The sequence below is a fragment of the Medicago truncatula genome, chromosome 2 (assembly GCF_003473485.1).
Source record: "Medicago truncatula cultivar Jemalong A17 chromosome 2, MtrunA17r5.0-ANR, whole genome shotgun sequence".
Lineage (NCBI taxonomy): Eukaryota > Viridiplantae > Streptophyta > Magnoliopsida > Fabales > Fabaceae > Medicago > Medicago truncatula.
The window spans coordinates 49375027-49446581 of NC_053043.1; the positions used below are offsets into that span (position 1 = coordinate 49375027).

General features: G+C 31.9%; 5 protein-coding genes, 1 long non-coding RNA gene and 4 other non-coding genes across 25 annotated transcripts in view; 4 read left to right on the forward strand and 6 right to left on the reverse strand.

Annotated features, from left to right (window-relative positions):
- The window catches only part of LOC11427154 (DNA repair protein RadA), an 8868-nt gene extending 913 nt beyond the window's left edge, over window positions 1-7955 (forward strand). Inside the window, exons 2-15 of one of the 2 annotated variants that reach the window (XM_003597608.4) lie at window positions 420-475; window positions 1021-1079; window positions 1180-1257; window positions 1905-1985; window positions 2168-2275; window positions 2715-2777; window positions 3138-3218; window positions 3862-3927; window positions 4657-4812; window positions 5445-5534; window positions 5827-5865; window positions 6638-6720; window positions 6907-6979; window positions 7663-7955. In XM_003597608.4, coding sequence (XP_003597656.2) covers window positions 420-475; window positions 1021-1079; window positions 1180-1257; window positions 1905-1985; window positions 2168-2275; window positions 2715-2777; window positions 3138-3218; window positions 3862-3927; window positions 4657-4812; window positions 5445-5534; window positions 5827-5865; window positions 6638-6720; window positions 6907-6979; window positions 7663-7830 — 1201 coding nt within the window. In that variant the 3' untranslated portion in view covers window positions 7831-7955. The remainder of the gene's footprint in view (window positions 1-419; window positions 476-1020; window positions 1080-1179; window positions 1258-1904; window positions 1986-2167; window positions 2276-2714; window positions 2778-3137; window positions 3219-3861; window positions 3928-4656; window positions 4813-5444; window positions 5535-5826; window positions 5866-6637; window positions 6721-6906; window positions 6980-7662) is intronic. The other variant, XM_013610051.3, reaches the window with a different exon arrangement.
- A 771-nt stretch (window positions 7956-8726) lies between these two features.
- Window positions 8727-16727, reverse strand: LOC11427155 (chloroplastic group IIA intron splicing facilitator CRS1, chloroplastic). Of its 3 annotated transcripts, XM_024775681.2 has the most exons (12): window positions 15978-16727; window positions 14545-15064; window positions 14031-14161; window positions 13316-13672; window positions 13075-13231; window positions 11931-12223; window positions 11733-11792; window positions 10372-10538; window positions 10128-10230; window positions 9744-9912; window positions 9482-9529; window positions 8727-9204 (listed from the first exon to the last, which is right to left on the reverse strand). In XM_024775681.2, the coding sequence occupies exons 1-8, from the start codon at window positions 16665-16667 to the stop codon at window positions 10494-10496; spliced, it is 2253 nt and encodes a 750-aa protein (XP_024631449.1). In that variant the 5' UTR covers window positions 16668-16727; the 3' UTR covers window positions 8727-9204; window positions 9482-9529; window positions 9744-9912; window positions 10128-10230; window positions 10372-10493. The 3 variants fall into 3 exon arrangements, with proteins under 3 accessions (XP_024631449.1, XP_024631452.1, XP_024631451.1); XM_024775684.2 differs by lacking the exons at window positions 8727-9204; window positions 9744-9912 and having other exon boundaries at window positions 9300-9529; XM_024775683.2 differs by lacking the exons at window positions 8727-9204; window positions 9482-9529 and having other exon boundaries at window positions 9643-10230.
- Window positions 16728-18117: 1390 nt separating this feature from the next.
- Window positions 18118-25684, reverse strand: LOC11441989 (heat stress transcription factor A-5). 13 transcript variants are annotated; one of them, XM_039830901.1, is made up of 6 exons: window positions 22606-22843; window positions 22421-22519; window positions 21436-21522; window positions 21250-21356; window positions 20271-20549; window positions 18118-18996 (listed from the first exon to the last, which is right to left on the reverse strand). In XM_039830901.1, exons 3-6 carry the CDS (start codon window positions 21509-21511, stop codon window positions 18337-18339), a joined length of 1122 nt encoding a protein of 373 aa, XP_039686835.1. In that variant the 5' UTR covers window positions 21512-21522; window positions 22421-22519; window positions 22606-22843; the 3' UTR covers window positions 18118-18336. The 13 variants fall into 13 exon arrangements, 9 of the variants coding, with proteins under 9 accessions (XP_039686835.1, XP_039686834.1, XP_024632610.1 ...); XR_005644230.1 differs by lacking the exons at window positions 18118-18996; window positions 22421-22519 and adding exons at window positions 24473-25122; window positions 25408-25683 and having other exon boundaries at window positions 20396-20532; window positions 22813-23936; XR_005644231.1 differs by lacking the exons at window positions 18118-18996; window positions 22421-22519 and adding exons at window positions 24473-25122; window positions 25408-25683 and having other exon boundaries at window positions 20433-20549; window positions 21255-21356; window positions 22813-23936.
- Window positions 25685-35382: 9698 nt separating this feature from the next.
- On the forward strand, window positions 35383-36463 carry LOC112419500 (uncharacterized). Its single transcript, XR_003009593.2, has 2 exons — window positions 35383-35657; window positions 36094-36463. It is a non-coding gene; the product is annotated as an uncharacterized lncRNA (long non-coding RNA).
- On the reverse strand, window positions 36375-40293 carry LOC11430664 (ATP-dependent 6-phosphofructokinase 7). The gene is made up of 12 exons (XM_003597615.4): window positions 40106-40293; window positions 39899-39945; window positions 39263-39302; window positions 39096-39158; window positions 38877-39014; window positions 38577-38789; window positions 38232-38300; window positions 37981-38110; window positions 37368-37636; window positions 37138-37183; window positions 36901-37055; window positions 36375-36734 (listed from the first exon to the last, which is right to left on the reverse strand). The coding sequence occupies exons 1-12, from the start codon at window positions 40205-40207 to the stop codon at window positions 36609-36611; spliced, it is 1398 nt and encodes a 465-aa protein (XP_003597663.1). The 5' UTR covers window positions 40208-40293; the 3' UTR covers window positions 36375-36608.
- A 7353-nt stretch (window positions 40294-47646) lies between these two features.
- Window positions 47647-47793, forward strand: LOC112419642 (small nucleolar RNA snoR135). The gene has a single exon (XR_003009767.1). It is a non-coding gene; the product is annotated as a small nucleolar RNA snoR135 (small nucleolar RNA).
- A 228-nt stretch (window positions 47794-48021) lies between these two features.
- On the forward strand, window positions 48022-48146 carry LOC112419633 (small nucleolar RNA snoR77). The gene has a single exon (XR_003009758.1). It is a non-coding gene; the product is annotated as a small nucleolar RNA snoR77 (small nucleolar RNA).
- A 4028-nt stretch (window positions 48147-52174) lies between these two features.
- Window positions 52175-52248, reverse strand: TRNAI-AAU (transfer RNA isoleucine (anticodon AAU)). The gene has a single exon. It is a non-coding gene; the product is annotated as a tRNA-Ile (tRNA).
- A 1078-nt stretch (window positions 52249-53326) lies between these two features.
- LOC112419616 (small nucleolar RNA Z221/R21b) lies at window positions 53327-53413 on the reverse strand. Its single transcript, XR_003009741.1, has one exon. It is a non-coding gene; the product is annotated as a small nucleolar RNA Z221/R21b (small nucleolar RNA).
- Window positions 53414-54063: 650 nt separating this feature from the next.
- On the reverse strand, window positions 54064-56093 carry LOC11425914 (uncharacterized). Its single transcript, XM_003597617.3, has 3 exons — window positions 55512-56093; window positions 54857-55063; window positions 54064-54755 (listed from the first exon to the last, which is right to left on the reverse strand). The coding sequence occupies exons 1-3, from the start codon at window positions 55842-55844 to the stop codon at window positions 54228-54230; spliced, it is 1068 nt and encodes a 355-aa protein (XP_003597665.1). The 5' UTR covers window positions 55845-56093; the 3' UTR covers window positions 54064-54227.
- Window positions 56094-71555: the final 15462 nt, after the last annotated feature.

The following is a 71555-nucleotide window of genomic DNA, read 5'->3' on the forward strand; positions in this document are numbered from 1 at the left end:
ATTTCTATAACACAAGATAAAATAAAGTCAAATAGTTTTTGTATAATCAACAAGCTGTTTTCATTAGGTATCTTGAAGAGCTTATGGAAATAAGCTAAAAACAGCTTATTAATATGGCAGTGGCTATTTTTCATAAGTTTTCCCGAACATTGTCACAAGTGCTTATGCTAGTAGATAAGTTCAAATAAGCCAATCCAAACAATCCCTTACTATTTGGGGCTTTTAGGGTTGATTGAAATTTTGATGGACTAATCTTTGAGGAGTTTGCAAGTACTTATTAACTGACTAGTGAATCATTGTAAAATAGTTGAGTAAACTAGTTCGACTCGGACTTGATTATAACACTATGCCTCCGTTGTATGCTCTTTTGATGTGGTGTTTCTCAAGTGTTATACTTTGTTGTTCTCTTTAAATATCAGGTCTGGCCCTTTTGGAGATGAAGTTTCTATTGTGCTTGGCGGTGGTCTTGTGCCAGGTTTGTTCCAATTTTCTTATTTGCCATTTTTCCTTAACTATATTTGTCTGTTTTGTGGGCGGGACTAATTCAAAAGAGTCTCTGCATTTGGTGATTGATCTTGGTCAATGGATCATTACTGGAGCACTGTTTCTGTTTTATTTTCTTCTTCTCAATGAGCATGACATTTGATGGCAACTAGGCTTAGGTGGTTTGGGCATGTGAAGAAAAGACTTGTAGATTCTATAGTAAGGAGAGTAGATCAGATGGAGGGTAGTCAAATCACTAGAAGAGGAAAATCTAGAAAAACCATAAGAGAAAGTATTAATCAAATGCTTCAGATTAACGAGTTAATAGATATATGACATAGTTTTATGATGTCGTTTGATCCATGCAGCAAACCCTATTAAGTTGAGTAAGACTTGGTTGTTGTCGTTGTATAAAGCTTCCAGCTGATTGTTTGAGAAGTCATTATATGATTCGTAATTCAAGTTTAGTTGATGCTTTGGCACATACTGAATTTGTTTTTTCATGAATAATTTTTATCTATTATTGTGGTTTTGAAGGGTCTTTGAATTTAGTTAGTGGTGATCCCGGTGTTGGGAAGAGTACACTGTTGTTGCAGGTATGCACTATTTTTTTCAAAAGTTTGATGATCAATTTTCTTTGAATGAACTTGTGAATTCTAATTAATGCTTGGTTTATTTGCGATGTTGAATTGGAAGATGGCAGCATTGATAGCAGACGGATGCAATGACAGTGATGGTGAGGCTCTTCCAGTTGTATATGTCTCTGGTGAAGAGGTTTGCCTTTAATAAGCCTTGTGTCATCACACTCATATTATACATTTGAAGTTTTAAATGTACAAATTATATATTCTTTATATTTATATTTTTCTGCCAAAATATTAGTTATGAAAGAACAATATGAAAATTCTGTAAACTAAAATGTACTACTAATAATAAACTATTGTTTAAAAGATTTGTTGTTGTGCTATGGAAGAACAATTTCAATTCATATTACATTCTAAATAACAATTTTGGAAATGAAAACCATTGGACATTGATTTTATGTTAATCTATAGAAAATTACTGGTATAGCTGATTTTAAACCATTCACCTTTTAATATGAATTTGAATCAATTTCATACTTCTATTCACTATTCCCATTATTTTTCCACTCTGCAATTGTTACTTTATAGCGCAATTTGGAAGTTTCTCTTTTGAGGAGGTTGAAATGTTGAATTATTACTATGTTAATGGGATTATATTATTTGTATATGCCATTTATAAGTTTATTTACTTCTTTGCCTATTCATCTTATCTTTGTAAATATTGTACTTTGTATTGTGGACAAAGATGGTAATTTATTTCACTGCTATTAATCTCCAACTTTCTTTTGGGTCTATGGCACCTTGACTTAGTGTGTATTTCTGTTTCATCATTTGCAGAGCCTTCAGCAAATTGGTCACAGAGCAGGCCGCCTTGGAATTAATTCTGATATTTATTTGTATTCAAGTACTGATATTGAGGTATTGCCATCTTTCTTGCTTTTTTTTTTTCTCATTTCAATTCATGTTTTTATCATGAAGTTATTATCTTACTATCAAGAAGTTTGTTTATATAATGTTCTGTAGTTGACCAGCATGGAGCTTTGTGTAAAGAAGTCTCAATAATTGTCTCATTTTTTATTGCCCATTTTACATGTTGTCAGGACATAATAAGGATAGCTCAGTCTTTCCCCATTAGAGCCCTGGTTGTTGATTCAATACAGACTGTTTATTTGAAAGGAATAGCAGGAAGTGCTGGAGGGATTGTGCAGGTTCTGAATCTACCAGATTTGATCATTCTAAAGAATTTTAATTTATCTTAGATTTTTTTAGCTTTAATATGCTACGAATATCAGGTGGGATTGTCTTAAAATGATATGTCATATGATATAGTTTGGAACTTCTTTTAATTAACGTCTTCCCTTCTTAATGGTACTAACTTCATCTTTCTAATATTGATCATTGTAAAAATAAAGGATTCTCGATGCAAGGATGAACTAATGATATAATAATTTTCCGTTGCTTAAATTGTGTAATTGACTAATTGGTTAATTTAGTTGCTGAGATGAATGGTTTACTTCCTTTTGTGGTATCTTATTGTTTTAATTTCCTCCTCAACCAAAAGCATCAAATGCAATAATATACCTTTTTGTTTCTCCGTGAAGTCAAATGCTGGTTATTGGTACATGACGTTGTATAGGTGTGTGACAGGTGAAAGAATGTACTTCAGCTTTGATGCGATTTGCTAAAACGACTAACATCCCCGTACTTTTGGTGAGCATAACCTCTATCAGTTTTGTAGATCATAATTAAGTGGTTATTTTTATCTATTTACATCTTGTTTTGCACCATATCTACTTTTTTTCAAGACAATAGTTGACATTTCCATCTTGTCCTACCAAAAATTTAATCCCCTCAGTCAGTCGAAATCTATTCAAATGTAGCGGTATGATAAAAGTATAAATGTTTTTCTTTGTGAGCCTAAAAGAGCTTGGTCATGTGATTGGTGTTGCTTTTCTGTACTTCATTTATAATTTTTCTGTGGGCATGTATTTCAGTATTGGCTTTTAATTTGTTAGCATTCATGATAATCTTTTAAAAAAAAATACTTTTCTTTTTTGTTTCATGTTTCAGATTGGACACGTGACAAAATCTGGAGACATAGCCGGGCCTCGTGTTCTGGAGCATATTGTTGATGTCGTCTTGTACTTGGAAGTTTGTCCCCTGTAACATTTATCTTTCTTTGGATAGTTAGTAAAGCTGATTTCTTCCCATGATTATAGTTTTTTATCACGACATGTTCAGATAATGAAATTTTGATGAGGGCCATTTATTTTCAGTTTAGCTGAGTGACAATTTTTTTATGCTAAATCACACTATAAAATGGGAGAAATATCCCTGGTGATGTTCAAAGAAAACTGTTGTTATGTTTCTTAAAGATATCTTTTTGAATTCTGCCTTTGCATTTAAGATGCCAACTTTCTCAAATAGTGATGAAATCGTATTAGAAGACATAACAAAAAGCCACAATCATAGTGAGTAGAAAGATGGTGATATGAAGTGGAACAATATGCTGCAGAAAACTGTCTCAGAAACAGTCTTCGAGAACATTTTTTTTATTCCTTTCTGAAACTTGTTATGGTAAAGCTTATGGTTTTTGCAATTACCCGATGATTTTTTATATATAATCGATATTTGTTTTTATGATATTCAATTTAAATTAAAATCTGTCAGCTTTGTTTATGTGTATGTTACTAAACTAAAATCTGACAGATTTGTTTATGTGTATGTTCCTTATAGTTTGCTTCTTAGATATCATCACACATTTTCATTTCTAACTGCTTATATTAATTCATAGGGTGAGAGGTTCACTTCATATCGAATGCTCCGTGCTGTGAAAAATCGGTTTGGATCCACTGATGAGGTAAATGCCTGAACTAATTTCTATTGAAATAAGGAACTATTTTCGATAATTACTGATTTATTTCTATCAGGATTTGTGAGAACCTATCTATCTATAATCCTCTTGATATCTTGTACAGTGTGTAATAGCATGGATTTGTTGCTCTTATAGTATGTATGTATCAGTATTTTGTATGATGCTTAATAATTTTGATAATGTGGATATATCAATTTGTGTACCTTATCCTCCATATTTGGAATTAAGTTTAAATCATTACTCCCTCCATGCCAAATTATGTCATTCTAGCAATTTCACATATACTAATAAATGCAATTAATATTGTATAGAAAAGAATAATTATGAATTATTTTACAAAATTATCCTTTATTAATGGTAAAATAAGCATTAATGATTCTTTGATATTGTAAAATGACATATTTTGGGAAAAACAAATTTTGCTAGAATGACATAATTCAGGAGTCAGGACGGAGGGAGTATATTACAAAGGCATGGGTGATGTTTCAGTTTATCTGATGTGTGAGTGACTGAAATTTATAATAATATTTAATTTTATGGGTTTTACTTGTCAATTTTTCCAGTCTCTTTTAATTTAACTACATAAAGAATTACTTTTTATGCATCATTATGACAATTTGTTAACATTATCTGGGCTTCAATTTGTTTTCTTTAATCACAATTATCTGAGAAAATTGACGTTTGATATGTGTTGTCTTTGATTTATGTCAACAGCTTGGAGTTTTTGAGATGTCAGAATCAGGATTTAAGGCAGTTTCCAATGCAACTGAAATGTTTCTCACTGAACAAGACGCTGATTCAGATGTTTTAGTTGGGTTAGCTTTTACCGTAATAATGGATGGTTCAAGAACTTTCATAATTGAAGTTCAGGTAATTTTTGAATTATCATTGTATAAAAAAATAACGGTTATGTCTTTTGCCACAATGGGTTGAGTTGTTGTCATGTAATGTGACAATGTCATGGGTGCGAGCTATGGAATCAACCTCTTGCAAACGCAATGCAAGGCTGCTTATAGTAAGTAGACCCACAGTGGGCTTGACTCTCCCACGAAGCTTGCGGGGGAGGGGGAGTTATTTATATTCTAATAAAACCTCCTTGTTTTTAATAATTAATCGGCTAAATCTTTAGAATTTATCACTCTTTTCTATTTTATGCAGTAATATTTTAAAATCATAATTCACAGGGCTGGTGTATAGTTGTATAAAAAACAATAAGCTGTCAAGTTTTCAATGGATTTTTTTTTTTTTTTCGGGACAATTTTCTCATGAAACATGACCGTCACTATTACCCTAATTGTTGATTGTGGATACATCGCAAGCTAGTGTAAGAACTAATCTGTACTGGCACTTGGCTTCAGTTCATGGTGGTGACTGGTGTGATGAGGGCTTTGAAGAATCCTTACTTTTCACCCCAACACTTTTCCTCAAAGCTCTAATCACATCACTGTGATGATGTATCTATCTCCGCATATACCTGAAATTTCTTCAAACTTACTTTGCAGGCACTCTGCCTTTCACAATCCCCGGTAGGAGGATCAACTTCAAGAGTAGTTAATGGAATTGACACAGATAGAGCTAACATGATCAAATGTGTAAGTTACTGTTGATGATTTTTACAATATTTTGTTGCTTGGAGAACTGTACTGTATGTGTATGGTTAATGTTTTTTTCCTTTATCTTTGTAATGAGAAAATACAATCTTTTATTGCTTTGAGAATTGTACTGAATGTGTATGGTTAATTTTTTTCCCTTTATCTTCGTAATGAGAAAATGAATGAAACGAATTCTTGAGTGCGATACTGATTTTCTTGTTCAAAATATAATCTGCTGCATTGGAACTTGTTCAGCTGTGCCTTGATTATTGCTCTGTTCCTTGATCTGCAGGTTCTTATAAAGCAAGCAGGTCTTCATATCCCAGTAAACGTAAGTTGATTAATAAATTTGATATATTCTTTCAAATTTGATGTACCTCTCTGAATGTATTGCATGAGAGTGGGTTTTATGTGTTTCTATTTCACCATAATATATCCATATCATGTAAATATTGGTGTTTTTACATAACTAAATTGATTAAACAAAATTAGATACTGAAAAGTTAAACTCTGAATATAATACGAGAAAGATGTTGTCAAATATGGGAATGTCAAGACACATATGCCCATCTTTTTTTTCTTCCATCTCTTGATTTACTGATAACTTCTTTTGGTTTCTAGAATAATAATGGGAAGTAAATGGCTGGTTTTTGTTTGTTTTGTTTGGCCTTATATTCTAATAGGGGTATAGAAGACAAAGACTTGCAAAGAGGTTTTGTTGCCTAAATACTTAAATGTCGTAATTCTAAATTCCCATCCTATCTTGCACCTTTTTTCGACATGCTCATGAGTATGTCTTGCTTCTTTGCTTTGAGAATAAAGACAGGTGCAGTGTGTGATTTTAGGTGATTTCAGTAAACTTAAAATGCATTTAATTGGCTGGAACTCCAACAAATAGTCTGTTGGCTTGACCTTCTAACATGCACAAGTTCATTTTTAATTTACAGCAAAAAAATGTGTGAATTCTCTTATCTTCCAAATAGTTGTCTGCCCTGTCCATGTCTGTCTAATTCTTAAAATATAACTGGTGGGGAATATTTAGTTTTTGATATTTTTTTGATTATTCTTATATTCTGTTTCCTTATCTTTTCTTTGTACAACAGTCTGTGCATTTGAATGTTGTTAGTGGATTGAAAATGACCGAAACTGCTGGAGATCTTGCAATAGCAGCTGCAATCTGCAGCAGGTTTGTATTCTAATTTGTTTGAAATGGCTAATGTATCATTAGAATTGACAGGGTTATTGTTCCTCTTTCAAAATCCGGGTTTGTAAAATAAGTTAACTAGGACTATTGCATGTGTGCTTTCTTTTCAAATATAATATTCTAGATCTTTTTTGTTTCGCCTAGTTATTGTCTTCTTTTTGTTTCTAGCTTCTTGGAGTACCCTATTCCAAAGGGCATTGCATTCATTGGTGAAATTGGCCTTAGCGGTGAGCTTCGCACGGTGAGCTTGTTCTTTCTGACATTAAAGTTCCCACTTGCTATACTATAATATTTAAAGACAGGTTTCATGTCCTCAATAATATAGCTGCATGCATGTTAGTCATTATAAGGTTAATAATATGATAGCATGATACGGCTGAGCCAAGCATTTTATTGCTACACCCTCACCTGTGTGTTAGAGCTTTTGATAGAACTGGGGACCCGATTGCTGCTAAAAGACTAAAGCTGGTTCCGAAAATGCTGTACAAGTCTACTTTCGTCTGTGAAAGACAAATTAAGAGGGAATAACTAATGTGAAGCATATATATAGGATCTGTTTAAATTGGGGAATTTTAGTAGGGAGTTTAGTGCTTTTTTTCGTTCAATTTTTATTATAGGGCCAAAGGGGTTTTCCTTGGCCAAGAGTGTTGCCCTTACAAATCTTTACTATGTGCTAGTATTTTATCTTTAATGCAATGTCACCTTGCTAGATAGGAATTGATTCATCTTAGTATCAGGTTCACTGAGCTTGATTGAAACCTTGCTACCTAGAGTAAAACCTAAGACATCATCTTGGATGCTTTGCATTTCTATTGATGTGGTTGTTTGGAGCTGCTCTATGTTTCAAGCCAAGTTGTAAAACTCTTTTTGTTTATTTTATTTTATTGAGCCTTAGCCTCGCTGTTTGATTATTTAATGATGCAGGTTCCTAGAATCGACAAAAGAGTGCACGCATTGGCAAAGTTGGGTTACAAAACATGTGTAGTACCAAAACAAGCTCTAAAAGCTTTAGGAACTGAAGGTCTAGAAAATATTAAAGTAGTAGGTTGCAAGAATCTGAAGGAGTTTATTAACGCAGTATTCAGTAGATAAACACACTTAAAAGAGGCTGCTAGTGCTGTGCAAAGCTCTCTCTTTTTGTTTGTAAGATGTACAACTTGACACTTTCAGAAGTTTGTAAATATAGGTCTGCTATAATTTTGGTTGTCTTGTGTCAATTATGTACTTTGTTGTTACAAGTATTAAATTTGCTGAAGTAACTGATGTAGTATTTTTGCATCAAACAATTGTAAGTATTTATATCGTCTCCTCAGGGACTAGTGCGATATCGCGGACCGTTCGACACCAATTATCATTTCAAGTTAAAAGATAAGTTGTTTGTTTGTTTTAGTAACTGAATTGCAAATGATAAAATTGAGATTAATAGGGCGTAAAACTTGTTAGGATTAGAGTTCCTTGATCGAGCGTCGCACGTAACCTAATGATCATACATGGATTCTAGCTTTTCTTTGATATTATCACGTATCCCTCGACAACACCATTCGTGTCCAAACAATATTGTGAAATCAATTGTATCATTCAATGGTCGATGTCTCAAACTATTGAATGATTCAAGAGTCGATCTTATCGTTCAATCGATGATTTTTCAATCTATTAAATGATAAGAAAGCTTTAGGTTTGGATACTCAAGGTGATTATCAAAGCATCGATTCCATGTCTAGAACCTATGTTTTGATAGATGGTTATTCTAAACCTAGATTCAAAAGTATTTCTCAATCACAATTAAATCAAAGATAAAGATTAAAGTGCAAGAATAACATCAATATCAAATCAAATGCTAGAACCATATATTTATAGATCAAAAGATTACATGTTTAAGCTATGATCAAGTACCTCTAATCCCAACAAAGGAGATTTAGCTACTCATTGTCATGGAAGCCTTGCAAGAATGAATTGAAGAAGCAAGATTCATTACAACTTGTGATGTCTCAACAAAGGATGAAGAATCCACTCTCTATCACTCTCACTCTATAAAGCACAAGCCCTATCTCTCTCTCTAGAAATATTACAAGTGAAAAACTCAGAGAAAAACTAAGTATAAAACTATATCCCAATGAAATGGTTGAGTGGGCTATTTATACAATTCTGACTCTGCATCAACTCGCCTCGCGAGCTCATTCAATCGCCATGGCGAGTTGAGGTTCCTTCGCCATTGGGTTTGTGCCACGTCAGCTGTAAGAGGCTAAACCGCCTTCACTCGCCTCGCGAGTCATTCCACTCGCCATGGCGAGTAAGCTCGCCTTCCACTCGCCATTGCGAGTTGGTGGCGTGTGATCTTTGTTGCATTCTGGAATTGCTCGCCTTTGATACTTGCCATGGCGAGTTGGAGGCGAGTGATCTCACTTTTCTGCCTTTTTGTACTTTTCTCCATTTTCTTCTCTTTGCTTGATGTCTTGAGTTCGAATCCTGCACAAATGGGTGAAGTAAGATAGATAAAGCGTAAAAGGGCAATAATCACTTATTTCTCGGCTTTTCCCTTAATAACTTGCAAAACAAGTAACAAAAGTGCCTAAAATATATCACTTAAATTACAACTTTCTAGCACTTATCAGTAACTCTCCCATTTTAAAGGCATTATTATAATTTATAACTAATACTTATGTATTTTGTTCATTCTACTTTTGTTTCTTCTGTGATATGTTGAGGATTCACAAAGCTGGGCTGATGGATTGAGGAACCTTACCCACATCCTGTCTTTTATCACAACCCTCTTCTGTTCTTCATTTATAAGCTGCACATACAAAAGAACATTTTCACTTATAGTAAACTAATATTTTTGAACCGATCATATTTTTGAACTGAAAATTGGTGATTTGATTTTTTTAAATGACGTGGTATATGATCTAATGATGAATAAAGATCAAAATCGATTAAATTGTAAGAAAAATTTGTTAAAAACATCATTATTATCTCGGAGGGCTATGTCCTGTCCAGGACCACATTACCCTTCGTTCTTGCACAACCGAAGTAGCTTCCAAGGTGTTTCTTTTGAGTTTGACGAATATAATCTTCCTCTTGTTTGCACTTGCTTTACTACTGAGAGGTAGCCGAACAAATTTAGAACACATCTTCATTCAACTTCTGACTATTTAACTTGGCTTGCCATGGCGGAAGCTGCTAGGGATCGAGATTGAAAATGCACGTTTAAGTATCTATGAACTTCTAAATGCTAACTATACATTTTCAAATGATTCAACTTCATCATACATAAATTTTGCTAGCAGTTAAAGATGAATCAAAAGTTTTGACTCGTCTTTAACCACTCTTCAATTGCTCCACTCTTATAAACAAACACATTAATTTCTCTACAAACAAGTTCTTCAATCTACCTTTAGAAAACTTGCAGGATATATATGTATGCCTGTGCTTTTCCTCATTGCAGAATAGCTTTTCAAGTTTTCCAAACAGCAGCAAAAATGCCACTTCATTTCTCTATAAAACAAGTTAAAAGTAATCAATCAATTAATTAGATATGTATGCAAAATATTATTCAGAACTAATATTTCTATCCAAAGGTTACGCGTTTGAGCTCAAACAAGAAATCTTTACAATGCTCTTATATTGAAAGCTTACTGCCAAAATATGCTGCTTGCTGAAGCTCGTCGAACTTTTCATATGTCTTATCTCGTCAAACATGGATGAGTAAACAATTGAAGAGCGGTTGCTGCTTGATAGACGTCTTAGAAATGCATGCATTAATTTTCATATTGTCTGGTCTCAACTTCCTTTCTGTTCTGAAGCTAAAATTGTAAAAAGAATCTCAGTTATACAGTAGGACAAATAAAGTTATCTTGATGCCAAGTTTTCTGGTCAAATGAAAAGGGCAAAATTGAACTGACAACTTCGTTACTCTTTCCGTTCCAAAATATAAGTGTCGTGTTTCTTTTTCAATGTGACATTAATTACTTTTTTCAATTCTACCTTTAAATGAATATTGTCTGCAATACTTTCAAGTCATTATATTTCACTATATATTTATGAGGGTTAATTGAGTTTTTGGTTCCTATAAATATCTGCAGTTTTGTTTTTAGTCCCTACAAAATTTTCTGTTAAGTGTTTTTAGTCCCTATTAAATTAAAATTTGTTCAATTATGCTTAAACTTCCAAATTTTTGAAAGATTTTTTACATACATGTTCATAACATTGTAAGACACTCTTTTATAAAAAAATTTAGTTATTTTAACGTGTAATGAATTAAATATGAATTTTTCTAAAAGCCAAATTTTCAAGATTATATTAATGAAAATTTGGACCTAATAATAAAATTTTAAGTTACTTTTTTGCGGAGGAACTTTGTATAATATTCTAAGTATGTGAAAAATATGTTACAAATTTAAAAGTTTAAGAACAATTAAACAAATTTTAATTTTACAAGGACTAAAAGTAGGTGTTGGTCCCTATTAAATTGAAATTTGTTCAATTATACTTAAAAAATTTATATTTTTAAATGATTTTTAACAGACATGTTAAGAACATTATAATAATCTCTTTTATAAAAAATTTGAATTTTTTAACATGTAATGAATGAAATATAATTTATTTAAAACGCCAAAAATTCAAGATAAAACTAACGAAAATTTTGACCTAAAAAAGAAATTTTGAGCTAATTTATTGTGGCGGAACCTTTTATAATGTTTTAAACAAGTATATGTAAAAAATCATTAAAATTTTTTAAATTTTAAGCATAATTAAAAAAAAATTAATTTAAGCAGGGACTAAAAACACTAACAGAAAATTTTGTAGGGACTAAAAAGTGTGATTTATTTTTATAGGGACTAAAAACAAAACTGCTCATATTTATAGGGACCAAAAACTTAATTACTGTTTTTTAACCTGTGAAAAAACCTAGGACGGCAGCTATTATGGAACAAAGAGAGTATTTGTTACAGTTTATATATGAATGTCATTTTCAAGCATAGATTATTGGAACCTACCAGTTTCAGCTTCAAATCAGAGATTGTCTTCTCTCTCTGATGAGCAAAAAACTTCAATGACTGCAACAACAGTAGGCAAATCAGTCTTGAATGGGAAAAGAAATTTAATTAATGAAAAATACGTTTAAAGGAAATAGGATGCAAATTTTCAATCAAAACTAGGAGAATCATGAATGCAAAAGAGTGAAAATCACTTACTCCAATTCTCTGCATTTCAAGAGACCTGCGCAATGCTTTTCTTTTGGTTAGAAGATTTTTCGCTATCTTTTCTGAAGGCCGACTATAGTTTTTTCCGCGGTAAATAATAATAGCATATCCCTCTTTTAGTTGATCAACTGAAACTAAAATTCCTCCGCTCTCTCTCTCCAAAAATTGTGAAGTGTAGATGACCCGACTGATTAGTCTCTGCATCGTAATAACCTTTGCTACTTCCCTGTGTTTCCAATGCTGATGTAGTCCTTCCAATACACCGTCGAAAACTCCTCGCCTTCCTGCACTCGTTGTTGAATGTAGCTTCTTAGAGTGGGAAATATTACAGGTGAGTACTTAAATATAATAGCAGCATTTTGGAAAGATGAGTATTAATGGTAAAATTGGAACTGAGATTATGCTTTTGTATTAAATATCGATTTAGTTGTCAACACGGTTTAAAAAAAGTTATACTTGCTCCGTTTTGGTTAAGTACAGATACATGAATATTTTCTTTTGATTCAATTTTAAAAAAATCAGATAATTCCTCTGGAGTTGTTGGTTAGGTAAAGGTTTCTCGAAAGCGGCACTGTGGGATTGAGCAAATATCCAATTTCATCCTTATTATTGTAGGATCACCTCAACCTAATCCTCTGCATTATCAATATTCTCAAAATGATCCCTAAAATTACAAACTTTTAATCAGGCATGTTCCTCTGGTTGTATCGTTATTAAATACATCTTGACTTACAAATTTAATGTCATTATAGTCCCTACAAATATCAACAGAGAGAGAAACTTGATTAATATATATTTTTTACAGATTCAGGGATCATTTTATAATATTGATAATGAAGAGGAATAGGTTGATGGTCATATAATTTTAGGGACCAAAATGGGTATTTAATCTACCCGGATTTACACCCTCCACATTGTAACTAAGTGGTAGTTTGTAATTATCAAAGGAAAAACCTTGTAAAATTTTCTCAATAATTAGGTTATTTAACTAAATGAAATCATATGACCATGACATTGAATTGCTAAGAAACAAAGCATTTGATTATGCTTAAAACCAAAAAAATAAAAAAGGTCACACAGACAAACATATAGTATCCAATCAAAACTAAAGAAGTGAATACTGAAATTGCCTTACCAAGAACTAGACAACTTCTCATCTTCAAGCCCATCTTTCGGAAACATTCCCTCTCCTCATCAGTCATTATTTCCAAGTCTATATCCTCCCCAGAAGGTTTCCATGCAGCATTTAACTTTGATAATTCCATTGTTGATCTCTCTATTTTCTTGTTAAGCTGCAGAACCATATATTATTTAATTTAAGAGAGTGACGGAATATAACAAATGCAAAGGGAAAAAGTTGATAAACCAAATCTCACAATGAAAGCTTTACGCTGTTGCTCTTTCAATTCCTTTTCCAATCTATATATTTCTGCTTCTAGTGGAATGCTTAAATCTACATTGACTTCTTTCATTTCGTCAAGCTTATTTTGGATGTTCCTAAATTCTGTTAAAGTTCCACTTGTACTAGTGCCTTGTGGCAGTGGAAATTCATCAATAGAAGAAAATGCTTGAATTGCTTTCATACGCGCAACTTCTTCGTCGAGTTGACAACTTTTAAGCTCCAACTCTCTCCTTTCTACCAAATCTGCAACTCTTCTAGGAAGGAAATCTTTTCCCCTATATAGTAGTATGTAAAACTTGTTCCGCAACAATAGAACTCCTCCGGTGAGACGCTGTATTGTAAAACATCAAAGTTATTCGTATTGGATGCTCGATGCATAAACTGAAACCAGTACATGAACTAATATACAGGCCAAAAGAGCGGCGCAGTCTATGAGTCTTCCGCGACAATTGAACATAAAACATGTATACAGGCTAATATAAAAAAATATCGTTGGTACAACGAGTGACTTTAGCTTGCTACAGGGATTCTGAAATCTTTATCAATCATTTGAAATTAATACAATCCAACTCAACGCAACATGAAAACACAAGCTCGTATACATAATATCATTGACTAAAACTACACCCTAAGTCTAGGATATCTTGCACCTCACACATAATGAAAAGTAAATTTTCAATGAGACTTGCCTTCAGTTCATTGGCCATTGTTTCATTGTCGGTATTTTGAACTCCATACTTGATTGCAATTTTTGCTATATGACTCTTGTGCCACAGCTTTAAGATAGCAGCTGCTAAGCCTTGAAGTCCTCTGTTTCTTCCTTCATATTGAAGAGAGAAAATGAATTGATTAGCCATATGCATACAAGGAAGGATAAGCATGGAAGCAGTTCTGCTAGAAGTTTTCTTTTCCATACTCCAAAGCATTTATTAATTTACAACCAACTAAATATGATTTCCTTATTAAAGTTACTGATTGAGTCATCCTTCTTAAATCAATTATTCTTGACACCGATACTTCTAGGCCACGTATGCACTGTAGATTGATATTATACCCTTTTTAAGATTATGTATATTGATAACTATTTGGTAAAAATTGAACCCTTTTTTCATCATCAAGCATAAAACAAGAAAATTAATATCTATAATGTATTCTTAGACTGATAAAGAAATTGAAGAACTGCATCAAGAAGGAGGGTACTACCAAGGACAAAATGAGTTGGTAAAGGGTGAGAAATCCTTCTGAAGTATGTTAGTTCACCGTCCGTTAGTTTTGCACTAGCATGAGGTGGACAAATCCTAAGTGGTGGCTCAAATCCAGGAACCACTTCCGGAAGTAAGTCAGCATCTACAGGAAGCGGTTTGTGCATCCACCAATCAATGAAGCGAGGTCCTAAACCATCCAATAATCTATCACATTCCCTCTCATACAAGGATCCGTTGGCTGGTTGGTAGTTCATATCATGGATGTCAGTTGACAGAGAATGCTTATGATCAGCATTCCAGCTCGGTAGCTCACTTGTACTTCGGTCGGATTCAGCCCGGTAAAGATCACCTATGGTGGCCAACTTCACCCCATTCATTTCATAAGAATTTGTTTTTCGACTAGGAATATAACCGGTATCAATCTTCGTAGAACCTTTAGAGGTCAACTTATAGTTGCATCCTCTGTAAACCACAAGAGCATCCTTCTTACTCCATACAACCAAGCCTCCAGTCTTCATCTATTCACACATGAAATGAACACTAATATATCCATCACATAATATGGAAGGATGATACATATAGCACAAAACCGATTAACTATCTACAAGTCAAAGCAATTTGATTGATATTTGATATTAGAAGATTAATCATACAGCTAATTGTGCATAAAGAGCATGACCAAAGTGGCCCGATAGTGGATAGTCCAACGAATCTTGGATGGATTCTGATAGTGATACCATCTTAAAATTCAGGTTGAGGGATGTCTCCCATTTATATACACATTTCCAGCCCATATCCCATTCAATGTGGAACTTCTCAATAGCAGTATATCTTATTTGTATAACAGTATCAAGACACTGACATTCAATGAGTTAGTTATAGCAGCTGACATCAAAATTCAATACTCAACATTTATAGACATGCTAGCAAAACTAGTTTGGTTTTAAAAACTATATTTCTTAAATTTAATTGATATGCACCGACAATATAACATTTTTTACACTATCAATTCAATTAACATAATCTTTGGATCACTAAAAATATTTGACGTTAATCATATCTACCTTAAAAGTCACACAAATGCTGGTTTGCAATTGGTTTTAAAGAGTCCCACATTAGATGAGTAATGGTCTGAAAATGTGTTTATATGTGAGGGTAGTCTTCACGTTACAAGTCGGTTTTGTAAGGTTCAGTTAGTCCCAACCCAAAGTTTAATATGGTATCAGAGCCTATCCGAGATATGTTGGGCCATCTACTATCAGCTTTCCGCGATCAAGTAACTTTGATCATGCTCCAAATGTGCAAAGTTTCCACTTGAATCATTTATTCATGCTCCAGATGTATAAGTGAGGGCAGTTCTCACCTTCCAACCCCCAAAGTTTAATAGTTGACAATAAGTAAAAGAAAAGAGTAGAGAGAAAGAAGCCTAACCTCAACAATTTCTCTTGCTCTATCCATATTTTGACATAAAGGGATATCAAATTTAACCATAGCAAGTTCATTTGTCCTCCAAGTCCTTTTAATTTGATTCACAACATCCTGTGTAACACCAGCTTTCTTAACCTTGACCCAAATCCTCATTATTGCAGCCTCACTCCTCAACCTTTGAAGTAACACCTTATCAAGAGTCAAATCGGCAGCAGTGACAATTTTTTCCTTTTTCACCTTCAAAAAATCAACCTTCTCATCTCTCTCCCATGGCATTCTTTCTTTTCTCACAACCTCCACATTCTCCATCAAATTTTCCAAAGACCCAAAGTTTTCAACTTTTTGAGAACCCATTTGAGTTTGAGTCTTGTGAAGGCTTTCAACTTTGTGGGCTATTTTCTTTAAGGCTTTTTTGCCTCTGAGTTCTTTACCAGTTAAAGCTTTATCAGAATGGTCACGTTGTTTTGGTTCAACGTTGGAATTGAGAAGTTGGTGGGGTTGGAGAAGAAGAGGAGCCTTAATCCATGGAGGTGTTGGGGATTTGAATTTGATGGAAACATTATCATCATCGTTGTTGGGAATTGAAAGGGAATTGGGTTTGTTGTGATTGAGGTTGTTATTGTTATTATTGTTGTTGTTGTTTGAAGAAGAAGAAATGTGAATGACAGAAAATGAATAGTTAAGGAAGAGCATGATGATGGGATATACAAGATTGTGTCTGATCCTCAAACCCAACTGCAGTGTTACAACTTACAACACATTCCAAATTATTCTTTAAAAAAAACACATTCCAAATTATTGATTTTTTATTTGTTTATTTTATGGATTTTGTTTTTATTACTCGTTATAAAATATCTAATGGCAGATACGCGTTTAGATGAGATGACACATTTTTCTTTTAATTTCACAAAAGTTATGAGTTTTGAGTTCAGCTTTAGGCATGCAACATGTTAAAACTCTTACGAAAATTTACCACTCATTTAGGGTCCCACAAATTCAAGAAAAATCGGCCAAACTGAATTACTTAAAATATTTCTCACTTTATTCGTAGTCACTTTAAATATTCAAACCTCAATTTTTATTTTTTTTATAAATTGAGATTTTAAAGTAATAAAATAAGATTTCGTAAAAAATATAATAGTGGATAAGATAGTAATACGACTATGGTATATACACAATATAAGAAAAAATATGATATTTTTTTCTTTCAATTTATCTGATTAAATAATTGTATTCTAATTGAATTCTATTGTTCTTTTTTAATACATCTTATCCTAAGAGGAGCATCTTTTGTCGTTTAATATAAGTTTCATTTTGACTAATTAAAAAAAAATGATTCATCCTATTTTATATCAAATATAACCTTGTCCAAAATGCTGTGTTTTTTAACTATCATCATGTTGTGAAGTTGTCTTTGTTTTGGTGATTTGGTTTCTATAAACCTTCGTCCTTTCCTGGATGAGATAAGAATGGAAGACACGTGTATTGGAAAGTTGAGTGTAGAGATACAGAAGTAGAGTTATTTGATAGATTTTGTTGTAAAGCCTCCAATGAAGTCTCTCCATTTATCTTCCCAAATTTGCAGCCACTTGATACCAGCTCTTGTTGGGGCATATCTGAATGTATTGTCGAAGTTTTAAGGAGATGTTGTAAAATTACGCATTTGAACTTGACATCTTGTCCAACTAAACAAAATTGAACTTTGTCAAACTGGTTTCCAATAAAGGTTGCCAAATGGAGTTGGTTAACAATCTTCACAGCTATTTCAATTTCCCTATAGAAGAAGATGGGATTTCACCTGAGAAATGATTGTTTGAAAAGTTGAGAACATATAGTGCTTTGAAGTCGATGGAATTGAAGACTGCTAGAATTTTAACAAACTCCAGCTGTTGACCATATTCAAGAACCTGACATCATTGCCTTCAACATTGGGAAGTATTTTCTAGATAGTTTACAACTGAAACTGTTAAAGGCTATGTCATTAAAACATATATACGAACTTACTTTAAAAAATGTAAAACATTAAAACTTACTTTTTTAAATCTAAACTAAACGGCCCAACAACTGTATATCTATTTAAGCAAACATGAATAAAAACTTCATAGTCAAAGGCTTTTTAAGTTCACAATATCTGTGAAAACCATTTGAAACTTGAATAAATACGAACTTGTATATATTCAAAACTGTTGTGAAAACAATTAAAAGCAAGAATATCTAGAACACTGTCAAACAGCTAACTTGCAATGCATGCTTCAGTCTAAAAATGTTAAACATATTTTTACATGAAATAGTTTCAGCCACCTTGCAACACAACTTGTTAACAAGTTTCAAGTCACGTTCAAGTCAAGTTTCAACTATGTCATTATTTGGATTTGCTTGATGGTAAGATTGCCTCTTCATTTTCTGAACAGCCTGGTCTTTCAGTTCTTGTCTGCATTTCTGTCAGTTCTCCTTCAGACAAATGTTTCTGCAGGCTTTCCTCATCTTCATTTGAAACATGTGTGCTACCAGATACAAAGTTCATATCTGAGACAGATGGTGACAATTCCAGTCTAAGTTTATTCGAAAATTCTTGATGGAAAACATTTTCAAATTCCAGAATGAAATTGCTTTGATTGGCAATCAAGCTATTATATGCCACCACATCCATGGATTCGATATTGCGCCTAACATGATCAAGTAAATTAGGATTCTGAAGAGCCTTCTCAAAGAAGTTTGACAAACTTGTCTGCCTCTTCTCCATGCTATCCAGTAGCTGCTCTAAAACATCCAGCTGAAACTTTGTTGATTCAACATCAACCGTGGCGTTTAATAACCTGGACTCGAGCGAATTTTTCTCTTGGGAAAGCTTCTCTATTTCTTCCTCTAAAGCTGCCCTTTCTGGATCAACAGCAGAACCCGGAGGATGACTATGACTGTGGATAGGTTTCCTACAGTCTATATTCTTCAGAAGATGTTTTTGATCTTTTATAAATTCTTCATTAGCAAACTCGCAACGCTCTGAATCAATTTTTCGAAATCCCTGATAATAAAGCACACATAAATATACCATAACAGATTAAAACCTACACCCATAAACAATTATTTATCATTTAAACCATAAGATCCACAACCTTCTTTGAATGATTTACCATTTAATCTTTAAAAGAACTTCATTACACACATACAAACTTCAGGAAGCAAATCTGGCATTGGGCCTTAATTTTCAATCATTGCCATAAGTGCATGATTTCTATTTTTCAACCCTATGTCCCTATCTAAAACTTAGATATCAATCTCAATGTAAACCATCAATTTAGTCTCTAAACTATCACTCCCTCTTCAACTTAGTCCCTTAACTACATAAATATAATAATCAATCTCCAAAGTATATGGCATCCGTCAATTTAGTCCCTGCTATTAAGATGCTAGAGACTGAATTGATAGATTTCATATATTCTAGGGACTAAATTGAAGCATTTCAAATACTTTAGGAACTACTTTTTATATTTGTATTGTTTTGGGCCTAAACTAAAGATTGATAGTTCAAATACTAAACTGATGGTTTATTCACCGGATATACCACTACCAAGATCAGGATGCTGCGGAAATTTTATTGATCGCTTTCTTGAGTGAATAGAGTCCTATATCAACCACCAATTCACACACACACACACACACACCCAAAAATAAGATTATGGGCATGTTTGGATTGACGAATTATTTAGCTTATCTACTAGCATAAGTTTTGTGAGACTGTTTGGGAGAGAATTTATGAAAACAGCTTATGACAATTTTCATAAGCTTTTTTCAACTTATTTTCACAAGTTCTCCAATATAGCTTATAAAAACAACTTATAGCATACAAAAACAATTTCACATTATTTTATCTTTTGATATAAAAATAGCTTATGCAAGCTTAGAAATTAGCGCTTAACATGATAAGTGCTTGAGTTATAAAAACTGCAAATAAGCTGTTTATCCAAACAGGCCCTATATCTCATATCACTCCGTCTTTCAAGATTCTCTAGTCGCAACATTTTTAACCCCCAACTAAGTTTTTGCCCTAGATAGACTCCAAATTTGAAGGCCTTCCTAATTCTTATCTCACGGAGCAGTTTTATTCCTCAATCCAGTAACAATCATCGCAATCCATATCCAATAATTGTGATTAAAAATAACCGAAATTCAATTACGACACAATCAAATTATGCAAATACAAAAATACAACAAACAATCAAATCAAATAAAAGCACAGTGAAAGATGCGTATATGATGAACTGGAGAATAAATTAACAAGGAAGAGAATTGACATACATAGGTATCGAGCTGATGGATGAAGCTGGAGAAATTGTTGTGTTTGAAATAGGTTGGAAGAAGAACGTAAGCGAACTCCGGAGGGTTCCAAACCACAAAGCTGTTGTTGGTAGAGCTCCATGAGACGATATCATCCGTCGCGGAATCATCCACCATGTCATACGTCTTCTGAACAAACGGCGCCGGACCTCCTTCATTTTCAGTGGCGGTGGATGAGGATGGCTGTGCAGCATCCATTTGACTCAAAGGCTGTCTCTTGTCTCTGGTTGTTGGCATTTGCTAGCAATGAGACAACTACCAGACAAAAATCAACTAAGGATTATTTTCGGTCAACTTTTTTTTTTTTTTGCAATAAGTTGATCTTTTAAGTAATAGAATATTTTCACCATTACTCTCTTTAAATTAAAGTCAGTCAAAAAGTATTTATGTCGACGTTTAATGTTGAGTTATTGGGTCTAAATTCACTCCTCTTCAAACTAGAATTCATCGGTGTTTATTCAGTTCTGGTTTGAAACAAAATTGATCGATTATTTGATTCATAATGTTGTTTATGAAACATTTATCCAAAAAATTACATTGGAATTTAGAAACAAAAAGAAGAAATGTGTGTAAAGAATCATGTTTGGTGTCATAAACACTCTTAGATCTATCAAGGTTAATGTAAAAACTTTTTAACGAAGTTGAATGAAAATCGGATAACAACGTAAATATTGTATGACATAAATGATCGATTTGTTACAAAAAAAGAAAATTAAAGGAATAATTTGTTAAAATATAAAATAAAAGACCAAATAAATTTTTTACATATTGCAAAATGATCCTACAACAGAAACAAACATCTAAATATAAAAAACTAATTGAAAATTTTACAGCATGAAAATCTACTGATTAAATTAAATTACTTTTTTGTATAATCGTGCAAGAAAAAGAAACAACGTATTGACCATAATGGTAAGGATAAACTTTTGAGATTTTTTACCTTACTTTTCTGAGATAACCACAGATCAACATCTTGAAACAAGTCGTTCGATGAAGCATCTGGCTTATTCTTAATAGATGTGTCATTAGAAGGAATTAGCTCCTGACCTGCACCTTCAGCTATTACTATAACCATATGTCCTTGTTTTTTCAATCTTTTCTGAATGAATGACCTCTAATAGCCCACCTGGTCCTTCAAGGTAAAATGGTGACTCTGGAATCAAACAGCAATCCACATCTCGGCTGACAAGAGTTGCATACATGGCTATAAATCCTGCACAAATATCAGCGAAACAACTAACCATTAGTGATAAGCAGTGTTTAAAAACCTGGTCGAACCAGCTAGTTCAAGCGGTTGAAATAGCAACAGCAAAGCAGTGTTTGAAAAATCTGGCAGGTCCGGTTCGGTTGAACTAGAAATTGACCACTTCATCAATTGGTTTTATTTCAATTACATTGCAGTCTGATTTGAACTGGACCAATACTCTTGTTATAGATTAAAATAAAAGTGATTTTGATATAAATAATTGGGTTAAATAAGTTTTTCGTCCCTACAAATATAGTGGATTTTGACTTCAATCCTAAAAAATAAAACATAATGTTTTCATCCTCACAAAAATTTTCGTTTTGTTTTTGGTCCCTAATGACCAATTTATGTTTAAAATAATGTCAAGATTGTGACTATTTTATGTTCAAGATATGCTCACGTTATGTCCCTTTATTATGTTCAACCTTTGTATGTTCATATTATAATGTTCCAAAAATGTCAAGAACGAGTCAAAATTATATCCATTAAGGACCAAAAACAAAACAAAAATTTATTTGAGGAGAAAAAAATCTCATTTTATATTTTAGGAACTAAAATCAAAATTTGTTATATTATTAGGATGAAAAACTTATTTAACCCTAAATAATTTGAAGGATTCTCTAGAAATTTTAAGAAAAACATAGACTATAGTTGAAAAGGTATTCAAGTTGAAAAACTGTGGATGTCAAAATAGGTTTTTTTTTTTTTAACAAGGTTGAAAAAACAGACCATAAATTCCAATTTTCTCTATTTTCTATAAAAAATTATTTTTTCAAAATCTAATCAAAATGGTTATTTCATTTTCAAATTTTCAGCATAAGTTGAAAGAAGCTTACAACCAAACATGTAAAACATTAAAACTTACTTTTTTAATATCTAAACTAAAAGGCCCAACAACTGTAGAGCTATTTGAGCAAACATGACTAAGAACTGCATAGTCAAAGACGTTTTAAGTTCACAATACCTGTGAAAACCATTCAAAACTTGAATATATATGAAAACCATTAACAATACCTGTGAAATTCAAAACTTGAATATATATGAACTTACAAAACTTGTACATATTCAAAACTGTTGTGAAAACAATTAAGAGCTTGAATATCTAGAAGACTGTCAAACAGCTAACTGGCAATGCATGCTTCAGTCTAAAAAGGTTAAACATATTTTTGCATGAAATAGTTTCAGCCTCCTTGCAACACAACTTGTTAACAAGTTTCAAGTCACATTCATGATATTAAATGTGAGAGTCTCACATACCAGTAGTATAACAAGTGTTGCAAAACAAGTCATTCAGTGAGGAACTGTTCCCAAAACAAGTCATTCACTCTTTTTGGAGCAGCTGGTTTGACTTGGATGCTACCTGAAACCTCCTGCGGTGAAGCTAAATTGAGAACCTTGTTAGCCAAATTTCGTTTTGAGTAAACTCCAATTTCAGATTCTTTACCGCTGGCGTTAACCCTTGATTCTGCCATATTGCCAATTTTTTGACAGTCTATCTGGGGTGACCTGGCCGAGTATGAATTCCTGTTGAATTCTAATGTGCAGGATGCCAGAGTCAAATTTAGTTGGCGGGATATATAACTATCACCTTCTTTACTACTTGGCTCTAAAGATTGAAGATTTGGGCTCTTAGTAGTTGTTGCTCGTCGTGATAAACATGAATCCATGTTAAAAGCAAAAGATGCCCCAGGATCTGCAAGCTCTAATGTTTCAGGTGCAAAAGCAACGTCAGTTCTTGTCTGCATTTCTGTCAGTTCTCCTTCAGACAAATTTTTCTGCAGGCTTTCCTCGTTTTCAGTTGAAACGTGTGTGCTACCTGATACCAAGTTCATATCTGAGACAGATGGTGACAATTCCAGTCTGAGTTTATTCAAGAAATTTTGATGGAAAACATTTTCAAATCCTAGACTAAAATTGCTATGATTGTCAATCAAGCTACCTGCAGCAACAGGCTGCACATGATCAACATGAGGCAACCGCCTTTTCTTATTACATGCCGCTGCATCCATGGATTCAATTTTGCGCTTAAGACGATCAACAAAAGTAGGATTCTGAAGAGCCTTCTCAAAGTAGTTTAACACACGTGTCTGCCTAATCTCCATGCCATCCAATAGCTGCTGGAAATTATCCAGCTGAAACTTTGCTGTTGACTGATGATGCTTGTAGTTTAAGACACTGGACTCAAGATAATTTTTCTCTTGGGAAAGCTTCTCTATTTCTTTCTCAAAAGCTGCCCTTTCTGGATCAACAGCAGAACCCGGAGGATGACTATGACTGTGGATAGGTTTCCTACGGTGTATATTCTTCAAAAGATGTTTTTGATCTTTTATAAATTCCTCATTAGCAAACTCCCAACGCTCCGAATCCTTTTTTCGAAATCCCTGATAATAAAGCACACATAAATAAACAATAACAAATTAAGCCGTAAGATCCACACCCTTCTTTGAATGATTTACCATTAAATCATTAAAAGAATATTTTTTATTACACACATACAAACTTCAGGAAGCAAATCTTGCATTGGGCCTTAGTTTTTAATCATTGCCATAAGTACATGATAACTATTTTTCAACCCTATGTCCCTATCTAAAACTTAGATATCAATCTCAATGTAAACCATCAATATAGTCTCTAAACTATCACTCCCTCTTCAACTTAGTCCCTTAACTACATAAATATAATAACCAATCTCTAAAGTATATGGAATCCGTCGATTTAGTCCCTGCTATTAAGATGTTAGAGACTAAATTGCCGGATTATCACTTCCTTCTTAATTCATTTGATTCATCAATCGAGTAACGATTATCACAATCCATATCCAATAGTCATGAATAAAAATAACCGAAATTCGATTAAGACACAATCAATGGAGGATAAATGAATTAAGAAGGAAGAGGGTTGAAAATGAGATACATACATAGGTATTGAGCTGACGAATGAAGCTGGCGAAATTGTTGTGTTTGAAATAGGTTGGGAGGAGAACCCCAGCGAATTCAGGAGGGTTCCAAACGATGAAGCTGTTGTTCATAGGGCTCCACGAGATGATATCATCTGTCGCAGAATCGTCCACCATGTCATACGTCTTCTGAACAAACGGCGTCGGATTTCCTCCGTTTCTGCCGCCGCCGAATGAGGATAGCGGCACACCATCCATCTTGTCGTGTGGTAGACCGGTTGTTGTTGGCATTTGCTAGCAATGAGACAAGTACCAGACACAAATCAACTAAGGATTATTATTATTTGGCTTAAATATGTCTATAGTCCCTGCAAAATGGGCTCAATTGAATTTTAGACCCTGCAGGTACTAATCCTCCCAAATTTGGTCCTAATTACATCTGAACGCCCATGTGGCAAGTGATTACTTACGTGGCAATGACATGGCATTAGCTGACTGGGTAAGGACTTTGATGACTCAGCGTTTATGCCCAAAATGACCATTTTGCCCTTAATAAAACCAGACACGTGAGAAAATACTAAAAATACCCCTGACAATTACCCTTGGCTTCTTTCTTCCCTTTTCTCAGTCCGAACAGCAACTTTAGTAGCGAAAATGGCATTATTTTGGATCTGGTTATAGACAAAAATTACAACGCATTTTCTCTAGCATGTAAAATTCAGTGGTAATACTAACTCACAAATCTAATTTTATACATAAAAACTAAGGTGCAAACAAACCACAAATACAACACCCAAACAAAGCAGGTTACCTTAAAGCTATTCAAGATAAACTAAGCAATTATATGCACACCTGCTACTGTAATGAAAACAGTCGAAATCCAGGATTGCAACTGGACCCAACACAACAAATCAATTCAAAACCTAAACAACAAAATAGAATAAGGCACAACCTACCAAAAAAACTGGTGTTGCCGGAAACTGGTGTTGTTGCTGCGAATCGGAATTACGAGACTTATGTTGTTGTTTTGAAGTTGAAAACTGCGGCGCCGGTGAAGGTTTTGCGTCATGCTCCGGTGGATGTGTTATTGTTCTTAACGTCGGAGAAGCCTTTCGTTTTTGGAGGCAGAGAGGTGTTTTGTGCGGCGGAGTTCAGGGAAGAAGGAGGATGTAATCGGTGGGAGGAAAGATAGAGAGGGTGAAAGAAGGCAGGGATGTATTGGTCTTTTCGTAATGGTCTAAGAACATTAAGGGTGAAATGGTCAAAACTCAAATAATTACGTGCCACATCATTAATTATTTTGATTTATGACCAAAACTCAAATAATTAAAAATTGCAAGGAAATTTTGACCACATCAGTTAGGCACTGTTTGGTAAGACACCTAAATTAACTTATAGCTTATAAGCTTGACAAAAAAAGCTCTGTTTGGTAACACTTTTTCACCATGAGCTTATAGCTTATTTCATGAGTTTATAAGCTATTTTTCAGAAGCTATTCCAAATAGCGTTTGAGCTTATAGCTTCTCACTTTTTCTTCTACTTTTACCCTTATTATTTCATCTAAATTCCATTTTTACCCACTACAATTTATTATAATATAGCTCCATAATAAATACCACTGTCTATTTTTTTTTAGATTACTAACCTTTGTTAATAAATACACCAACCAACTTTACAATATACCATTTTTTTTTTTACAAAACAATGTACTAATAGTTTTTTTTACGGAACAATATACTATTAGTGTTATTTTTTTACTCTATGGCTTTCGTTGTTATTTTTTTTAGGCTTAAATGTGTATTCGGTCCCTGCACTTTTACAAGATTTTGGTATTGATCCCTGCACTTTTTTTTGTTTGATTTTAGTCCTTACACTTTGTAAAAAAATTGCATTTAATCCCTACCGTTAGTCAACGGTTAAAAAAAAGAAGAAAGATAACTTAGTGCCACATGGCATGTAATTATTGGGCCACGTGGCATTGTAAAAGTGTTTGCAGAATTATTAAATGGTTACTTATTTTTTGAATTTTTAATTATAAAATTAGAAATGTTATAAATTAATATAATAATATTAATTGATTAATTTTCTTCAAAAACAATTACTATTAATTAATTTCTGGAGAAAAAAATCTCCAGCGCTCCTTCTTCTTCCATTCCACTATCCACTCACCTTCTTCTTCCATAGCAAGTTCACTCACACCTCCATCACCCACTCCCTCCTTAGGCATAACACAAAATTAATGATACAAGAATATAGGTCTTTGAAATTTTCATTCAAATTCCTTTATTCCCCAAATCCAAATCTGTTATTTGATTTTGCTTAGCTTTTTCTTTTTATTATTTCTGACTTTTCGAATCCCTTTCGTGATTTCCAGACCTTATGAAAATTTTAGGTTTTGTTGTTGTTTAGTGCTACTGGTTTGTTAAAGGATTTTGAATGTTGATTGTTGTTGAATTTCTGGGTTTATTTTCTTATCATTGTTGATTGTGTTTTTGGTTGTTTAATTTGTAAAGAGATGAATAAGATGGTTTGGGTGGTGATGAAGCAAAACATGATTAAGGACATGAAGTTAGTGCTACTGGTTTTATTTTATTTTCACTAATGAAGGAGAAGAAGTTGGGTGGTAATTTCTTAATTAATAAAATTATATCAAAACAAATAAAAACGTCTGTTTATTTAATTTAATGAATTCTGGAAAACACCACATGACCCAATAATTGTATGCCGTGTGTCACTCTGTTACCCATCCTTCCTTTTTTTTTTAACATTTGAATAACGGCAGGGACTAAATGCAATATTTTTACAAAGTGTAAGGACCAATACCAAAAATCTTGCGAAAGTGCAGGGACCAATTACACATTTAAGCTTTTTTTTTTATACAATATGCCTTACAAAAAATTGACGCAACGCAATAATATACCTTCAGTTTTTATTTATTTATATTTTTTATGAAAATATACCTTAGTGTTATGTTTTTTATTATTTTTTTAAGTTCACGGACATGTTCTTTATTCTTTGATTATTCTTTAAAAAATATACCATCAATTGTGTTACATTTTAATGAAATCATACCTTTCATTATTTTAAAGTATTTTTTGTTATGAATACAGGTAAATAGAGATGATAATAATAGAGAGAAGAAGAAGAAGAGAGAATAGGAGCAGTATTCTTATTCACTAATGTGTGTATCTCAATGTTACAAATGAGCTCTATTTATAAGAAAATAGAGTAGCTTATGAACTAAGCCCAATAACCTAGTAGTATGGCCCAATAACACATTTGCTATTTGGACATCTACTATTAATGTTTATAACACTTCCCCTTGGATGTTCATTGAGGATATGCCTCATTAAAACCTTAATAGAGAAAAATCTAATAGGAGAAAAATTCTAGTGAAGAAAAAAGAGTGCAATATCTTGTGTATGATAATCTGCCTCGTTAAAAACCTTACCAGGAAAACTCAATGGGACAAAACCATGGTTAAGGGAAAAAGAGTGCAGAACACATTTATGTCTCCCCCTCATAAAGACAATCATCTATGGGACGAAAAAAGTCAAATAATATTTATTCTAGTTACTCAAAAGTTTAATTGCATCGACTTTGTTGAAATATCTGGTTTATCTTCATAGTCTTCTTCAAATTAGTAGTGTTTGAGAAGTTTCTTCATATTGAGTTGTTGCAAGACCCCCTTTAAGAAATCAACAAGTTTCTTGTACTTGTAAAATCATCATCCTTGATAAAAGAGCGTTCTTCACTTCCTTGATTATGTTGCTTCTTTAAAATACAAAATATATGCTTGTCTTTGTTCTGATATCTGTATTTACTAACATTGGCAAACCAAAATACCACAATAAATATCATTAACAAAATACATTGATGTCCTCGTTTGAACTAAGATATGGTACTTCAGGACCAATTCAAGTTGTTTATCATTTTCTTGAGGACATGATCTATACTAATATCAAGTGACATCACAATCATTATAGTACACAGTCAACTAGATGTGTCCATATCAAATACATTTGTTATATAAGTTTCTTGATGCACAAAATCTCAATTAAATAATAAATCTGCAAATCCAAACAAACTTTGTGCATGAAACATATTTAATTTCAAATATTTCTATAATCAATAGATGTTAGAATCTCTTCAGGAGTTCAATAATATTTATACCATCATCATTAAAATGATTATAACAGATTCATTTTCAAAGATTTAGAATGGACATATGATGTCATTTCTTCAATATCTCACGAAAATTAATTTTATCGGAGAGTTTCATATACTCATCACTATCACGTGAGTCATACAACTATATTGCAACACATCTTTCATATAAATTGAGCCTTTCATGTAATACTAAACTTCATCAAGCAAGAAAAAGTTCTTGAATTCACTTCAGGTAAATATGTCTCTTAAACATAAACGTTCGACATATATCATCTCACTTCCGGTGAACATATCAAACTCTTTACATGTGTATTTTATCAATGTAATTCTCTTTCGCGCGAAAAATCTTATATATCTAATTAACTTCACATCTTCAAGTGTGCGGACCACAAGTCCAAAAAGTTCGACTTTACAAAGCGAGTTTGATTTCATGTTTTAATCCATGATCCTCGTTAACACTCATCACATATAGCGCTATGTTATAAGCAAAAACATCGTCAACGTTGACTTTAAATTTTGTTCCACCTCATTCCATTCATGACATCATTTATCGAGATCTCTTTATTTTTCATACATCTCAAGTACCTGGTCGGTTCTTCTGGAACTTAAAATCAAATATGTCAGATGACTCTTTTAGAGTTTACACATCCTTATTTGGGTTATCTTTATTTTTAGCTCCTTTTATTGTTTGAGGATTTTATATGTGGAACTGATTGGTCTACCACGCTTCATGCGCAGTTGAGACTCATTTGCAATAATCGACAGGGACATCTATTTCGATTGGAGCATTAGCAGCTGCTTATTTTATTTGTTTAACTTTGCAAACGAGTTATATTTTGAGGATCAAGATGAGACAATAATATTTTCTTTCAAATAATTCATTTGAACTTCAGGTTCACATTTTCAGCTGCTTATTCTCTCCCCCTAATATTGGAAAAACTAATCAGCCTACTAGGCTGTAAACAAGTTGGCTCAATACAATTTATAATAGATGAAGATTCATATCAAATAGATTTTCCCAATATTTTATCATATTCAATCTAAGTGCATTATATTGGAGTAATTGTGATAGACACAACACATCCAAAAATTTACTTATGTGAGAAATATTAAGTTCTTAACCAAAATATAAATTATAAAATAAGGGGAGGACTTACATATGGTGACTTGTTGGCTTGATGCGAATCAATATTTCAACATATTGGTTATTTCCAAAGTAGAGTTTTGAAGGTATGGTCTCATAAGTATAGATCATACAATTAACTTTAGACGTCTAAAGAATGGATCTTCAAGTCCATTTTATGAGCATATGCTACAAGTTGTTTAATATCAATTTCAATTGATAAATGATACTTATCAAATGTTTTTTTGAAAAGTTCAGAAAATAAACTCTTTGTCAAATTTGTTGACAAGATAATCGCACAAACTTCTGGTTTGTGGGTTAATAATAACCATACATGTCATTTAGTTCATCTACACTTTCGATGTATTGATTCACAAATATCAACTTATACGCATTTACATATATTGAGAGACCAAAATTCTCAAATTTTCTACTTTGAAAAAAAATAGTTAAGACACAAAAAATATTTTATTGAAGAATCTTCTGACTCTTCAATACAAATTCATTAAAATTTATTTATTTTTCGCATCATAACGAATCCGGGATAACCCAACCGGTATTGCCAACTACAAACTTAATATAATTTGTAAACTTCTGGTTTACAATAATATGTGCTTCTGTTGCACTAATATAAGTGTAGTACAAATCAGAGGAAAATAACTTTTCCACAACACTTATTTTCTTCAGAGTATTATTTCACCGAATAACAAAAGAAAAAATCATGCTCTTCAGAAGCCTTCATTAATCATGTAGTTCTTCGGAAACTATATAAAAAATGATCAAGATAAATCATTATTTGAGCAACCCTTTCGTGGTTGTTTGATACACTCAAGAATGAGCATTTAAAACATGATTTGTAAACTTCTGATTTACAATAACATATGATTCATTTGTTCTAATTCATTTGAAAACAACAATGAACAAGAAAATAGTATATCCAAGTGAAGTTATATAATAAACATTCTAAAACCTTGATTTATCTTTTGCATTACTACGGTTATATATCAATAAACTACACACAAATTTCTCGAACAAGTAAAGTTTATAAATTATAAAGTTTTTCATTCAAGGTTGTATTTAGGCAACTAAAAAAAATATCTTTTCAAAGTTCGATCACTCCAAAATGAAAATTACAAGTGAGATCAAGATCAAATAAATTTATTTCATAAGAAAATATACACATCTAACATGTAATATTTATGAGATAATAATCTTGAATGATTTAGAAGTCAATAAGAGAATGTCAATTCATATAAGATATTTTCAAGAATTATGTAGAGAAGAATTTGTGCTTACCTTGTAATTCAATCCTTCTAGAAGTCTTATGTAGAGAAGTCTTAGAATAAATAAACAATCTTGCAAGATTCAATACATATAACAGAAATATGATCGTATCAAGAAAATCTTTGATCAAAGATTATTATTTTTTTCAACTTATTTAAGTTTATACTAATGAAATTTTATGACCTTGACATTTATCAGATTAATAGTAATCTCTGCTAAATAAATTACTATAACCACAACATATGTTATATAAAATAAATAGTATAGGCCATTCACATCTGGGAATGAAATTCAATGTGACATTTCACCATTTTAATCAAGAAACACTCTTTGTTCAATTACAAATGTGACTAATCATACAAAATATTCTTGAAGATATTAACTTATTTGCTACTTCAAGAGCATATTCGAGTGGTATAGAAATACACATAGTGTTTCATATTTTCCCCTTCTTTTTTCTTTCTTTCATATCAAATAGATCTTATAAATTTTTATCATGTTTTGAATGTGTAATTCTTCAAGAACACACAATCAAATCATCATAAATGATAACCAATAACAATTCTTTCATCAACCAATCCTTTTATTTCTTCAAGAAGCATGTCCCAAATGATCTATATCAAAGTCTTAATTCTTCAGGAACTATATTACACATTTATTTATTTATTATACATATAATCCTTCAAGAATTTTTAGCATTAGTTCTTCGAGAACTATACCGCAATTTTGAACAATCCTACGAGATGCTTGAATATTAAATTTGTGAGCTCTTCAAGAACTATGTCACAAATCTTTTATTTCCTAAAAAAAATGTCACAAATCTCTCTAAGCAATGATCAAAGATAAACATAATTTTCGCATTCATTTAAGGATTCTTGATATTACATTATTAATTCTTCAGGAATTTATACAAAAAATGTAGATGGTGTTTGAGAATATTACTTTGAATACTCCTTCAAGGATGTTTAAATTCGTGAGTTTTTCAAGAACTATATCACAAATCTTTAAAATAAATTGATCAAAATAAATTCATTAGTAAAACAGAAAATTAATTAAAGAGATTGATCATGTTTATTTGAATTGAGTTTGTTAACTGAGTTCCATATTAACTAAGTTCCATATAACTTCTTTTTTTTCGCAACTGAACTGGTTTCATCAAAGTCGCTTATTTTGTTATAAGAACTTGATTGCATCATTATTAGTTTTTTAATAGAAAAGCAAATGATGCTATTTAAATGCAAGAAGAAACACATGTATGACGACATGTCCTATTAATTTAAAGAATAAAAAGTATAATTAATTCTCATAAGGATAATACTATTTTGAGGAAAAATCCACGGAAAGAAAGAATGACACTGTTCCTATCCATGATTTCTACCAAAACCATATGTAATTTTAATATTAAAAAAATTGTACCTGTCGTTCTCTATCTATATGGAATTCGTTGTGTCATGCTTTCATTTTAAACAAATACATCGCTGTTCTCATAGTTAGCGGATAACAAACAAGTTTGTTTAGTGGAAAAATATCCATTGAATTGTAGTCCAAACTAATTGATTGCCAAATTCATGTACTGAATCCAAAATCAATTTTTTTACGACTTTTCGTTAATATGGTAATCACTCGCAAGCGGAGCTTATTTGGTTTTAATATTGTATTGAATTCTTCAAGAATTCAAGGCTAATATTATTCACGATCAAACCAATTACGTGGAATCCTTCAATGATGATTCCTCAAGGACTTATAGAATAAAATTTTGTTTTTAAGTTTTTCAAGAATTTGATAAAATATTTGTTCAATCCTTCAGGGATACATTATGATTGAATTCTTTATAAATTCATTACAACTGAGCTCTTCAGAAATTCATTATAAAAATTAGATTCTTCAGGAATTCAACAATTAAAAAACATCATTTTAATTATTTGATTATTTTATGTAATCTCATTGTAAGAGTTTTCATCGCAAGGTGGAGTCAAGTTCAAATCTCTTTTCAAATCGAATGGTACTTGCATAATCAAGAATGAAACCCACGTATGGAATTAACAAATCAAATAGTCACACCACGCATAAGAATGAAAACAAACATATCACATACACAAGTTCATATCATACGGTTTTAAAATAACAAATTTCCGCAATAGTATCTATAAGGCTTTGATTCCAAATTGATGGAATTGTAATAATAGCCTATAATCATCGATACTATAATAGATTAAGAAGAGTTATGCACCAGCTTTTTAATTGGTTAGGTCGTGCTGATAACGTGTTATGAATACAAGTAAATAGAGATGATAATAATAGAGAGAAGGAGAAGAAGAGAGAATAGGAGCAGTATTCTTATTCACTGATGTGTGTATCCCAATGTTACAAATGAGCTCTATTTATAAGAAAATAGAGTAGCTTATGAACTAAGCCCAATAACCTAGTAGTATGGCCCAATAACACATTTGCTATTTGGACATCCACTATTAATGTTTATAACATTTTTAAAGAAAATTTAGATTACGAAATTACAAATACTTAAATATTATTTGATATGATTTTATTATAAATTAAGAATGTCCTTTATGTCATTTTACATTTATCAGCTAGTTGAACAACTAGTTTTACCAAACACTTCAGTTAGCTTATAAGTTATCAGCTATAAGCTATAAGCTATAAGCTAGCTTATCAGCTATCCGCTACTTTTACCAAACAGAACCTTAGTATAAGGTCTAAAATTCAATTGAGCCCAATTTACAAGGACTATAGACATATTTAAGTCTTTTTTTTTTTTAAAGAATTCTTATTATTATTTTTATTTTTGGTCAAAGCTAAGAATTTTATTTATTTAATTTTTTCAATACTTCTAAAAAAAAAAAGTTGCAAAATATATTTGTTCCTCCTAGTTTAAAATTTGACAATTTTGGTCTCTATGTCATAGTTTGGAACTAAAAATAAATGATTTGATATGTTTTAATTGTCGTAGTATAGTCGTCTCATCGCTGTGGAGAATTTGAATTTTACGTTATTGTTTTCTTTATTATTGCTCAATTATCTTTACATTTCAACCTCGAGGTGAAGCTTATTAGGCGACAAGCGAACATACACTACCTAAGGTGGTCTGTTCTTGGACTAGTCACCGTATTTTTTATCTTTATCCTTCTTGTATTAAACATCGTTTAATTAATGATTTAAGTTAAGTTTGTTTTGGTAAAAAAAAAATGTCGTGGTATATGGTTGTAAAATGCAAAAGATCAATGTCGATTAAATCGTAAAAAAAAAATTCTTTAAAAACTTTATTTAAAACAAGACGTATTATCATAATTTAAACAAAATATTCGATAGAGGCACCAAAACTGTTAAATTTAAAATAAGATGATCGATTTTGCAAAATAATAAACATAAAGAGACCAACTCAACAATTAAGCCTAAATTACAATAGTTTCACCTATGTTTAACATAAACGTTTATTTTTAAAATATGTAAAGAAAAATTGAATTTATATAATAACTGTAATTATATAAACAAAAATTTGATCTAATGGTAAAACCTTGAACTCGAAAGAGTACACCCAAATGGAAGAAAAGAAAAGGACGCTAAATGAAGAAGATCCTAACTGATAAAACATGTGTAGTGCGCTGAAACAAATTGTAAAAGTTTTGTGAACCGAAGGTCTAGAAAATAGTAAAGTAGTAGGTTGCACGAATTTGGAAGAAGCTCCCAATATTGTGCCTTCAATGACATTGGGTGGAGAATTGCTCTCTCCCATTTGTTTTTGCTTATTTCCGTTCTACGTGAGTTAACTAATGCTGAAAATACACTTACGTGAATTAACTCATGTTGAAAATACATCTACATGAGTCAACTCACGCTCAACTATTTGACGGAAATGAGTAAAAACAGATGAGAGAAGAACAATTACCCATTGGGTATTCATCTTGCGAGGTCCCCCACTTGCTATTGGGTCATGCATGTTGTGGCATGGTAATGCTTGAAAATTGTTAAGTGTACCCCCAACAATCTTTTATTACCCAACAGTCTTTACTTGTCAAAATACTCCTATCAAATTTTTTCTCTGTTTTTTTCTCTTCAAGCTTTTTGCTTTAATGTAAAGGTGCAATAACTGCAAAGATGACTTTCGCTGCAAATAAAAAAAATGAACACTATAGATAACCTTTAGTCCTTTCAACATACAATTTTGTTTATATAAAAATCATTACGATAGAGATGACTTTTATGAGTTTATCAGTTCATGGTGAACAAAAAATATTAACCATAAAGGCAACCTTTACTGTTGCCACTGTGAAGATAAATGTTACGGCGAAGAAAAATATAAACCATAAAAATGACTTTTAAGATACTGCAAGGAAGTTGAAATAATATTTCTTTTGTAAAAAAACTCAAAGAACAAGATTTTTCAAATGAAGTATTCTCGTTTAATCTTGCACGAAGATTTCGATGCTTTTCGACATTTCTTGAGAATTGACGCTCCTTGTTCTCTCCAAGTTACCTTCTTTCTCAATCCAAATATATTGTCGGTTGTCATCCTTAATCATATACTCGTCTCTCTAATACAACAAATAGTCCTCTCGAGCATAATGTTCAACACACGTCCCCTGATGGTGTCGCTCACCTAGATCTCACGAGGTATGGAACAATAGTTAATTGTGTTGCCTACTACATTATGTTGGGAAGTTTTGTTCTTCACATTCTTTATTATATTCAAGGAACTCAACTTAAGAGCATACTCTAATGTTGATTGAGCTGGTGACCCCACTGGTACTAGCTATATCATACAATTTTCCTTCTTTTAGATTCTCTATATAAGTTAAGCATCGTGCTATGACATTCATATACCTTAAAATGGTTTGGTCATGTTCATTACTTTTTTATATGAGAGGTTCATTCTTTTGACCAGCTCCTATGTATTGTGGTAACATGCGTGATATTCAAATCACTCGCAAATCGCAATGCAATTCTTTACTACCACACAAAACATGTTGATATTGATTGTAAGCGATAACATTCAACATTACACTATAACAATTTACCTATTGTCTCTTCGTCCATATGCAAATTGCAGATTTGTTTACAAAGTGATATTCCACTGTTTTATGGAGGATGTTAAGATGTATACTTTATTTATTTGACCTGTTAAGGGGTAGTTAAGTCTTTTCCGTTGTGATATATGTATACACACACATCCTTTACTCATCTTGTAAGGTTGATCAGTGGTATAGACAACTTAACAACTATGGCTTTGAAGCACATATTGTGACACAGAAATCGGACACGACAAGAACGCTGACATGTACTATTGTCAAAAATAGAGGAGATAAAGACAATTGAAAGAAGCTCCCAATATTGTGCAAATCTCTCTCTATTTATTTGTAAGATGTACAATTTGACACTTTCAGAAATTTGTAAATATAGATAGATGTACTCATTTTTTATGTCTTGTGTCAATTGTGTAACTTGCTGTTAGAACTTGGAAGCATTAAATTTGCTGAAGCAACTCGCCAATTTTAAAGGCATTATTATAATTTATAACTAAAACACAAAACACTTTGTTCTACTTCTGATATAACGTGTTTTTGTTCATTCTACTTTTGCTTCTTCTGTGATATGTTGAGGGTTCACAAAGCTGGGCTGATGGGTGGAGGATAGTAACCTTGCCCACATCCTGTCTGTTATCACAACCCTCTTCTGTCCCTCGTTTATAAGCTGCACATGCAAAAGAACATTTTCGCGTAAGGAAAATTATTACAAGAAAAGCAAATATAACAAGCAAAAATATGTTGTAGCTTAAACCTGAACTTGCGGTGGCATTTGTTTCACTGTGATACTAAAAACTATATTGATGTAATAGCGAAGAGTCATAGTAACTTACATGAAAGGGAATATAACAATTTCTGCCATTAACTGGGCCGACTGTGAAGCCTGTGTATCCAGCCATTGCGCCATGAACGGCACTTTGAGCAAGTAGGGTGCAGAACACATTATCAGATGCATTACTTGGAATTGCACGGATCATGTAAGTAGGATCTGCAATACAATATTTTTTTTAGTTCACAGCATTTTCTTCTTTTAATGAGTAAACATATACAGTTCTAAATAGAGAACTCACCGATGTACTTCAGATTTATAATTTTTTTACTTCTTTCAAAGTGATCCTACAATAGAAACAAACGTTTAAAAGTAACAAAACTAAAAGAAAATCCTACAGCTTGAAACTAATTAAATTGAACGACTTTTTCGTATAAGCATGATTTTAACTTAGATTCTTAGGATTATCGTGCAAGAAAAAGAAAAAACACATTGACCATAACAGTAAGGGAAAACTTTGTGACTTTTTACCTTAATTTTCTGAGATAACCACAGACCGACATCCTGAACCAAGTCATCAGGAGAAGCATCGGGCTTATTCTTATTAGATGTGTCATTACGAGGAATTAGCTCCTGACCTGCACCTTCAGCTATTACTATAACCATGTGTCCTTGTTCTCTCAGTCTTTTCTCAATGAACTCCAGAAGTCCACCAGGTCCCTCGAGGTAAAAGGGTGACTCAGGAATCAAACAACAGTCCACATCTCGGCTCGCAAGAGTTGCATACATGGCTATAAATCCTGCACAGATATGTCACGATGACAACTAATCATTAGTGCCACTGAGTGTTTTAAAAACCTGGTCGAACTAGCAACTGCCAAGAAGCGTTTGCAAAATCTGGCTGATCGGGTTGGTTCAACAAGTTGAACTAGAAATCGACACTACTTTGTCGGTTGGTTTGATTTCAGTTATACTTCACTCTCATTGAATCATATTAAACTGGGTTAATACTCTTACATATAATTGATTTAGTTCATTCGTAATCAATGTGAATTGTGAAACTAACCACTTACACATAAATTTCAACACTGTCTATACCATTAGGCTAAGGTTGTACATTACTGTAAGAATGAGTGAAGCTTACCACTGCAACGTCCCATTAGCTTCACAACACCGATACCATTCTCAGCACTCTCTGCTTCCACATGGGCAGAATTAATGGCTCTTTGTGCCTCTTCAACAGCAGTGTCAAAACCAATTGACTTATCAATAACCTAATTCAGATACATAACAACCTTCATTAACTATGTTTAAATACTAATCCTTTTTTCATTTTTCAGTTCAATGGCATGAAAAGCATATAGGATTTCACATATACAATCAAAGCATCCTTACAGGAATATCATTATCGATTGTCTTCGGAATTCCGACCACTGCAACTTTCAAGTCACGTCTTCTAATTTCCTGAGCAAATAACCAAACCTCGTGAGTACAAGTCTTTTCCAGTCTTAACCTCCAGTTCCAGAGATTGCGAGGTAAGTACAGTATGACAAAAAAAAAATTAGTCAGAGATTGAACTCAGGTGTTTCAGATCGATTCAACCATAACTGAAGTTTGTTAACACTTGAGTCCAACCAAGTAACTAACTGGTTACATTACTACAAATTTTACTATCATTTGAGTCATATGTTCTCATAATGGATCATAATAAGCACTCAAATTACATAAATTAATTGCTACCTCAAAAATCATAGCTGCTTCATTTTGAGTTCCAAATCCTCCAAGTATATAAACCTGATTAATGCCTCGATCCTGAATGCTATCAACAATCTTTGAAGTATCATGGCCTCCATATGATGTCCCCAAAACGGTTCCACCACGTTTGTGAATATCATTGACAATCTTTGGTGTTAATGGAATTGTATTTCTAGAGTAAAAACCTCTATATCCTCCCTGCATTCAACCAAACCACCGCAGTCTAGATCATATACTTCAAAAAAACGACGTCAAGAAAATTGGACATTGTAAAATTATGCATACCCCTATTCCCAAAACTTTTTGCACTCCATACATATGGTATAAGCCACAAACTAATTCTCTTATCACTGTATTTAGACCAGGACAAAGACCACCACATGTAACAACACAAGCATACACTTCCTCTGAATCAAAATATACCTACAATACATTCACTTCACATTACATATGTGGAAGGAATCAAATGTTTCAATTTTGACCACAAGAAAAGGCCAAATTAACCTTCTGAGCAGGCCCGGCACGCCGAAAAAGAGTCCCTCTTGGACTATTTTTATGCACAACTATCTACAAAAAGGAAACAATTTTGAATAATTAACTCAAAAACACTGAAGAATGGTAGAGTTAAAGAGAAGAGAAGAAAAATAATCAAAATGTTAAAAATGACTTACCTGTTGTGCAACTGTATCATCTGGATGTACATAATACTGTCTGTAGAAACATAAATTAACCAACTTAAGCACTGAATAAAAATTGTTATGGTAAACAAACACAAAAAAAAAAAAAAAAAAAAAAAAAACACAAGAAAGAATCAAACTTTTCAATTACGCCCTTATTCTATACGTTATAGTTAAGTGTTTCTTTCTAAATTAGGCTATGAAATTGATTGAAAACAGCTTATGCACATGTCTTTCTACTGAGGGCCGGTTTAGATTGACGTCTTTGAGCTTATCTAGTGACGTACATGTTAGAACATTATTGTTCCAACAATAAATGCTTGTGACACTGTTTGAGACAACTTATGACATGTTTATAATCCACTATTAGCTTATTTTTCATGAGCTCACCAGGATTAGCTTATGAAAACAACTTATAGATTTATACAAAAACAGTTTGACTTTATTTTATCTTCTGTTATATAAATAGCTAATTCATAAGTGCTAATCCTATAAGCTCCTGCATGTGCTATAACCTGTAAAGTAAGTTGTTTATCCAAACAAAGCCAAAATTATCACTCAAATATTGATACAAATGTTTACCACATAAAATATACTTACAAATGCATTTGAATAAAATTGATCACTTACTTAACAACAGAATAAGAAGGATTATCTTGTAAAGGATCAGGATATGTCTGCATGATCAACCAGAAGCAAAAAAAAAAAAAAAACATGAAACACAATCATAAATATAAGTATTCATTAAAACAACACTAAACTATGGAAATCAAACCAAACATGAATAAAGCTAAGTGATGTAAAAGAAAAGCAAAAAGAGAAAAAGTTAGTACATACAGGGAGATCAGGTATGTAATCAGACAAGTGAGGAACATCCTCAAGCAAGAAGTCAGAAACATGTGTGTTGGCTTCAACATGGGAAGTGGAAGAATCTACCATGGTTTGTTTTTTGCTTTTTCCGCAGGTTTCAGCGGCTAGTTATTGAAAATATCTTTACTATTCCTATTCCTAACACATACATATATACATATGACATAGGTAATACCGTATGGAATTAAATAATGATTTACTACTCATCTTGTGGCGGGTTTTACACCGGAAACCAACTGAATTTCTCTAGCTAAATTGTTGTCTCAATCATAATTAAATTATTAATTAGTACTTTTTTATGACAATATAAATTAAAAACAAAATACCTTCATTTTAAGTTTTTTATGCAATATAAAATTATTTTTAAGTCAAAATGTTAACAAAGTTATCATTTTTCATCCATCTTCGTTAAAAAATGCATACATGACTTTTTTACATTTAGGTGATAGATTGAAAAGATGTTTATGACATCAAATATGATTATTTGCGTACAAACACGTTTTCTTCTTGTTTTCGAATTTAAACTTAATTTTACATATAAATATTTTATCAAACGCATTATAAATATAGTAATATCAATTTTGTTCAACCCAAGATTAAATAATACATCTATGAACCATAATTTTAAGAGCGGCAAATTTAAACCTACCAACTTAACATTAAACTGTCACAATTATTTTTTAACTAAGTAGAGGGAAATGGTGCAAACATTTCATAACTTAAAAAGGATTAATATATTACATAAAAAAACTTGTTATAAACATTTAACTTAATAATCACCTGATGTTCTTGGTCTAAAGTAATTATTAGAACTTGTTTTAAAATAAGAATATAAATGACCTTTTTCACGAAAATATTTGTTTGTAAAACAAATTAACATCATCAAACTTTGGAGCTTTTACCTTAACTTGAGTTCAAAAGCCACCAAACAATCAATAGCTTATAGAGCCAACTTATCTATAAAAACTTATAAATAAAAAAAAATAAAAAAATTAGATCTGCTGTTAAAAATGATTTTTACTAACAAAGACAAAATAGGTTTTGTAACAAACTGACTTTATATTATGATTGGAAAGTAACAAACGTAAATTGATTGATCGAGTATTGGCTGCTGAATGCTGATAGATAAAGTCATGTGAGCTCACCAAAAATAAATAAATGCCATAGTATGACGTATATAAAGTTGTCTAGCGTTTTTTCTTTTTTGCCTTTTATTATCTTTTTCCCAATAGGCTTTCTTAAGTTATCTTATTTGAGCAGCATTATAGCCATTCGTATTTTTGGTTTACATTTGCAATTGTGGAAATAATTTAAGCAATTTCTTTTCTATGTTAGAGTTTTGTTGAGTACTGATACCCAACTCCAATATATAGAGTGTTCACCAATAACTTATTATATAATGATTAAATGATATTTTGAAATTATTTTATAAATTATTAACATGAATGTTATTATTTTATGGGTTAGTTCTTGTTTACATGAATTATCTTTTGTGAATTTAATTCAGTTGATAAAGATATTGTATAATATATATAAGAATCGGGAATCGAACCCCAATCACCCTCACTTAGCTACTAGATTATTTAAAGGAAAAAAAAAATATGAATAGACGAGACGAAGATATAAAGTTTTAGTTGATTGTTGTGAAGCTAGTAAGAAAAAAGTTGATTCCTATGAAAAAGGAAATGTTTATTTCATATTCTCTTTTCTTAGGAATGATTGTTTCTTAAAAGGCTAAACTGCATTTTTCGCCTCTTAAGTTTCGAAATGTTGCGATTTTGGCCTCTATTAAAAAAATGACAAAAGTGACCCCATATGTTTAGGGAAGTATGTTCTTTTGACCCCTAACTTAAGGGAAATATGATCTTTTGAACCCTTGGAGCATCCACATTGGTGAGGTCTTCATCATTTAAGACCTTATACCTAATAGGTACCCCCAATGTGAAAATTATTTTGAGTTAATAGGTCTTTACCCCCTGTAATATAGGTCATTTCTGGCTTTCCCCCTGTAATTTTTTTATTTTTTTTATTTACACCATGTAAAAAAAAATTGTTTTGATTTACCCCCTAATAGGCCAAACAAAAACCAATTTTACTTTTTTTTCAAGAAATTTTCGTTTTTGTTTGGCCTATTAGGGGGGTAAATCAAAACAAATTTTTTTTTACAGGGGTAAATCAAAAAAAAAATATTGCAGGGAGAAAACCGAAAATAACCTATATTACATGGGATAAAGACCTATTAACCCAAATATTTTTTAGGGTCTTCTAAGACCCAGAGTCTCACTTAAGACATCGATGTTTAAGTGGACCCCACATTACTTTTTCTTAAAATAATCATTGTCATTGGACTATTGTTTTTCAATTGCAATTTAAATATTATAAAATAGATAATAATGTCTTAAATAAATAGTTATTGGTGACACTCATATATTTTATTAGAGAGTCTCTGTTGGAGTGGTTGAGTACCAATTAAGTACTATTATTAAAAAGTTATAAAAAAAAAATGATGTGTCAATGTGGGACCTGTTTAAGACCTCAAAATTGAGGGTCTCTATTGTGGATGCTCTTATCTTCTCAAAAAGTTGTGATTACGACCCTTTTTTAACACGTGGCATCTTCTCAATAATTTTAGGACGGAAAGTGTCAAAATTGTCATTTTTTTTAATAGAGAGCCAAAATTGCAACATTTTAAAATTTAAGGGGCAAAACGTGCAATTTAGCCTTCTTAAAACTATGAGTTTGATAGATTAGTTCTCGAAATAAAAAAAATGGCAAAGTAGTTTTTTAATTTTGATTCAAAATTATTTTATGCAAAAACAATTGAAAATTCTTAATCATGTTATGTTCACATGAGGATGCATGCACCTCAGAGGGACCAAGCTCGTTGACTCTTTGTTTCGTGTCTTCTCTTTTCTCTCCTTCCTTTAAGAAAGTCTCCATCATTTGCAACCCTAAATATCACAAATAAATGTTGGTGAAGAATATAACATGAGAAAAGATGATGAAAAGTGGTGCCCCATTTCTGAAGTCAAGACAATGTTTGGAATTTACGCCTAATTTGTTCATGTTCCTGAATAAACTGAAAAATTAATTGGAATTATAGAGTAACAGAAACAAATATGGTTATGTCCAGTTGAAGTTTTGGGTACATTTTCTTATATTAGAGATCGATATGAATTAAGTCATGAAAGCTCAAAGTAAGTGAATGATTCAAAGGATCAAATTGACAATATATGGGTTTATCTGGGACTAATTTTACTTTCAGTGATTCAATTTAGTACTTTATTAGAGTTATACTCAAATTGATATTTATCTGATGTAGTTAGAGGTATGCATTTGATTTTTACTAATGGAATCTTTTTTTTATTTTCGCACCGATTTCTGACCCATCATTGATGGGCGATTAATCCAGCTCGTGCATAGAGGCATGCGTACTGGTCAAGCGTTGTTCCCCTTGAAAATCGAACCCGATATTGTTTCAAGGACAATATAACTTATTGAATTAAATGCGACATTCAAATTGATGAGTAGCTTTTATCACACGTATAGAATGAGATATGATACTTGAGACCCACTTGCACCACTTGCTTGTTTAAGACATCATATGCTCTGAGAAATGCAATTGTATTAGATTTTAAGCCAACACATATTACGGAAAGAACACCATTTTTTTTAAGAAACTAAATTAACTCACTCAAATTGACATTGAGAAGAATCGCCTAAGACTTTGAGGAGGAGAATTCTTTCAGATCTCAAGTCAATACGATAAGGTCAACTCAAGCTGATTTATGGAAGAAAAAAAATCATTACCACAAACTACCAAGCACTGTAATATCTGGGACAAATCAACTTCATTAATGCAATTGGTACGTTGATGGTCCTAAGATCGATAATCCATTGACCACTTGTATGACAATGTGAATGTGCACAGTCATTTGGCTAAATTTGTTTGTTTTGACATACTTCTTCGAAAACAAGGTGACATTGTCCATTATCTTCCCTTTGTGCTATTCGACTTTAACGTTTGCTAATTTTTTAGCTATATGGTTCATACGTTTATTTGAAGTTCGGCTGAGATGAAAGTTAAGTTTGGCAAGTAATTTTTAACCCATGAATTTAAGTTCGGGTTCTCCCGAATAGTTCGTTTATTTGATAAAATTCATTAACCATTTGAGCTCAATCAATTGATTCATTTTAACATTTATTATTATCATTGAGAAAATAAATTTCATTAAAAAAAACATTAAGAGAAAGCATGAGATGCTATTAATTAAACTAGTTTGATTTCTTTTATCATTTAATAATAATAAAATAAAATAAAAAACTTGATAGGGAGATTTGAAATATATTTTTCTTCAACTCCATCTACCTAAAGCATGCTGGTTCTTTACCAAAAAACGCATGCTGCTCCTAAAGCATGCATTGGTATGTTTCTGTGATTGTGTTACACTTTAAATTATCAATATATACAAAATTTCATATTAAACATGGTATACACCGTATTCTGTTTTTAATATTTTGAAACCATACCATATACTGTATTCTATCATCATATGCATATGCCAAGCATAAAGCATGCGTGAATACTTTAATATACCCACGAATACTACATTAATTGTACTAATAGGATCTTGTGAGATGCCCCAATAATTACTCTCATACTCAAGGTTTTACAACTTAACAATTTACCTCAATTCGTTTTACTTAGGTAAACTCAACTCAAAAATTTATACAAGTTTACCTAAAATTAAAATTCTATATAATTTATTATATGCATGACATTTGCAAACTAATATAATATTGTAAATAGATCAACAGTGCAAAATATGACTTAATTATAAATGCAAAGTATAATATTGAGAACTAAGAGAAAAAGGAAAATGAAATGTTTCATTTCAGGAAGCTAGCTATGTGTTAGCGTAAATGTTTCGGTCTTTGGGCTTAAAGAAAAGGGATTGGGTTTTGAAAATAATGGGCACAAAAAATGGGTCAATTTTTAAAAAAAAATTATTTTAGAAGTAAACTCGGCTGACTTTACACAAATTTTATGGGTGTTAACTCAGTCAAAGTCGTCAAACTTTCCTATTTCACTAGTAATCGAGTTTACCTCGAGTTAACACTAGTTTGATACCTATAAAACGAAAACTCGGTAAACTCGACGAATTAACACTCGATTTGTGGAACATTTCTCATACTCAATTTAGTGATATTAAATTAAAAGATAGAGAAAAAATTAAATATTATACATTCAATATTATAAGGGTCATGATAACCGGTGTCTCTTGAGCACTGATTAAGGAAGCCAAATATAATAATATTTGCATTAAATGTTTAAATACCGACACAAAAAGGATAATATTTGCATTTAAAGTTGTGTAATCAATGCATTAAATACTTCAAAAAATATCATTTTTTACTTAAAATTTTATCTTTTGACTTCCTTAATGTACCCCGGAGCACGGGTCAGCATTACCCATATTATAATTAATTTTATTATCGAGGGTACTTTGATTAAATAGGAATATATATTCATTGGGAAATGATAACTTGTGTCCTTAGGGCACATGTTAATAATTCTACTAATAGAAATTATGTATTGGACCCTTAAAATAAAAAAAAATATATGTATTGGAATTTGTGTTTATTTATTGTTCAAAATATTTAATATTAATTTTTTCAATTAAATTATTACCATTAATGGAATGAAATTAATGCTTAACATATGCCCTTAGAGCAGAAGTTAATTTTTTTTTCATAAGTGGTGTGTTCATCCCCTCACTCTGGAGCTCTAATGTTGTTGAAAGTTGACAATGTTATGGTGTTGACTTTGTTGCTTCATTTTCCACCAATTCATCAACGATATAGTACTTGTCTTACGATAATAATATATCAATGGTTTGTCAATACTATTCAATAAAAAATATGAAAACATTAATTATTATTACAAAATTATATATATATATATATTTTTTTTGTGGTGGTCGAAGTTTGAACCTCGAACCTTATATATATTATACATTGTTTCTATTAACTTAGCTAAGCTTACGAGGACAACAAAATTATGTCTTTAATACAAAGTGCATAAGTTACAATATAAACTTTCTAATTTTAACTTCTTAACCTGTGCAATTTTGTATGCCTATGTAAGGGCTATGAATCAACCTTTATAATTATAATGGATGGATTAGGGTTTTAAGGCCTAAAAACCCTAGCCTTGGACAATCGGCCCTTTAGACACATATTAGTATATTAACACATTGTAGCTTATGATCTGGAATGTACATTCCAAATATCTTTAGGTGACGTTGATTCGGTGTATTTCAAGTGGGCATATATGATTGTTCGTGTGTTGGCTTGTAAGTTTGGTTGATTCGGTCCATTAAACGGTTGTACCTTGGGCTAGTTTGGAACAGTTGCCCCCAGGTCTTTAACTGGCAGAGTTAGATGATGACTTATGTTCGGCCTTCTTTGGACTAGTAACTTTGTAGTCCTTCTTCAACCTTTAGGATCGTATATTCGAATAGCTGAACATGTTGTGGTGAGTTTGTGTTCTTGCTGTATTGAAGGGGTTTACAAGCTTGGACCACCAAGGTGGCTGTGGCATGTTCTTTAGATCTTTCCGTCGTTTTTTGTGTGAGACCTTAGTCACTCTTGGATGGGATATGTGGTGCTTCATATGGATGATGGTTTGTTGAGATACGAACATGTGATCTTTTTGTTAGTGTATATATCACGCACCTTACGGTTATTTATTAATGAATTTTTGTAATACAATGTTGGTTGTGGCGATTGTTGGGTTTGATGAAAAGTAATGAAGCTCATAAACTTAAGTGACATTGGATCTGTTTTGTTGACACATGAGTTCCATTTTTTGTAATTGTCATGGCCTTATGCTTGGCATCTCTTCATTGTACCAGAATGTAAACACAAGCTTAGGCTTGATGTCTCTTCATTTTTTTCAATTTGATGATTAGACCTTGGTCATTAGATCAATTCATATATTTATATTCGGATTCCTTTTCCAAGAGGGTGTTGTGCCTATAAAAGAGGAAGCGAAAAATACCCTTTCACTTTCCCCTATTTATAGTGTACGTGGACTTATTGATAAGTATATTTTATTTTAATTCAAAAATTAAATTTAATAAAGAAAATTATTATACGTCAAAAACAAAAAAGAAAACTATTAAACTCATTAGGGGTGTATTCTAAAATATGGGAGTGATAGTAGCAGTAACTCCTCCTTTTTTTCAGAGTTTGGTCTATTCTTATTTTCATTTACCCGAGGCCCAATAACACACAACACATATTAGGGTTTTGTTGCTTCTCTTCCTATATATTCATAGTCACTGCGGCAACTCAAACCATTCATTCTTCCTTCGTTTGCATCTCACTATTGCTTTACTCTTCAATTTGTTTATCTTCTTTATTCAATTTTTTTGTTGTTGTAGTGTTTATATGCGATCTTCATGTTTTTATAATTTTTTTCTTCAGATTAATATGTTTGTTAAAAAGCAGGGATAGTGTGTATCGGTGTTTTGCTATTAAAAATGCATTCTTTCCGAAAGTATTCCCTTGCAATATTAATTTAGAGAAAATGGGCAGTTGTGTTTCATAGTTTTGGTTGAAAAATCACAACAATCATTTTCCCTACATATATTTTTTTTTTTTTAAATTAAATTAGGTTGATTTTATAAGGGTCTGGAGTTTGGCTCTTTGGCTTATAAATCATGTGCCTTTGAGATGAATGCAGAACCCAATAACAAAATTAATCAACTTTCACCAATTATTGCTATGATGTGTATTTTTAAAAATCTAGCGGATCTAATTGGTATGGTATGGTTGATATATTATTGTCTTAAATTGTAATTATCGAGTGGTGATTCAGGCAGCCTACTTGCTACAATATAATAGCATTTAAGGTGTTTAACTGCTCGTAAATCAAATGCTTTTGCTCTTCAGACTTGCTGAGATTTTTCTCTGAAGCTGGTCTAGTAAGCTCTAGTACATTTTTATTATATTGACCACTTGTATGTATCAAACATTAATTTGTCTCTAATCATTTGGGATAGAAAAGTTTTGTTGTCTTGGTGATATTCTTAAAATGGATGCAGCATTACAAGTGATTTGGAGCCATTGGAATATTGTGTTCAGAACCTTGAAATTATTTCAATTTCTCATTCTTAAGACCAATAATAATTACAGTTTCCATGTTTATTATTTTTTTTAATTTAAAGTATCAACTATGAATGATTGTTATTGGAATGATTATAATATTGAATAATCAATCACTACATGGAGAATCATCACTATGCTGGCAAAACTTGGAAGTAGACATGGTTGAGAAACGAAGTGTGGCAAATATGGTGGATTCAATTCTCTGCTAAGGCAAATCAATAATTAAGTTTGCCGGCAATAAAATTGTTAAATGAGCAAATATAAAACTTGGGAAATGCTAATACATACTAAGAAAACCAAATCCGATCCTTCTCCAAAGCTTAAAGAAGAGACAAAACGAAAATTTGGCAATAGAGAAATTGACACAACCTCAAATCAAAAAATTTTAGGTACACAATTTGTTCTTTCAAATAACTACTTTCAAATTACTAATTTACTATAATTTTATATTCAAATAACTACTTTCAAATAACAATTTTTAAAGGTCAAACCGTCGCATTGATATCAAACCATAAATAAACTCATTTAATCCTCAACTCTTCATTTTGTTAATCACTTTAGTCTTAACGTTAACTAATCCAACGTTTTATTAAATTATAAAAAAAATCTCAAATCTCCCTCAACATCTCAAAGGTTTTTTAGGTTTCAAATCAGATCACAAAAGTCACTTCTCCATCACCATCTCTAACTTCATCATCCATGTACCATCATGTTATGTTAAATAGTAAAAACTTATGAATTCATAGTTATCTTTGTAATTTGAAAAAATGTCATGCACTTTCATCAACAAATCAAACAGCCATTCATCAAAAGCCCCATTTTGTGAGAGAAAGTGAGCGTACGGTATGAGAGAGACAAAAAATTGGAGAGGATACACGGGAGTGAAAGAAACAGTCGAAGAAGATTGAATGAGAGATAGAGAATATGAGAGGATACAATCTTCGATCGTCTAAAGATGGATGATGTTAGATTTTCTCCTTATGTGTGCCATCGTCAGACACGTTCATTCAACGACATATGTTGGTTATTGCAACTTGCCAGAGAGTGTGCTTAGGCAGGTGGATGTGATCAAAGCATCCTTAGACATCACATATACGTTGCACCACAATTATATATTATTTTTAAGATGGATCAGATATTCCAAGAATACGCATCGGATGTTGTATGTTGTACATGAAGACATGTGAGGTTATATTTATTGGTTATACAAGGCTAGGATTGCAAATGAAACTCTGGATACTTTGTATGTAGAAATACATGACAGTTAAAATGTAGATTTGGTGGGGATGAATACTAACTAGTACGAAATACATTGATCTATTTTATAGGCTGCAACACATTGTCACATTTTTTTATATGTTTATGTTGTTTTCCTTTGACTTTGATGTATACTGATATTTTAGTACTTAAACATTAAACATGTCCAGTTTAATTGATTTATGTTATCCCTGTGGTTTATCCGAGTGTTGCTCATGTTGTTATTTAATTTCAATATTTTAAATGTTATTTTGATAGCAAGGAATTTGGTTCGCCTATAATGAAAGATGCAGAGACAAGTATAAAAATCAAAATCTTGCCGCTCTAGTTAACACATTGGTAACAATATTTGCGTGTGACCTAACCATTGTTTGAAAAATCACTTTACTTAAATAACACTGTTTGAAAAATCATTTAAATCTTTTTTTTTTTAACAATCAAAAATGGATTTTAAATTACAAATATACAAAGTCAAACAAAACAAAAATTAGCCAAGTCCCAAAAAAACCAAAGGACTTGACCACCACAATTGGGAACCAAAAACAAAAACAACATTATTAGCTTTTAGCCACCAAAGGGAGTACCGCTCGACTTTATCCAACAACTGATCAATGGAGCTACATGTATTGTTGAACAACCTTTGATTACGGTCATTCCAAATGATCCACACACTAAGCAACCAAAGAAGCTGCAAAAAAGAGCACCTTGCTCAAGCTCCACCTGCGGAATGAGAGAACTGAAGGAAATGATCTGATACAGTAATGGTGTCTGGGCCTGAGACACCAAGCCAAGACCGCACCTTACACCACAAAGTGCCATAAAAACCATAAGACAAATAAATGCTGAGACGTCTCGATATGGCCGCATCCTAACAAACAACCCGCATCCGAATCTAAGAGAATACCGCGATGCATCGGGTTTGACCTTGTAGGCAACCTATTCTTTACCAACCTCCAAGTAAAAATTGAGACCTTAAGTGGAACATGTTTATGCCAAACTAGAGCATCTGCACCTTCCACCTGAGGAGTGTCCGAAGAAGTCAGTAAATGATAAGCGCTACGAACTGTATAACCTGCATAAGGATCCAGATGCCATCTCCAAGTGTCTTTTACATTACACTGCAAAGAAACATTACCAAGTAAAATAATACACTCCCCTAGCATCTCCTCCTCCCACACCCACAACCCCCTTCTCCAACTCCAACCCGCTCCCCCAACCTCCCACCCAGCAGAAAACATGGAAGCAACCGTACAAGATTTATCAACCGCAAGATCAAAAAGGCGCCTAAAGCGCACACTAAACGGCACACCACTTAACCACGAATCATGCCAAAAAAGGGTATCATCCCCGTCTCCCACCAAACGAGACACACCCTCCTGAAACCACCCGCCTCCGACACCACCTAACCCGTCCCTAATATTAGCGATCTCTCGCCACCAAGAAGAACCACTCCGGCCCCCAACCTCCAACCTCCCATCCTCCTCGCCATATCTCGCCACCAACACCCTATACCACAAACTACTCCTCTCCACCAATAAACGCCAACACCATTTGCCTAACAACGCAACATTAAACTCCCTCAACCTCCGCATACCCAATCCTCCGACCTCCCTCCGAGAACAAATAGTGGTCCAACTGACCCAAGAAAGTTTCCTATAATCCTCACAGCCCCCCCAAAATTTTTTAGTAAAAATAGAGTCAAGGGAAGAAATTATACCTGACGGAGCCTTGAAGAAGGAAAGAGCATAGACAGGTAGAGAGATAAAAACAGACTTTAGAAGAACTAACCTGCCACCAAACGATAAAAACCGACTATTGAACCCAGATAATCTCGATTTAATGCTACGCAGAAGAGGTTCCCAAAAGATCAATCGACGTGGATCACCCCCGATAGAAAGACCCAAATACACAAACGACACTTTCCCCACACGACAACAGAGAATAGAAGCTGCCTCATTCAGCCAGGAATCAGAAACATTGACACCCACCAACATGCTTTTATGAAAGTTTACTTTCAAGCAAGACATGGCCTCAAACAACACCAACACCGCTCTCATCGCCCGAACATTGGCCCAACTCTTCACACCAAGAATCAACGTGTCGTCATTTAAATCTTAATTATCAAACATATTAATTATATTATAATCATCCAATCTTCTTTTTATTAGTAACCATCCAATTTTTAGTCATGACATTGCAAACAATATTGTTATTACATTACAAACTCCAAATGTTGATTATTATTTTTTTCAAAAGTTATTTAAATTCCAGTATAAAAGTTATTTTAAAACACTCTTAATGTTAATTGTAAACTATTATAATCGTTTTATATGAATAAAAGTTCTATGATTAATTATGTACAATATCAAAACCTATACCCAATTTTTTGACACAAAATCTTAACCAAGTTATTAGTTAACAACCTACGAATTGTTGTTTCTAACGACTCTATACATGTAGTATTTGTAGAAAAAACTTTTATGTTTCATAAAAAATGAAAAAAAAACAAATGGTTTTATCCTTAAAAAAAAAATAAAAATGGTTTTAGTGCACATATCACGTTTTCAAAAATAAAACAGCTTTTACATTAATAAAGTAAAAAAGTGGCCCATGCAGGTTTCGAACCTGCGACCTTCGCGTTATTAGCACGACGCTCTAACCAACTGAGCTAATGGGCCTTGATGCTTTATTTCGCTGCAATTATATATTTGAAAGTGTGAAGGTTTTGACTAATGAACGAGAATATTGTTCAGTTCTGTGATTTATTTACTACGCTAAAATGAAGTAGAGAATTTATTCATCCAATCAAATGCTATGCAGCTATGCTATATATAAAAGTGCAAATAGCAACAAAATAATGACATATATAATTTTGAGCTTATTACAAGCTCCACAAGGAACAATCCATTACGGATGAATGATCTAAAAATAACTTAAACATAAAATTCTCTTCTATTTTTTTTAACTTTGCAGTTTCAAACGTAATGAGATTCTTATGATCGAGAGTTAAATTGGAGGTAAGTAAATTCTATCCAAAAAGTAGTTTTAATGGAATTTGAGTCCGGTTTTTTTCGAACAATTTGTCCTTAAATTAAGTCTATAAATCACTTGAGATTATTCACTTGATTATTTTCATAGCTAAATGCAATTATATATATATGTTAAAATGGCGAAGGCAGGTTGGCAAAATGTTTCTAGCCTGCTATATACAATGTGGTGCAAATTTATTACTTCCACTTCAGTTATACAAATTCTTAATTCATCAAAAAAATTAAAAAATTCTTACCAATGAGGTTGCCATATTTTCTAGAGAATTGTTGTTCCCACATTTGGTTTGGCTGTACCACACGAATATTTTACGAAAATGCCCTTCGGCAGTAAACTGCCGAAGTTTTTAGTAAACCAGCGGCAGTTAACTGCCGAGGAATGAAAAAAAGGAAGGAAAAATAACGTGTTCTTCTTCTTCCACTTCAATAGCTTTTTTTTTTTTTTTTTGTTTTCTTTCTTTCACAACCACAAACTTCACTTTTCTTCTTCTTTCAAATCAAACACTGCTACATTTTGCAAGAGGTAACAGAAATTGAAGATTGTAAATTCTATAGATTCATTGAAACAAATAAATTGGAAAATGAATTGAAGAAAACTGTTCAAAAAATTGACACAAGTTAATTGCTGATGGAAGAACCATCAGAAAAATGAAGGAAATAAAAGGGTGTGGCGTTGAGTCAAAAGAACTATGATAATTGAAGGAATAAAAGACTCTGAAAAATAATGGGTATAAGAAAGTTATCAGCACAGGAAATTAAAGTGGTGCATGACTATCTCTATGATTCATCATAGCCTATGAAATTAATAGCTTTATACTATGTTATAATTGAGAATGAATAATTAAGATTGCAAAAAGAAAAAGCATAGAGAAGAAACTAGAGATTGAGATATTTGTGAAGAAGACAATGAAGAAAGAAGGGTGTGGCGTTTACAACTCCTCGGTACTTAAGTGCCGATGGAGATGGGTGAAACTGAATTTCGGCAGTTAACTGCCGAGCCAGTTTCTTCAGAATTCGGCAGCTAACTGTCGAGAGGTATTTGAGTAATTTACTCGTGTTTCTCAGCCAAACAACATGTGCCAACAGCAATTCTCTATTTTCTATTTGCACTAATTGTAACATGGATTCAAGTTTGATTTTTTTGTATATAAATATATTATATGAAAATTCCATCATAAATCATTGTTAAGGTTGCCGAGTTTACATAACTTTGTATGAATGATTGCTTTCCTAATATAAATTTAGTTTTCATAAAAGAATTTATAAAGACTATTTGATTTAAAACAAATATCGATCGAACTTTATTTGCCCGAATTATGAGGGCCGATTTCGCCTTAAAATTTGGATTGTTAAGACAAATAAATACTATGAAATGGTTTGAATTATAAATTTATAATCAACCACAGACCATCCTTCGATTAGTTTCCATATCTGTACCATAAAATTGATAAACTAACCAATTTCTTTGAAAGAAGTAAATCATTTGAATGAAAAAAAAGCACAAGATAGAAAATGGATATCATATTCCATTGGCTATAAGCTGTAAGCAAGCACAAGAGGAAACACAAGTTCCAAAGTAAGGCATTCTAACACAACTAATGTTGATTGAATTACCAATGCATTCTAACACAACTTATGCTATTTCTTGTGGCCATTATTTCATCAAGAGGAGCCCTTTTCTTGAGGTCAGGTCTTTGCTTTGGAGCACTGTGAGACCTTACCACTCTTCCCTTAGATGAATGAGTATTAGCCATGTAGTTAGGAAAATTTGAGTAAGGCATGAACAAGCTGGTATCTTCTGAAACACTCTTCGCCAGAGGATTAGCTTGCGAAGAATTCACTAATCGAGGAGTGCTATGAGCTGTGTAGAGTCTGCGTTCATCGTTAACATTATTGTTGCACCAATCAAAATCTTGAGAATATTGGCAATCATGAACTGAGATTCGACGCGGAATTTGACAAGGAAGAGATGTTGCTTCATAGGAGTCATACAAATCATCTCCGTATTCGGACATTGCAGATCTCGAACCAGACTTGTGAGGATCAATCAGAACAACTTTCGGGTTCTGTGCAAATCTACTTGAGGAATTGGGAAGCCATTTATTGTGTTGTCGATTTCTAGTTTCATCGAACATTTGCTACGAGAGAGAAAAAAAAAACACTAGAGTAAATAAAGACTAAAATTTTGATGAAATCCAATTGAATTGGCATACAGGAATCAAGAAGTTGATTTAATTACCACATGTTTTCGTCCACGGATTTCTGGCTGACACATGTTCTCCTTGTCGATGGAATTACGGGCTCGTCTTGACTGGACAACAGCTTGAGCTCTCATTAGAGCTTGCATACTATGAAGTGTTGCTGCAACTCTTTTTCTAACTAGGAACCCTCTAACAAGAGCTTGGATCCTAACCAATCCTTTTAGTGCTCTACGAGCCTTTCGCGCCTGAATGCAACAAATGATACAAAATTTGAATTGAATTGCTAACAGAACACACTACAATACTATAGCACAACAATATGTTTGCATTAGATGATGATACTAAAAATGAAAGATGTACTGTTTCATTCATAGCTAAGCTCATGTTTGGACGGACATTAATGCCGCCTTGATTTTGGTAAAAACTACTATATTTTCAAGGTTCGACAAAATTACAGTGTCACGTGATTTTGTTAAACTCACCGTAAATCTAAACATGCACTAAGAATCAATAACAATCAAAAAAGTATGTGTCACGTAGACAAAGCTAGAAGCATTACCATTTACAAAACAATCAAATTCAGAAAATGACATTAATTTGTGGAAAGAGACAACATATGAGCAAATAAAAACATTCCTAAAACAATTTAACATAAACTTTCCTAGAATACAAAAGTTGGTGACATTCACATACCAAATAGCCTCTGAAAAAAGTTTGAATCTTCACAGCAGCCAACATCTCTTTGCTTCCAAATAACAATGACTTTCTGCCACTGCCATGGCTTAATGACCTCACAAAAATTGCATTTTTGTTATGCTCATTCTGTTTCTGTTTTTCAGCAACATAGGATTTGTACCAAGCATCATCAAAAGCTGGAGCACTAGTCTGATGGTCAATGTGATTATCATTCTTCCCTGATCTTTTCTTCTCCTTCTTGTCAAGAACCAATGGTCCTGATTTGTTACTATATTCCTTCTCTTTTTTCATTCCAAACAAACCCTTCAACCATCTACTAGCTTTTCCCATAATTACACTTTTTTTTTTGTGTGCGTCACAATCTGAAGTGAAGAACAATTTCAAAGTTAAACTCAAATGTGATAAAAAGACAAAGTGTGAGTTTCTATAAGAATAGAGAATAATAATAAGTGTGTAAAAATGTAATGCAAGGTGAACAAGTGTAATAACCCAATGAATACAAGTGGTGCCTAATGTAGTATAATTTATAGAAAAATTGTCACAAATTTTATGAACAAAGTGGAATTTAGTGCCAGAATATCTCCAAATAATAATAATATAGCAGAATCTATACCTCAAATTGAAAATAGAGAATTGATGAAAGCAAGTTATGGATGCAATGGAAATATAAACACTATATAATACTAATAAACAGAATCATCAAATTTTAAAATAATAATCATTATTCTAATAAATTAAATATTAAAGGACAAACTTCTGACACACTTGATGAACATATGAGACAAAGGTTACGAATTAAAAACAAAGAACAAAGGTGAAATTGAAAAAGTGGTAATAATTACTTGGAAAAAGCCTAAGAACTTCTTAAATTCAAAAAAATAGAAAGACCATCAATAATTACCCTACAAAGTACAAAGGAACATAATAATTCCTAGTTTTCCATGCTTAAATTTTAAGTATTTTTTTACAAATTATAAAAAAAATAAAAAACCTCTTTGTTCAAAGTTGGAATAGGAACCTTTCAGTAACACCCTTTTAGGCCCTGGTGAAAATGAGTTAGAGATTTTGGATTTTAACTTGTGGTAGAAAAGATCTTTGAACAGTGATTTCTCTTGCAGACAATGACAGTTTCTGTGTTAAAGATGATTCATTTGTTCTGAAACAATACTTGTTGAAAAGGACCTTTCCAAATGGGGTTAGGAAGAACCGATCAATGGAATTTTCATGTCAAATAATGCAATTTCCAATGGTTTTGTTTGACTCCTAGGGGTGCTCAAAATTAATATGACACGTGATTTGCTTAGTGATCTTAATAAACTTATTAGTGATATTGGATTTTAATTTGAAACTGATGCATGCATAAAGATAGGAACGGATTACAGTAATAAAGGAGATATGAACGGATTTGAAATTATTATTTTTTACACCGTCTTTTGAAAAATTGTGATTGGTAAGCAGTGTAAATTTAATAATTTATTCATCTAATTTTCATCGATAGTTTTTTTTTAAAGGAATTTTCATTGATGGTTAGTGCACAGCTCTTTTTAAGGCAGCCCAGGTCTCACCATCATTTAAACATGTGAGTGTGGGAAAAGAATTAAAAAGTGAGCGAAGGTATTTTAAGAAAAATGATAAAACGATGTAATTGTTATGCTGAATTCGAACCTCGATCCTCCACTTATTTGTGCGGATGCATAATTTAAAGGCTTGTGATACGAGTGTAAGAATCGAATCAATGATTTGAGCAATTGAAACATCCATTCGAACCTCGACCCCCACTTATTTGTGCGGGTGCATAATTTAAAGGCTTGTGATAGGAGTGTAAGAATCAAATCAATGATTTGAGCAATTGAAACATCCAATTCATATGAACCAAATTGTAGCGTGTACGCCAAATGCAAATTGATTAAGTTTTTCCCTTCTATATTTGGTCTTAAACCGAATCAAACAATCAAACCAAACATTTTTTTTTAAAAAATCAAACAAGTCATGTCATTTATTGATTCAAGTATTGATTTCACGTCATTCAATACTGATCACTAGAGACTCAAATCAAATCATTATATATTTTTTTTATTATTTCACACCTTATTATTAATGTTTTTTCTTAAAAATATGTTGTACTCATGAAATTTTAATTATTATAGAGAATCGTAAGAAACAAACCAATGACACAATAAACTCGAAGATCCAATCTATACCAATAGAGAATAATCTCTATTCGTTGGGGTATCGATATTACATTTTTCAAAACCAAACATCTATATTCATTGGCGGATCTCCTTGGAGACCCGCAGGTGCCATTGCACCCCCCAACTTCTCTATAACTAGCATATTAGTCACAACACATCACATGTTTTATGGCTGTTGTAGCGGTTAGACAACCCCTCAAACTAGGGGTGGCAAAATGGATGGATTGGATGAATATGGATTTGGATCTTAATGGATGAATCAAAAAAGATCTAATAGTCCATTACAATCCATTATTTTTTTTTTGCTTAAAAAAAACCATCAAATCCATCCACTAAGTACTATGTCCATCCAATCCATAAATCAAAATGTTTTATTTTATAAGTAGAGGTGTATTATTTATTAAAGTGGCTTTTTTAGTAAATTCAATCCAAATAAACTTTATATAACTAAGCCCAATACTTTTTTTTTAGCCCCATGATTTTTTTACCATAAGCCTAAATAATATAATAATTACTAAATATTAAATAATTGATATAATATGGTGGAAAGTGGTGGTGGTGGTAGTGGTCAACCGCAGCCGGCGTTGACCACGGTGGCTCTTCGGCAGCGAATGGTGGTGGATCAGCCAAAATTTTGGCGATGGCGATGGCTCTACGGTGGTCCATGGTGGTTGACAATTGATCCTCAACGTTGACCAGTCAAGCTCTGTCGTTGACCACCACCTATAATAAAATAATATTAAATAATATTTCAATAATATGTTAAATTAATAATATTTAAATATTTTTTTTGAACAAACAATAATATTTAAATATTAAAATTTTATTTTATTTTATTTTATCAAATATATAATTATTTAAATATAAAAGATTAATATTTTTTGAAATTATCCATTGAATTTTTTTTAATTTTATTTAAAGAGGTGATTAATTAGATTTTTAAAATATGGTGGATGGATCTAATCCATCCATAGTCCTTGTGGGAGTTGAACCAATGTCCTCTATGTAACACCCAAGCAAACAAACCACCACAACAATTCATAATCGTGGTAATTTTACTCGAGTTTACCCGATTTTGACGAGTTTACTCGGGTAAAATCGGAGTTTGACCACAACAATTCAAACTCATGGTTAACCCGATGTTGACGAGTTTACTCGTGTAAACTCGGGTAAACTCGGTAAACACGTGTTTACCTGATTTTACAACAACAATTCAAACTCTTTCAAACTCCGATTTTACCCGAGTTTACACGAGTTTACCGAGTTTAACACATGTTAACTCGGTCAAACTCGTCAAACTTTCCGATTTTACCAAAAATAGAGTTAACACGTTTTTAGCACATAAAAACGTAAACTCGAACGAGTTAACGAGTTAACACTCGATTTGTGGAACACTGAGTATAATTATAAATATTCTCTAGTTTTTGGAAGATCTCAAGTTATTGTTTCTTAAGTTTGAATTTGCTCCATTTATCAGACTTCACTTACTCTCTATTTATAAGAGATAACAGAAGAAAGATTAGTATAACTGATTAGTCTTTACTCTCTATTTATAAGAGATAGAAACAAAAAATTAGTATCACTCAATGGTCTTGAATAGCTTCGTTTTTCAAGTTTCATTTATTCTTTATTTATAAGAGATAGACACATAAAGGAAGATTAATGGAACCCATTAGTATGACTCACTTATTTAAATGGATCTCAATAATCTATCACTTGTATATATCTCTCATAAATGGACAATAAATAAAGTTTGATAATGGAGCAAATTTGAACTATATTTTTTTTCAGGTCTATAATTATTTTAGGAATTCAACCATATACGTTCTTTTTAAAAAACAAAAACGATACCTGTGAGTAAGAATGTCGTTTTCCACCCTCCTAACTTCTTACACTCCCTATTTCAGATTATAAAATTAATCTGCAAAATGGAGGGTTTATAGAGTTTAAAAATAAAATAAAATAAAAAAACATTTTACACCTTTTGGATTATATAATCTAAAATCCCGTTGGACGCGCAAAAACTTAGTAAAGTAGAAAAAGAAATTCTCAAAGTGAAATAACTCATATACCTACGTTGTTTCTCAAAGTCCAATATCATGATCTATTATCTCTCATAACCCAAAAATACAAGGCGTTATCAGTAACTAACAATGATGATTGTTAAAAAGTCTCACATCGGATAAAAGATTGTCTAAACAAATGTTAATGAGTGTAGACAATTCTCACCTCACAAACCAGTTTTGTGGGGTTGTGCCACGATTTATAAGATGGTATCAGAGTCTCCTCAAAGATCAATTGGGTCACCTGCTAATTTGCTATCATGCTTCTGCTATCGAGCCACCCACAATTTATATCCAAACTACATATGTCTAGTCCTGGGCGTGAGGGGTGTGTTAAAGAGTCGCACATCAGATAAGAGATTACATAACTAGTGTTAATAAGTGGAGACAATCCTCAATCACAAGTCGATTTTTTTGGGGTGATGTAAGACCCAACCGCGATTTCTAAGAGTGATTGCTCTATAGGTCAATTAGATTGCTCAAGCTCTTAAATATGACGATCAAGAGGTACATTCCGATCAAAATCAAGTCATAGTTCCTAATAGATTTTATATGATTGGAAGTTACGATCCAATAAATTCGATGGATTTTTAAGCAATGTGAATGACCTATAAAGCAATTACCTTTAATTAATCATAGTAGATGGACACAAAAATTACATCGTTGTTGCGTTTGTTTTTATATCCATTAGAACAAAATGCTGCATATGTAGAAATCAAGAAATACAAATAATGACCGTCATTTTTACATTTCTAGAGAAATAGAACAATAAGCAGTTGGTCCATTTTAAACAACTTGTTCCATTTTACTTAAGAATCAACTGAAGTAACTTATTTGGTCAAGCACTTGAAAGCAAATAGTAGAAGTTAGACACAAGGGAATGTGTAATAAAATAGTGGAGTCTCTTCTAAAATTGGAAAGGCAAGAGAGCATTGACTGTTTAATTTCAGGGGCAACTTGAGTACCGTAGACTTCACATATATACCAATGAGGTATGGCATAAGTGTTATAGTGAAATAGCTGCTTTCCACTATGTTTTTTTCTTTTCTTTTTTTCTTTCTTTCAAGAGCTCAACTTTAACAACACATTGATAATTAATTGAATGTCACCAAGAACTGCTGGGTCGGGATTTGGTATTTTTTTTTTTTTTTTACGCAAACTTTGTTACCACAAGCTAAATTGTTTCATCGCAATTATGTTTGCATCAGAAAACTTATAATATCTTAAGTCGTAAACTAAGGGTGTTATATTAAAGAGAAATGTTAATAAGTGTTCTAAAGACATTTGTTACTAAGACCATCTATTAAAAAAAGAAAGAGAGAAACAAACATGGGGTATAGACCAAAACACATGAAAAGAACATCAAATAAACCTAAATAAAGAAAGATTGTGCAAAAATCTTCTTAAAAAATAAATCGTTGAAGAATCCATCTGGTCTAGTTTCTAGTTTCTAGATGAAAAGCCAAATGCTATTCACTTGTTAGCACAAATATGATAGACAAGTTGCATTTGAGAGCATAATGCAAAGCATTGTTTGTCCCATTAATTTTTTTAATCTCTACGAAATAGACTAAGAGTTCTTCAAAGCCTTCACCACAAGCAAGGAATCACATTTCAACCAAAGACAACGTCAATCTTTATCAAAGACAATTTCAATGCCATAATTACCTAGCTTGAAACGCGATCGCATTCTCCATGTAGAAGAAGAAAAAAACAACAATTTTTTTTTTTTAGGAAAAAAAAAAAACAACAATTGAATCTATAAAACCCCTAAAAATCCCACGGTAAGAGGAAAGGACCGAGCAAGCCTCTAAATACATCATTTTTATCACACATAAATGATCGGCATTTAATTTATTTTAAGTAAATATCAAAATATTTTAGTTTTATTCTCTACAAAATCACAAAACTTTTAAGTTTAGTCTCTATTAAATTCTAATCGTAATTTTATTTCTCCATAATATTGCAATTTGTAGGAATAGTCCCTAATTAAAATGTTTTACAAAAAAATGACACTTTGACCTCAAAATAGTCTTCATAAAATACAAATAAGGACTAAACATGATTTTTTTTAGGGACTAAACTTAAAATATCGTGATTTTGTAGGGAATAAAAATATGTTTAACCCTAATTTATATGATATAACTAAATTTACAATGTAATATGATGAGTTTTGTTTTACAAATATTCAATAAAAGTTTGATAGGTCTAATAGTATATTAAAGTATTAAACATTTGAAGTTTGATTCATCTTCATATGGGTCTATAGATACATACTAGGAGATCAATTACACTAGTGTTACACAAGAATAAATTGAGGGTGTGGGTGTTTCAATCTCTCGCAATTTAAGAGATAACTAATCGTCTTTTTTTTTTTTTTCATCTATTAAAGAGCAGTAACTTCGGCCTATTTTTTGGTTCGAAATCACTCATTTGCATCACATTTTCACTTCCTAATTTAAATAAGTAGTTTTTAAATAGATATCGTTTTTATTTCATATTTTTTCGTGAATTTTCATCTTAGTGAAACGTTGAAAAAATTTTAAGATTCTTTTGACTCAATTTTGAGGCTCACATAACAAATTATTAGCTTGCCTTAGTTATTTAAAGCGATTGATCTCCACTTAAAATCATATAACATTATAGCCTGTCTTAGTTTGTAACTTAGTACCAATTCTACCCTCTCTCAAAAAACTGTACCAGTTTTACTCTTATAAATAACAGTGAACGTGGTAATGTCATTTTAGAGAACAAAAAAGAATATGTTAAACAAACTTAACCTCGTGTATATTTGACAAAAGAAAAACTTAACCTCGTACTTTTTCTTGAGGTACATTAGTGGTCCCATTTCAGCCTTCCGGTGCCATTAGGAATTAACCACTTTTGATCGTCAAGGCATTTGCCCGTGCGTGGGGTTGGTTTTGCCGACAACGGTACACTAAGACCGTAAACTACCACCAAATATTCTCGTTTGGTCTGTCCCTTACTCTGTTTTCTTCACTAGTTTTATTGTATATCATGTGTTTTGTTTAACATCTCATCATGTGTTTTGTCAGAAGCAAGAACAAACTAATGATCCTAAAATACAAAAAAATAAAATAATGATCACATTTTCACATACAAACAAATGATCCTAAAATACAAAAAAAAAATAGAATAATGATCACATTTTCACATACAAACTAATGATCCTAAAATACAAAAAAAAATAACGATCACATTTTCACATAAAACTTTAATGTATTAGGTATATGAGTTAGTGTCTCCTTAAAGAAATTAGGAAAACATCGGGAGCAACAAAAGGGTTAATGATGATCGGGGCTCACCAATGACCACAAATTATAATTAGATATATCCAAAATCTTAAGACATTGTGATTTATGAATATGTGTCACTTCTCTTATAAAGAGCTCTCTGATTCGATTCTTCAATAAGATATGGTTTTAACTTTCTTTTTCTTTTGACTCTATAACTCTTAACCTATTGCCCCCTAAAAAAACTGACCTATCTAACATCGAACTTGTTTATAGTCGATGTGGAATATAACGACTCATTCTTGAATCCAATAATCTTCTCAAGTGTGAGCGCCTCCCATATCCAACACCCCATCCTTTTATTTCTTTTATACCTTGATCATTTGATGGATACATTTCATGAGTAATATGTTGGATTTTATGGATTAGCCTTAATCAACCGTTAAAATAATATATTAATCTTATTATTTTTTGTTCAAAAAAAACAATTCAAATAATAAATTTGTATATCAACTATTTAAATTTAATTATAGTAATGCACTAAACTTAAAATAGATGAATATTTATTATTGTGATGCAACTGGGAGCAACCCGTGCTAGGTTGAATTGTTCCCTTATGTAAGGCTGTTGAGAGGTACTGCCTCCAGTGATGAGTATGTATATCAAGTCATCCCATTAGATTTGAACACACACTCTGACAAACATAACGCTCATCCGTAAGATGTAGAAGAGCTTCAACCCTAGTTTCTCTCTCATGTTCTATGAAGGTTAAGATTTCTCAATTGCTTCAAATAGATCATTTGATTTATACAACACAATTTATTGTTTTACAATAATATTACGCGATATAACTCTATATCTGATTTTGGTCACAAACAATCCAGCATGAGATCGTAGTATCAAGTAGGGGTGGCAATATGATCCATGAGATCTATATCCATCCAATCCATCCACTACAAAATCCATCCAATCCATCCATCAAACAAAAAAATTTGTGCAAAATAGCTTATTATGATCTCATTTTCAAAAACAGCTTATTCAAGACAACTTATTTATGCAAAACAGCTTATTATGATCTCATTTTCAAAAACAGCTTATTTATGCAAAACAGCTTATTACGATCTCATTTTCAAAAATAACTTATTCAAAACAGCTTATTACGATCTCATTTTCAAAAACAACTTATTTATGCAAAACAACTTATTAATATCTCATTTTCAAAAACAACTTATTCAAACCAACTTAATTATGCAAAATAGCTTATTATGATCTCATTTTCAAAAACAGCTTATTTATGCAAAACAACTTATTATGATCTCATTTTCAAAAACAGCTTATTCAAAACAGCTTATTTATGCAAAACAGCTTATTACGATCTCATTTTCAAAAACAACTTATTCATGCAAAACAGCTTATTTATGCAAAACAACTTATTACAATCTCATTTTCAAAAACAGCTTTTTCGAAACAGCTTAGAATAAGGTGTTTTGCATAATTAAGCTATTTTGAATAAGCTGTTTTTGAAAATGAGATCATAATAAGCTATTTTGCATAAATAAGCTGTTTTTAATAAGTTGTTTCTGAAAAAGAGATCAAAATAAGTTGTTTTGCATAAATAAGCTGTTTTTGAAAATGAGATCATAATAAGCTATTTTGCATAATTAAGCTGTTTTGAACAAGTTGTTTCTGAAAATGAGATCGAAATAAGCTGTTTTACATAAATAAGCTGTTTTTGAAAATGAGATCATAATAAGGTGTTTTGCATAATTAAGCTGTTTTGAATAAGCTGTTTTTGAAAATGAGATCATAATAAGCTATTTTGTAGAAATAAGCTGTTTTGAATAAGTTGTTTCTGAAAATGAGATCGAAATAAGTTGTTTTGCATAAATAAGCTGTTTTGAATAAGCTGTATTTGAAAATGAGATCATAATAAGCTATTTTGCATAATTAAGCTGTTTTAAACAAGCTGTTTCTGAAAATGAGATCGAAATAAGTTGTTTTGCATAAATAAGATGTTTTGAATAAGCTGTTTTTGAAAATGAGATCATAATAAGCTGTTTTGCATAAATAAGCTATTTCTGAAAAATGAGATCGAAATAAGCTGTTTTGCATAAATAAGATGTTTTGAAGAAGTTGTTTTTGAAAATGAGATAAGAATAAGTTGTTTTGCTTAAATGAGCTGTTTTGAATAAGCTGTTTTTGAAAATGAGATCATAATAAGTTGTTTTGCATAAATAAGTTGGTTTTCAAAAGAGATCCTAATAAGTTGTTTTGCATAAATAAGTTGTTTTTTAAAAAGAGAATGTAATAAGTTATTTTGTCCAAGATAAGTTTTTTTTGATAATACACCTATCAAAAAAATTAATACACTTTAAAAAAATAATACACCTATCAAAAAAAAAATAATACACTTTAAAAAAAATTATAAACTTTAATTTATGGATCGGATGGATTATCCATCCATTAAAATCTAATAATGGATAGATTGGATGGACTCGATGGTTTTTTTTTAAGAAAAAAGAATAGTGGATTGTAATGGACTAATGGACCTTTTTTTATCCATCCATTAGAATCCAAATCCATATTCATCCAATCCATCCATTTTGCCACCCCTCGTATCAACCTAGGTAATGATCAATGGCAATGGTTAATACGCATAAATTGCACATCGAACAAGGGTTGTTTCTACGATGAGGAAGTGTTAAATATTGTTTACAATTAATCAATTCCGTTTTTTGCAAGTACAAACTCGTAGTGTATATTATCCATCTTCATGACCAAGACAATGACTTAATTAATACCGGTTTGAAGAAGGAAAAAAAAACAATATTAAAACTTAAATTATATGTGTTATCTTTTATTTTTGTCGAATCAATTTCAATTAGTTTTTTTATCTTAGTGGTCATCGGATAAAAAGCCCTAACCTTCTACTTGAAAGTACAACTTCAATCGACGTCAAAATATGAACCATTCTACTAGAAATTAAGTATGAATCCGCCATAAATCACATGAGAACTTCATAAAATTTTCGGAAGAGTCTACATTGAGGTGGATCAACATATTGAACCAAAATCAATAATACAAGTAAGATTGAATATCACATTTTTACCAAAAAAAAAACTCAATAAATTAGGTATATAGTGAATCATCTCACATATGTATTGCTCAATATCAGCTATTTCTTCAAATATGAAACTTTTAAGTCGCACTTAACACATGAACCAAACTTTGTGTGCCCTATAACCATTGCTTTAAAGAAGAGCAAGAAATATGGTATGGACATATGTAGTCAGTGGCGGAGCCACATGAGGACAGGGTATAGTCATGGCCTACCCATTAATTCTGTGAAATTACTATAATACCCTTGATATAATTTTAATTTTACAACCATGTCATCGACCCACTATCCCAAACTCCCACTCTCTCATTCGTATTTTTTTCTTCTTCTCAGAACTGGAAAGAAAAGAAGCGCTTCTTTTCTCATCCTCACCCATTCACGATTCACCCACCGGCGGCAACAGGCGGCAACATCACCTTCATCCACCGGCAATCGGTCGTGACAGACGAACTCTCCTTCTAACTCAAAGCCTCCATCTCCTCTCTCAACATTGATCTCTACTATGATTCTTCATTTGTCTCAATCGTTCTACAAACCCTAAAACTGTTAAACATGTAAGTGTATATCTGATTCTTTGATTTAGTTTTGTTTGTTAATGAATTTGATATTTGATTTGGTTTTCAATTTAAATTTTCCCATAACCCTAATCAAAACAAAAGGGGATTTTTGATTTTTGACTATTATAGCTAGCTTATAGTTGGAATTAAATCTAATGTCATTTTCAAAGAATAATCACGATTTTGATTTTTGACTATGTGTATGAGTGTATCATTGAATATTATATATGCCCAGAGAGTCCTACGAATCTACAATTATATGAAGTTCTAACCCACCATCATATATTTTAATTTTGAAATAAAACTGTATTGCTTGCAACTTGAAGCAGATAAGCATTTTGATTTAGAAATATTTGATAGTTTAATGCATAAAACTGACAAACTTGGTCATTCTGATACCGAGTTGTATATCCTATAATATAACCTGACTTTGGTCACCACAAGACTCAATCTTTTGCCTAAATTTCAAAGTAATTATGCTGATTAAAAATATCCTTTGAAGAATGTAAGAAACAAAGTGACTTCATCTCCTCTTCCTGCTTCATTCATAGCAGAAATAAATCTTTACAAGTACAATCTGTGGGAGCTTCCAAGTCTGTCTTTAACAACTTCACTAATTTTATGCTAGTATTCTTTTCATTCTTATTATTTTGAAGGAATGTTAGGGATAGAAGCAGGGAACAATATGACAGGAGGGATAAAAGACCTCAGTTCTGCCTGTTGTGGAATGTTCAATATGACAGGGAACAAGTCATGAATGAATGCCAATGTGTATAATGTGTAATAGTGTAAGTGAGCAATTGGCATATAGGAGCTACCCTAGACACTTTGCAACAGAATTGACAATCCTTTGTACAAATATTTTAGTATAATGTGTAATTCATACAACTACTATTGACTATTGTGTTGAAGATAACTCCATTTAATATGCAAAATATTTAATTTCAACTTCAAATTTTGATTTTTGATCTTGTCAATGGTTTTGTTTCTCATTAGACATTAGCAGTACCATTGTCAATTGTAGATTTGTTTCATTATGAGTCTTAACAATATTCTTACATCACTTTGATAAATTTGTTTCTTTGCAACAGAAAAGACAAGATGAAAGTCAAGATGAAGAGTCAAACAATCTATTCATTTTACAAGAGGAAGGCCGATGATATTGAAAAAGATGAAGAAGTTATAATTTCTTCATCTGAACTTGAACAAGTTTGTGAGAATCCAAGAATTGAAGAAAATGAGCCTCGTTCTTCAAAGGTTAATAGAATGATCGATTTTTGGTTTATTACTTAAATATGTTGTATGAAATATGATTTATATATTTTAGTCTATTTTTTTTATGGCGGCCATCCCAAACAATTTTGTCTGGCTCCGCCACTGTAGTGATGAGTAGTAGTGGTTAGTACGACATAAATTGCATGGAAAACAACAACGAAATGATTTCATTTTGAAAATGAAATAAGCATTGAAACAATTCATAACATATTTTGTACTTAAATAAAATTTCTCGCTTAATTATACATTTTCATAATTTTTTCTATTTTTTTGTACAAAAACATTTATATTTTTAATTAATTTTATAATTAAAATATTCTTTTTTTTGTTTGATAATATATTAAAATGAATATACTAATACTTTCTTATTCATGTATTTATAAAAATATGGCAAAGTTATTAGATATTTGTCAAAAAAAATTATATGATCAACATTTCGGTACTCTAATTTCACATGGAATAAGTCATGTGGTTTGATAATTATGTTATTGAAATGTTATTGCTGCCACAAACTATTGCATGTTATCACAATTTAATCCTTTGAAAAAGGATAAAACATGCGTTTGTGCCTATTTGTGTATAAACAAACTATTAAATGTGAGATTTCTTACTTAACTTATACTATCAGTTTAGGTGAAATGTCTAATCATTTGTGGCGAACTCAAGTCACTATAAACGACATATCTAATTAATTATATGTGTCAACCACATATGACTTATTATAATTTTTCTAGCTAATCGGTTCTATTGTCATGTTTAGGGCCATTATGTAATGAGTTGAAGTTTCTTTTGTTGGTTATTTGTGTCAAGTAGCTGTAGAATTATTAATTTTTTAATATAAAATACTTCATCCATCCCTTAATACTTGACACAATTGACCTTATTACGCATCCAATGCATAATTTTTAGCTTAAATATTTTGAATAATATATTATAAAAAATTATGAAAATTTGATATTTTGAAAATACTCATCCAGACAAATCTAACGATATCTTATATAATATTATTTATCTTTGTATATTAGTAGAAAAATATGGTCAAAGTAAGTTAGATCAAAATTATACATTTTCAAATGGATCATCTATTGCAAAAATGGAGGGAGTACATAAAAGGAAGAAAATTGTTGTTGACACATATGCATTGGCTGTGTCACACTAGTAATTTACCGAAATGCCCCTTGGTAGTTAACTGCCGAATTATGGAACCGGCTGCAGTTAACTCCTGAGGAAAACTTCGGCAGTAAATTACCGAGGAAAACTGAAAACTTCGGCAGTTAACTGCCGAGGAAACCTCAAACCTGTTTTTTTTTTTTTTTGACAAAAACCATAAATTGTCATTAATAATATTTATTGATTTTGAATGTTTCAATCATTATTCTGTACGTTTCAAACAATTGCAGTATTATACTTATGCATATATATATTATTAATGATTGAAATATTCAAAATCAATAAATAATTAATGACAATTTATGGTTTTTGTCAAAAAAAAAAAAACAGGTTTGAAGTTTCCTCGACAGTTAACTGCCGAAGTTTTCAGTTTTCCTCGATAGTTTACTGCCGAAGTTTTCCTCGATAGTTAACTGCAACCGATTCCATAATTCGGCAGTTAACTACCGAAGAATATTTCGATAAATTACTAATGTGACACAACTTTATCCAATATATCAACAACAATTCTCTAAAAGGAATGGTCGTTGACATAGTGATTACTCTTTGACTAACGCAAGGGCACCCATTAGAATAATTATATTGGCAAAAGTGCCCCAAAATGTTGCCATCTCCCTCGAATTAAGTTGCTTTGTTTTTATTTGTCAGGAGAGAAATCAAACCCTAGTTGACGAGGTTCACAACCATGACCCACCTCAACTGTATGAATATAAAATATTGTATTACAGATACAAACACATGTAAACCCAATAAAAAAACACACATATAAATGCTTAAAGCTAATATTAAATTTGTAAATTGGGTTCTCTCGAATTATCTATCTTAACTTTTTATTTTTCAAGAGAACGGTGTTCGTAATTTGCATTTAAAATTTGAACAGTATAATCCGACTTAGATCTAACTATTTTATTTTCCTTCAAAAAAAAAATCTAACTATTTTATTTATTTTTGTTCTAAGTCGTGTCAAACTATTTAGTTATATTTGATTTAAGAAAAGTTTTATGCTTTTACATTTAGAACACGAATAACTTAATTGATATATTGCTTTTAATTAATTTTCTTCGTATTTAGATAAGTTAATATTTGTACAGAAAGCAATAGTATTTATTTTCTATAAAATATCTAAAAACAAATAGAAAATTAATATTCTTTGAAAGCAAATAAAGTGTAGAATTTTTGTTTTCTGCCGTCAACAACATATATGAGTGTGTCTCCATATTTCCAAGTGAAGTATATATATTAAAGAATGAAAAAACTCTCACCCACTTATAAACGTATATATATGATGATTACTTGTTTGGCTATGTATTTAAGAATGGTTGGATCAAAGAACAAAAGTTACAAATGAATAGGTGAACCATTATAAATTTATAATATACTTCATATATGAACCAACAATTAATCACCCTCTTTCTTCCTATATGTGTATATATATACTATAATACTATTACCCCATGGCTTCAGCTTCAGAGCCTTTTCTAGCTAAAACTATCCTCCTAATGGTGGATGCATTTCCAAAGATTGCAGAAAAGATGGTGAAGGTGATGACTCCATGATTTGTTTTCTCTAACTTCTACACCTTCTTAATTACGGCACACAGGCTGAAGCCAGGCAACTTAATTATTGATGAAGCCTATTTTATCTTCAATTCAGTTTTGAGAAATATTTTACTTATACATACATATGGTTAGAATTAATGTTACTAATTAATTGAAGTTTATATTCAAAGTTCACTTTATATTATAAATTATACATGCTTTAGTTTTTTTTTTTTTTTTGAAGGAATTATACATGCTTTAGTTAGATATTAACAAGCTATTAGTTAGGAATTTAGATGGAATCAGCTGTAATAATATCATTTCTTTTAATTTTTGCCCTTTTTCCTGGGAGCATATATATATAGACTAATTAATAAAAATTACTTTCCTTATGGGTGTGATTTTTATGTATTCATGATTTATTTTAATCTGTATTATATATAAGAGCAATGCTATATATCAAGAAAGATTTTCTCAAAAAAAATTCAAGAATGACATGGCAGAATAATCACCCTTAGATTTTATCAAGAAATTGTACTGAAATTAATGTTAGCCAATAAAATTTCTGTCGGGCCGGAAATCATGGGGTGGTGGGTGTTATGTATTTTTTTTTTTTATGAGAGGAATAAATGAGACTGAAATCTAAAGGTGATTATTGTACCATGTCATTCTTGAATCTTTCTTGATAAATCATTCTTGATATCTAGCATTTTCCTATATATAAATTTACTAATTACTAATAGCATATTTATTTTGTGTGCGAGTGAGAAATTATAAAAGTAGAATTGCTCTACTGATTTGCAATCTAGTTGCAAAAAGATTAATTCCTTGGCTGATTTCTTTTGCAACTTGCTAATTCTAGTTTTAGAAAGCT

Coding starts and splice junctions, on each gene's coding strand:
- LOC11427155 (XM_024775681.2), bottom strand. CDS start 16,667: ATGCTCTTCCTTAACTATTCATTTTCTGTCATTCACATTTCTTCTTCT. Junction 14,162..14,544: donor ACCAACTCATTTTGTCCTTG/GTAGTACCCTCC, acceptor TTCAATATGAAG/GAAGAAACAGAGGACTTCAA. Junction 11,793..11,930: donor TTGAAATGCAGAGAATTGGA/GTAAGTGATTTT, acceptor CTGTTGTTGCAG/TCATTGAAGTTTTTTGCTCA.
- LOC11441989 (XM_039830897.1), bottom strand. CDS start 24,742: ATGCCAACAACAACCGGTCTACCACACGACAAGATGGATGGTGTGCCG. Junction 23,937..24,472: donor TTCGTCAGCTCAATACCTAT/GTATGTATCTCA, acceptor CTTTATTATCAG/GGATTTCGAAAAAAGGATTC.
- LOC11430664 (XM_003597615.4), bottom strand. CDS start 40,207: ATGGTAGATTCTTCCACTTCCCATGTTGAAGCCAACACACATGTTTCT. Junction 39,303..39,898: donor CCTTCTTATTCTGTTGTTAA/GTAAGTGATCAA, acceptor ATGTTTCTACAG/ACAGTATTATGTACATCCAG. Junction 38,301..38,576: donor AAGCAGCTATGATTTTTGAG/GTAGCAATTAAT, acceptor TTATTTGCTCAG/GAAATTAGAAGACGTGACTT.
- LOC11425914 (XM_003597617.3), bottom strand. CDS start 55,844: ATGGGAAAAGCTAGTAGATGGTTGAAGGGTTTGTTTGGAATGAAAAAA. Junction 55,064..55,511: donor CTTTTTTCAGAGGCTATTTG/GTATGTGAATGT, acceptor TGTTGCATTCAG/GCGCGAAAGGCTCGTAGAGC. Junction 54,756..54,856: donor TCCGTGGACGAAAACATGTG/GTAATTAAATCA, acceptor TCTCTCTCGTAG/CAAATGTTCGATGAAACTAG.